Source organism: Sphaeramia orbicularis, chromosome 21 (assembly GCF_902148855.1).
Source record: "Sphaeramia orbicularis chromosome 21, fSphaOr1.1, whole genome shotgun sequence".
Classification (NCBI taxonomy): Eukaryota; Metazoa; Chordata; class Actinopteri; order Kurtiformes; family Apogonidae; genus Sphaeramia; species Sphaeramia orbicularis.
Window position 1 is genome coordinate 40,888,702 of NC_043977.1, and position 71,424 is coordinate 40,960,125.

At 36.9% G+C, this 71,424-nt stretch overlaps 4 protein-coding genes and 1 long non-coding RNA gene across 12 annotated transcripts; 3 read left to right on the forward strand and 2 right to left on the reverse strand.

The window, feature by feature from the left end:
- Positions 1-10,569: 10,569 nt before the first annotated feature.
- LOC115413055 (uncharacterized) lies at positions 10,570-18,402 on the forward strand. Of its 2 annotated transcripts, XM_030125807.1 has the most exons (6): positions 10,576-10,666; positions 10,887-10,997; positions 11,113-11,193; positions 11,980-12,169; positions 13,161-13,364; positions 16,559-18,402. In XM_030125807.1, the coding sequence occupies exons 3-6, from the start codon at positions 11,141-11,143 to the stop codon at positions 17,294-17,296; spliced, it is 1,185 nt and encodes a 394-aa protein (XP_029981667.1). In that variant the 5' UTR covers positions 10,576-10,666; positions 10,887-10,997; positions 11,113-11,140; the 3' UTR covers positions 17,297-18,402. The 2 variants fall into 2 exon arrangements, with proteins under 2 accessions (XP_029981666.1, XP_029981667.1); XM_030125806.1 differs by having other exon boundaries at positions 10,570-10,997.
- Positions 18,200-34,936, reverse strand: hcn5 (hyperpolarization activated cyclic nucleotide-gated potassium channel 5). 2 transcript variants are annotated; one of them, XM_030125801.1, is made up of 10 exons: positions 34,583-34,935; positions 32,654-32,840; positions 31,922-32,026; positions 30,286-30,423; positions 29,218-29,379; positions 27,342-27,435; positions 27,102-27,229; positions 23,648-23,794; positions 22,694-22,931; positions 18,200-19,641 (listed from the first exon to the last, which is right to left on the reverse strand). In XM_030125801.1, exons 1-10 carry the CDS (start codon positions 34,765-34,767, stop codon positions 19,469-19,471), a joined length of 1,557 nt encoding a protein of 518 aa, XP_029981661.1. In that variant the 5' UTR covers positions 34,768-34,935; the 3' UTR covers positions 18,200-19,468. The 2 variants fall into 2 exon arrangements, with proteins under 2 accessions (XP_029981661.1, XP_029981662.1); XM_030125802.1 differs by lacking the exon at positions 18,200-19,641 and adding an exon at positions 19,663-19,842 and having other exon boundaries at positions 34,583-34,936.
- On the reverse strand, positions 27,488-28,849 carry LOC115413059 (uncharacterized). Its single transcript, XR_003934422.1, has 2 exons — positions 28,726-28,849; positions 27,488-27,944 (listed from the first exon to the last, which is right to left on the reverse strand). It is a non-coding gene; the product is annotated as an uncharacterized LOC115413059 (long non-coding RNA).
- Positions 34,937-38,410: 3,474 nt separating the features above from the next.
- Positions 38,411-44,285, forward strand: cox17 (cytochrome c oxidase copper chaperone COX17). 5 transcript variants are annotated; one of them, XM_030125812.1, is made up of 4 exons: positions 38,411-38,524; positions 40,593-40,722; positions 40,834-40,946; positions 44,070-44,285. In XM_030125812.1, exons 2-3 carry the CDS (start codon positions 40,604-40,606, stop codon positions 40,916-40,918), a joined length of 204 nt encoding a protein of 67 aa, XP_029981672.1. In that variant the 5' UTR covers positions 38,411-38,524; positions 40,593-40,603; the 3' UTR covers positions 40,919-40,946; positions 44,070-44,285. The 5 variants fall into 5 exon arrangements, with proteins under 5 accessions (XP_029981672.1, XP_029981673.1, XP_029981674.1 ...); XM_030125813.1 differs by having other exon boundaries at positions 38,452-38,528; positions 40,597-40,722; XM_030125814.1 differs by having other exon boundaries at positions 38,458-38,524; positions 40,597-40,722.
- Positions 44,286-49,659: 5,374 nt separating this feature from the next.
- Positions 49,660-70,925, forward strand: popdc2 (popeye domain cAMP effector 2). 2 transcript variants are annotated; one of them, XM_030125808.1, is made up of 4 exons: positions 49,660-50,535; positions 56,545-56,653; positions 61,265-61,847; positions 69,921-70,925. In XM_030125808.1, exons 1-3 carry the CDS (start codon positions 50,039-50,041, stop codon positions 61,796-61,798), a joined length of 1,140 nt encoding a protein of 379 aa, XP_029981668.1. In that variant the 5' UTR covers positions 49,660-50,038; the 3' UTR covers positions 61,799-61,847; positions 69,921-70,925. The 2 variants fall into 2 exon arrangements, with proteins under 2 accessions (XP_029981668.1, XP_029981669.1); XM_030125809.1 differs by having other exon boundaries at positions 61,265-61,706.
- The last annotated feature ends 499 nt before the right edge of the window (positions 70,926-71,424 follow it).

Sequence of the window (71,424 nt, forward strand, 5' to 3'; positions counted from 1 at the left end):
AAGTGGATGCTTCTGACCTGGGGGTCGGTGTGGTCATCTCGCAACGGTCGCCTAAGGACAACAGGCTCCACCCTTGTGCCTTCCTTTCCAGAAGATTGACTAAAGCAGAATGTAATTATGACATCGGCAACAGGGAGCTGTTAGCCATAAAGGTCGTGCTGGAGGAATGGCGACATTGGCTGGAGGGAACGGAGGTGCTGTTCCTAATATGGACTGACCACAAGAACCTGGAGTACCTGCGGACCGCCAAGAGACTCAACTCTCGTCAGGCCAGGTGGGCATTATTTTTTACCCGTTTCAATTTCACACTTTCCTATCGACCGGGCTCCAAGAATGTGAAGCCCAATGCTCTGTCCAGACTGTTTGCACCTGATACTGCTAATGTTGAGCCTGAAGCTATTTTACCTGGGTCCTGTGTGGTGGGGGCGGTTCGTTGGGAGATTGAAAGAACTGTTCCTGAGGCCTTAAAGGACTGTGACATCCCGGCTGGCGTCCCACCAGACCGTCTGTTTGTTCCCCCTAACCTCCGCCCACAGGTTATTCACTGGGCTCATACCTCCAAGCTGTCCTGTCACCCGGGAGTCCAGCGAACCATGTTCATCATTAAACAGCGCTTTTGGTGGCTGGCCATGGAGAAGCAGGTGGCGGAGTACGTCACGTCCTGTCCCGTCTGTGCGGCGTGCAAGACCTCCAATAGGCCCCCGGTTGGTCAATTACATCCACTTTCCGTCCCCAGTAGACCCTGGTCTGATGTCTCGTTAGACTTTGTGACTGGACTGCCCCCGTCTGACGGTAATACCACTGTGTTAACTATTGTAGACCGATTTTCTAAAATGGTCCATTTTGTCCCATTACCTAAGCTCCCCTCTGCCAAAGAGACCGCAGAGGCGGTGCTGTTTCATTTCTGTCGTCTGCATGGGTTCCCTAAGGACATTGTTTCGGATAGGGGCCCTCAGTTTGTTGCACGTTTTTGGCGTGCTTTTTGCTCCCTCATTGGGGCTTCTGTCAGTCTGTCGTCGGGGTACCATCCCCAGTCCAATGGTCAGACTGAACGGCTCAACCAGGTGTTGGAGGCCGGTCTCAGGGTGTTGGCATCCCACAACCCGGCGTCTTGGAGCCGTCAGCTGATCTGGGTGGAATACGCCCACAATTCTCTACCCTGTGCTTCTTCTGGTCTGTCTCCTTTTCATGTAGTGTATGGTTATCAACCTCCTCTGTTCCCAGCTCTGGAAAAGGACGTCAGTGTCCCGTCGGCCCTGACAAAAACAAATAACTAAAAACAAAAAAAAAATAAAAAATAAACAAAAAACCAAATGAAAAATTCAAAAAACCAAAAACATAAAAAAAGATAAAAAAATAAAATACAAAAAATAAAAAACAAAAAATAAACAAAACACATAAAAAAACACACAAAAAAAATTAAATGCATGGAAAAAACAACAAAAAAATGAATAAAAAAAACAAAAACAAACTGCTGTAATTAAAAATAAAGTTGTCCTCCGACGAGGGGGGGTGGTGGCGGGGAAAAGAAAAGGAATTTAAAAAAAAAAGGAAAAAAATTTTACAGAACAAAAAAAGAAACGTAAAAAAACCCAAAAAATCTAAAAAAAAAAAGCAAAAACATAAAAAAACCAAATAAAAAATTTAAAACACCCAAAAACATAAAAGATAAAAAAATGAAATACTAAAAATAAAAAACCAAAAATAAACAAAACACATAAAGAGCACAAAAAAAATTAAACGCATGACAAAACAACAAAAAAATGAATAAAAAAAACAAAAACAAACTGCTGTAATTAAAAATAAAGTTGTCCTCCGACGAGGGGGGGTGGTGGCGGGGAAAAGAAAAGGAATTAAAAAAAAAAAGTAAAAGAAATTTTACAGAACAAAAACCAGAAACGTAAAAAATCGTAAATTTAAAACAAAAATTAGATTAGAAAATAAAAACAAAAAATGAAAAAACACATAAAAAAACAAAGATTAAAAAAACAAATGATAAAAAAATGAATAAATAAAATACAAAAAACAAATTTTACATAAAAATAAAAAACCCAAAACATAAATAAATAAATACAAAAAAACACAATAAAAAATACAAACAACAATAAATGAAAAAAAAAATTAAATGCATAAAAAAAAAATTAAAGTAAATAAATAAATAAATAAAACTTCAAAAAATAAAAAAAACCAACAAAAAAACCCAAACTGCTGTAATTAAAAATAAAGTGGTCCTCCGACGAGGGGGGGGGGGGGGTGGTGGCAGGGAAAAGAAAAGGAATTTTAAAAAAAGTAAAAAAAAATTTACGGAACAAAAAACAGAAACATAAAAAAACAAAAAATCTTTAAAAAAATCTAAATAAAATTACAAAATAAAAACAAACAAAACAAATAAAAATGTAAAGAAATTTTTTAAAAATTTAAAAAATACAAAAAAATTAAAAAACAAATAAAAACAAAAATTGAAAAATAAAAACAAATAAAAAAACAGATAATAAATGACACAACAATAAATGAAAAAAAAATTAAATGCATAAAAATAAATAAATAAATAAAAATAAAACTTCAAAAAAAAATAAAAAAATAAAAAACAAACTGCTGTAATTAAAAATAAAGTTTTCCTCTGACAAAAAATTTAAATAAAATTAGAAAATAAAACAAAAAATGAACAAATAAAAAGAAAATACAAATAAAAAACAACAAAAACTAAAAAAAAGATTAAAAAAACAAAAATGATAAAAAAAAACTAAAAAACTAAAAATAAAATACAAAAAACAAATTTTACATAAAAATAAAAAAACCCAAAAAATTAAACAAATAAAAAACAGATAATAAAAAACACAAACAGTAAATGAAAAAAAAAAAATTAAATGCATAAAAAAATAAAATAAAAATAAAACTTAAAAAAATAATAATAATAAAAACAAACTGCTGTAATTAAAAATAAAGTTGTCCTCTGATGAGGGGTGGTGGTGGTGGGGAAAAGAAAAAGAATTTAAAAAAAAAAGTAAAAAAAAAAAAGAAATTTTACAGAACAAAAAACAGAAACATAAACCAAAAAATCTTTAAATATTTTTAAAAATAAAATTAGAAAATAAAAATAAAAAATAAACAAAACAAAAATAAAATAAAACAAAAACCAACAAAAAATAAAAAAAAGATTAAAAAAACAAATGATAAAAAATAAAATACAAAAAACAGACTTTACATAAAAAAGAGAAAAAAGAAAAAAAAATCAAAAACAAAAAAGGAAAATAAAAACAAAAGGAAAAAGAAAAAAAAATGTAAAAATTTAAACAAAAAATAAAAAATAATAAAAAACAAAAATAAAATCCAGCAAAAAAATAAAAAACAAAAAAAGTTAAAAATAAAAAAATAAAAATCAGTAAGTAAAAACAAAACAAACAATAACTATTTTTTTTTTAAATTTAAAAAATAAAAAACAAAAACAAATGAAAAACAAAAGTAATAAAAACAAACAACAATAAATGAAAATTTAAAAATAAAAACAAATCGAAAAAAGAAAAAAAAATTAAAAATTTAAAAAATACTAAAAAATAAAAACAAAGTTAAAAAATAAAAAAAATAAACAAAAAATAAAAACAAATAATAAAAAACAAAAATAAAATCCTACAAAAAAATCAAAAAACAAACAAAAGATAAAAATAAAAAAATAAATAAAAGTCAATAAGTAAAAACAAAATAATAAAAAACAATAAAAATTACAAAACAAACAATAAATAATTTTTTTTAAATTTAAAAAATAAAAAAATAAAAACAAAAACAAATAAAAAAACTAAAAAAGTAATAAAAACAAAAACAACAATAAACGGAAATTTAAAAAAAAATCAAAAAATAAAATGCATAAAAAAGTTAAAAATGAAAAAATAAATAAAAAGAAAATTTAAAAAAAAAATTTAAAAAACAAACTGCTGTAATTAAAAATAAAGTTTTCCTCCAATGAGGGGTGGTGGTGGCAGGGAGAAGAAAAGGACTTTATAAAAAAAAAAAGTAAAAAAAAAAAAATTTTACAGAACAAAAAAAAGAAACAAAACACCAAAAACTCTTGAAAAAAAAAAAAGATAATAAAGTAAAAATAAAAAACAAACTGCTGTAATTAAAAATAAAGTTGTCCTCCAAAGAGGGGTGGTGGTGGCAGGGAGGAGAAAAGGAATTAAAAAAAAAAAAAAAGTAAAAGATAAAAAATTTTTTACACAGAAAACAAAAAAAAAAACAAAAAAAAAAAACAAAAAAAAAAACAAAAAAAAAAAAAAAAAAAAAAAATATATATATATATATATATATATATATATATATATATATATATATATATATATATATATATATATATATATATATATATATAAAACTAAACTAAAAAAATAAAAACGAAACTTCTGTAATTACAAATAAAGTTGTCCTCCAAAGAGGGGTGGTGGTGGCGGGGAAAAGAAAAGGAATTAAAAAAAAAAAAAAGTAACAGAAGAAAAATACATAAAATCTTTAAAAAATAAAATAAAATTAGAAAATAAAAGTAGAAAACAAACTGCTGTAATTAAAAATAAAGTTGTCCTCCAAAGAGGGGGGGTGGTGGCGGGTAAAAGAAAAGTAAAATAAACTTAAAAAAAAAAAAAAAATCCCAAAAAAACAAACAAAAAAACCTACAACAAAATTTAGAAATTAAAAAATTAAATCAAACTGCTGTCATTAGAAATAAAGTTGTCCTCCGAAGAGGGGGGGTGGTGGCGGGTAAAAGTAAAAAAAGAAAAGGAATTAAAAAAAAAACATTAAAAACTAAAAAAGTTACAAAAAATTGTAGAAAATAAAAAACAAACTGCTGTAATTAAAAATAAAAGTTGTCCTCCGAAGAGGGGTGGTGGTGGCAGGTAAAAGGAAAGGATTTAAAAAAAAAAAAAAGTCAAATAAAGAGAAATTTTACACAAAAAACTAAAATATTAACAAAACAAAACAAAAAACTTAAAGTTTTTTGGAAATGAAAAAAAAACAAACCACTCTAATTAAAAATAAAGTTGTCCTCCAAAGAGGGGTGGTGGTGGCGGGGAACAGAAAAGGAATTAAAAAAAAAAAAAAAAAAAAAAAAAAAAGGCAACAGAAGAAAAATTTCACTAAACAAAAAACAGAAACATAAAAAAACCAAAAAATCTTAAAAAAAAAAAGAAAAGAAAATTAGAAAGTAAAAATAAAAATGAACTGCTTTAATTTAAGATAAAGTTGTCCTCCAAAGAGGGGGAGTGGTGGCGGGTAAAAAAAAAAAAAAAGGAATTTAAAACAAAAGAAAAGTTAAGAAAAAAAGGAGAAAAAGTTTACAAAACGAACAGAAACATAAAAAAACAAAAAACTTTAAAAAATAATAAAATTAGAAAATAAAAATGAAAAACAAACTGCTGTAATTAAAACTAAAGTTGTCCTCCAAAGAGGGGGGGTGGTGGCGGGTAAAAGAAAAGACATTTTTTTAAACGGTAAAAAAAGAAAAATTTTACACACAAAAAGCACAACTTTAAAAAAAATTTTGAAAATAAAAAAACAAACTGCTGTAGTTAAAAATAAAGTTGTCCTCCGGGGGTGGGGGGGGTGGCAGATAAAAGAAAAGGATTTTTTTTAAAAAAAAAGTAAAAAAACGAAACATTTTACACAAAAGAAACAAAACGTAAAAAAAATTTAAAAAATAAACTGCTCCAATTAAAAATAAAGTTGTCCTCCAAAGAGAGGGGGTGATGGCAGGCAAAAAAAAAGTCACAAAAAACAAACAAAAACATAATAAAACAAACAAAAAAGTTACATAAAATGAAAGGAATAAAAAGCCAGACGTGCAACCTTCTGCCCTCCACCTTGTATAAAAATAAAAAATGAGAACTATTTTTTTTGAAAATTTTTAGAAAATAAAAATAAAAAACAAACGGCTGTAATTAAAGATAATGTCCTCCAAAGAGGGGGAGTGATGGCGAGTAAAAGAAAAGGAATTAAAAAAAAATAAATAAATAAAAAAAAGAAGAAAAATTTTACAAAAAACCCTGAAACATAAAAAACTTAAAAAAAAAAAATTTAATTAGAAAATAAAAATAAAAAACAAACCGCTGTAATTAAAAATAAAGTTATCCTCCGAAGAGGAGGGGGTGGTGGCGGATAAAAGAACAGCAAATAAAAAGTAAAAAAAAAAAATTACAAAAAACCCAAACAAAAAACCCTACAACAAAATTTAGAAGTAATAAAATAAAAAACAAACTGCTGTAATTAAAAATAAAGTTGTCCTCTGAAGAGGGGGGATGGTGGCGGGTAAAAGAAAAGGAATTTTTCTTTTTTTGAAAAGTAAAAGAAAATTTTTACACAAAAAAAACAAAACGTAAAAAACTTTTTTTTTGAAAATAAAAATAAAAAGACAAACTGCTGTAATTAAAAATAAAGTTGTCCTCCGAGGGGGGGGGGGGGGCAAAAAAACAAAAGGCAAAAAAAAGAAAACATCACAAAAAACAAACAAAAACATAATAAAACAATCAAAAACATTACAAATAATTAAGGGAAAAAAAGCCAGACATGCAACCTTCTGCCCTCCACCTCATATATATATATATATATATATATATATATATATATATATATATATATATATATATATATATATATATATATATATATATATATATATAAAAAAACATTTACAACTATTTTTGGAAAAATTTTAAAAAGATAAAAACGAGTTAAAAATATTTGAAATGATTAAAAAAAATAGTTAGCTCCTCCTTGAACCGTCCCCTTACCGTGGTGGAGGAGTTTGAGAGCCCTAATGACCCTAGGAGCTCTGTTGTGGGGGTCATGTTGCCCCTGGTAGGGTCTCCCATGGCAGATTGGTCCTAGGCCAAGGGTCGGACCAAGAACGGTTCAGAAAACGTGTCATGACAACAAACAACAGGGGAATGTGGACCCGGCCCAGAGGCTTACCGGGGCTCCATCCTGGAGCCAGCCAGCCAGGGTGAGCACCTGGTGGCCGGGCCTTTGCCCATGGGGTCCGGCCCTCACCAGGGTCCAGGTCATGTGTTCACTGCAAATTATTTGGTTCTTAACCAGAGCTGCTTAGCTCAGTAGGTAAGGCGTTGAACTCCAGTACAGTAGAGCTGGGTTTGATTCCAGGTTGAAGTGCTCATTTTCAGCTAAATCAAATGCTTATTTTAACAAATTTTTTTCTACTTGTTACTCTTATTTTAAGACTTAAATTCTTAGAGCCAGCTCACTCAGCTTATATTTAATATACTTCATTTATTTTGAGACTGTAGAAAGTTACATTTGAAGTAATCTCATCTTAAATCCAGTATTTTATGCTTATTAAGCCTTCTAAGTACATCCGTAGACATGCCTATTTCTAGATTTAACAATCTTAATTCAAGAAATCTTTTCAAGGGAAATTATCTTGCTGCATGGACAGATAATTTCACTTATTTTGAGTCCCTTTTTCCTCAGATTTTGTCTTTTTATCTTGTTTTTGACACTTTTTTTTTGCAGTGTTCAGTTGGATTTAAGATTTAATATTTAATATTGTCAAAGCTCAAGTGCAATATGATTTCATCTACAACTGTCTTGTTTTTCTTAGTTTTTTTGTTTTCAGCAGCAGGATGAGAAAATAGGAAGAGACACAATGGACGCTGGTCTGGGTCATCAGTGGTTCAAAGACATTGTCTCAGCATGGAAGTCAATGTGTTGGTCTCTGCACATTTTTCTGCATCTGATCAGGAATGTCCACTACAGCTGGACGTTTGTGTTGTTGTGTGACAGTGGGTGTCACAGTGGATAACCTGGGTCTTATTTTGACTGTGTTGCAGGAAAGACAGCGATGCAGATTGTCTGTGAAGGAGGAGGCCTGTCTGATGGAGCCGTTCATCCATCAGCGGTCGTTTTCCATCAGAACCAGTAGATCCAGAGGTCGGTACAAATCCACTTCCTGTCTCCTGAAGACCCACATTTACAAAATCACTTCCTGAAATCACTCTTCCTCATCCACACAGTGTCAATGATTCTGTCTTGATATTTCTAGATGTGGGTGTAAATGACATCGGAGGAGACGTCAGTGATGGACCTGTGAGGGAGACCAGGACCAGCACCCAGACCCCAGACCAGACCCTCCCACAAAACCCAAAATGACCCCTCTGCCTCAAACTGTAACTGCAATAAACCGCACAAACTTCATTTTTATTCTTGTTTTGTAAAAGACCCCAGATGGAGGTTCAGTTTGTTTTATAGAACATTTTTACGCTCAGTCGAGGGGTTGCTGAGACGTAACATGGTGTGAGACTCCCCTCCCTCCATGTCCCTTAAACAGGAGCAAGCTAAAAAAAATTAAATGACCAGCAATATCCAGATTTCCTGAAAATTTCATGAAAATTTGTCCATAACTTTTTGAGTTACTTTGCTAACAAACAAACACATAAAGCAAAGTGATCACAATAATACCTGGTGGAGGTAATTAAATCAGGTAGGGAATCAAAGTAACAAACATAACAAACAGAATCATACTCCAAGCTCACTACGCTGACCTACAAACACAAACCAAGGAAACCAAAGTACATCCATCTTACCTACCCTCCTAACAAAAAACAGGAGAAAACTTAAAGAAAAAGATTCCCTCCTTTTGCAACTGATTATACAAAGCTCTCCAGCAAAAATGATAGATGGCTGTTTACAAATGAGGAGGATGGGAAGAGAGGAGTCTCCTAGAAGGTACGGTGATCCTGCTTTATATTTCCCTGCTCATCGCCGAGGAACCAATGAGCAGCAGCAGTCCAGGACCACACCTGCAGCTCATCCTCACTCAACCACTATCTGTAGAGAGAGAAAGACAAAGAACACACACCCATACACAGAAGAAAAACTACAAAAATACAACAGAATCCCAACTGACACAGCACATGACAGAATCCAAATCACAAACCCTGAACAAACATGTCATTGCTTGGATTGTACCTCACTGATCTAGTGGTTCGTAGTGGAAGATAGTGTTTAACCCTTAGGGGTGTGAGCCTGTTTTGGCTGTCTTCCAAAACTGATTTGACCTTTATATAACACGATACTTTTTTTTAACCATACCCATGTTTGGTTTTTTGGTTTTTCAGCATTATTTCACCCATATGATCTGATAATTCTTTTCAGACTTGATCTTACTTTAATAACATATTGGACCCAAAAATACACAAAATATACTATTTATTTCAATGAAATCCACAAGCATGGTCAATGATCTCTTTTGGAAGTTTTAACAAGTAAAACAGGTTGCAAATATTAACATATAAAGGTTTTTATTTGTCTATTGATCGTATATGCAGGTTTACATGGTTACAAACAGGATGAAAAACTGTAGTGTAAAAAAACCTGTAACTTAATGACGCCTGGGCTTTAAGAATTGAACCAAATATGTAGCTAGGTTCACATTTTTTACCCTTTAAATCTTAGAGTTGCTCCTGTGAAATTTTTATTATTATTATTATTCATGGACTAAAGCTAAAGAACACCTAAAGTCATATCTTGGTGAGAAATGTACAATGAAAATATTCTATTTGGAAGGAGAGTTGTTGGCTATTTTAGCTAGTTAGGTCAAAACCAGTGGCGATTTCTCATAGACTGCAAGGGAAGCCCGGCTTCCCCTAAAATTACAAAAATTAAATGGTTAAATATGTTCAGTTGTGTTGACATTTTATTGACTACAAATGTGTTAGAGCATGTTCATCTCAAAGATGAGTTCGTTCAGAATCAGCTTTATCACAAATCAACAAACGCGATGTTGTTCACTTCTCATACATTCCCGTTGCGCTGTTTTTTCATTCGATCTCCGCTCAGTGCATTTGTCCGTAGACGCTCAGCGTCCATGCACTTCAATGGGACTGAGTGGAACAGTTTTTTTTCATTGCCTCAAAACTGGACGGTAATTGGATAAATGCCACGATGCTGTCCTGCCCCCAGATGCCGGGCGTCTCTGGGGGTGAATGGAGCTGTGGGTGGAGCTCGGCCGGGCTGGACGCCAGAATCCCACGTGCTGATTGGAGGATCAGTCGAAAGGCTGAATCCCGTTTGATTGACAGCTATTTTGAGATCTACTCCTTCACTGACACAGTTCAGTTTAATACCGTCGCACATTCTGCTGTGAAATCAAGAGAGAAACCGCTACGAAATTACTTGTTCATTTCTTGCACTGTAAATAAAACACACTCATTGGACTTCCTTGTTTCAATTTAACATAATTTCAGCGTTTTCTTGTTTCAGTAACGTAATTTAATCATTTCTTGTTCAAGTTTAATATCGTTTTGTAGATAGTTAAATCAATCATACTGTTGGCTGTCGGAGTGAAAGGAGCATCTCTTGTTTCAAAAGGCTGAAGTCTTACACCCACAACACAATGGGCCAAGGCCGTCTAAGCAGCCCAGCTCTGCTGGACATAGAGAGGACACTGGTCCAGTCCCTGGAAAAGACGCCTACTTGGTATGATAAGATCACTGACCATTTTCTTAAAAAGGAACAGAGGGCCAAATGTATGTTTAAATAACCTGACAATTTTTTTTTTTGATGTAAGCCGACAATGAACTTCCCCTGTCTGAAGGACGAGCAGTCGCCACTGGATAAGTCAGTGGTTTCTCAGTTTTGTGCTGACAGAAGATGGAGCCATTGTCAGGTCAAATAAATGCCCCCGATGATATTCACAAATGCTATCCAGCTTGCCAGTGTCTTACAACGTCTCTATGCAATGAATAGCATGTGAAGACAGAAGCACAAACCCTTTCATATAAACAGAGCTGATCAACACCTCAACATTTGATGGAGCTAATTTGACCTGTTAATTTACCTCAGTGTATTGGTGTCTTTTTATTCTCCCATCATATTCTGAAATCCAGAAGTAGCTGAAGGTGTGTGACTCTTATCAGATACATCAGGTGTTCAGCAGGGTGTATAAATAATGGACAAACAGTGAAGGTCAGAACAAACCTGCACCTGTAACAACCACGGTGAGTTGCATGAAAGAACTCAACACGCTTCAAGTTTTTATCTGGTAGAAGAAATGTAATTAACCTCTATACCCCTTAACAGGAATGTTGGATTAATTGTTCACATCCTCTATAGCTAACTTTTTAGACACAGCTCCGGGGCCATGGCGATGTTTGGAAAGGTTTTAGAGCCAGTGGGCTACATGCAGACTGTGAGGTGAGTTTGTCTTTAACCCATAAGGACCCAGTGTGACATTTGTGGCAGTTCCCAAATGCATTTTTCTCTCTATTTAACCTTTCCTAAGTGATTTATCACCATTTATTATAATATCATCCTCTGAATTTTGCATTTTTCCAGTGAAAATTATCTATTTTCCTATGTTTTAATTGAATGATCATTGTTCATGAAAGGTCAAAGTAAATTCAAAGGTTATTATATAAAAACAGAAAAAAAACTTCTTCTGCTTCTTTTGTGGCAGTTCCTACATGATTTTTTTTTTTTCTGTCTAAGCGATTTATCACCATTTATTACAAGAGTATCCTCTGTATATTTAATTTTTTCAGTGAAAATCTGTTATTTTCCTCTATTTATTTCACTAAATGTAATAGATGTTCATAAAAGCTCAGATTAAAGTCGAAGGTTATTATATCAAAAACTGAGAAAACTTCAGAAAAAGTGACTTTTTTAGTAAAATGTAGTATTGACTGAACATAAAACATGTGTCTCCATCCACTGTCATTGATCCAACTCCATGGGTTTTACTGGTGAATCAATGTTGTAGAAGATGACGGTGTTTCCATGTTCACTACGGAGCCTCTGAACGTCCAAATGAGACATATCTGATGACCATGAAAAGATGATAACCTGTATTTTACACCAAAGATTTACATGGATTGATAGGATTAGTGGATCAGCAGTTTAGATCAGTAGATGCTTTTGGTCATTTTACACAACAGCATAACGTACCAAGAAGAGCAATCTGAGTTTTAATGTGGTATTCAGGGTTCTGGTCCAGGGCATTTGCTCGTACCTAGGTGGCAGCGCGACAGCAGAGGAGACTGAATTGGCTAAGAAGAACCTGGACAGTATTGATCAGGAGCTGGGAGCATCAGGTCAGGGGCTGCTGGATGACCAGGAAGTCCACCGTCTGGAGGATGACCTGGCTGTGGTCTACTACCAGCTGGGCACTGCGGTGAGGAAAGCTCATGTGCAGGTCTCAGTTCTCTGAAAGGTTTCCCCTTAATGTTAAAGGTAGAGCTGTTTACTTTAAGATCAGCCCTTTACATTGTACTGCCAAAGTCAGATATTATTTTTAAAAAATTGCCAATACAATGTAATGCACAAAAAAGTAACCAAATAACTGTAAAAAGAAATATGGTATTTGTAGAATGAGAAAATTTGCAACTTTTTCAACGGATCAGACGACTAGCTCAGGAAACTTGAAGTGAACACTTTCTTACATTTTATACATAGAATAAGTGTCAATTCACTATTTGTGTTGTAACACATGAAAGTATTCTTAAAGTATTATCTCAGTACAGCTTTAGAGAATATAGATAGTTGAATGCAGCTCTTTTTTTGGGCAGTTATGTTATCTTTCATTTGGTTTGGGTACAGATCTGTTCCATATATACGTGTGGAAAAATCTATTAAAAGAAGGTATCATAATGTATGGTTCAACCTTGTGAATGTAAATGTAAATAACAGCGTACATGGGCCAGCTCATTGCAGGCCTAGTTTTACAATGTTTTACGAACATTGTCAAGGACCCTCAGGTAGGAGCTGACCTTGAAGAGTGAGGAGTGTATAGTAAGTGTATTCTGTAAAGTTTTGCACAAATGTATGGGTAAAGCATTGGTTTATTCCTACCATGTCTTATTTATTGACCACATTTAACCATTTCAGCACTGTGTCTTTCACTGAGGTCATTTTTGTAATTATTTCTTTAATTCTTAACAATATAACCAAAAACCAATATGACTAATCATCAGAAAAACAGGTGTTAAAAATGAGACTGAAAAAGCTAATATTTATAGAGCATTTCATAATGTCTATGTTATATTATGAAAAACATTATATCCAGGCCTTAATTAGTTGTTAAAGTGGCTTGATATAGTATGAAAAGAACACATTGTAACCTTTGACCTCTGTGTCTCTAAGTCTGTTACCGCTGCTTCTTTTAGGTGAGGGCCCAGTCTGAATTCACAAAGAAGGAGAAGGAGGTGTTCCTCCAGTACGTGCAGGACTACCGACTGGAGAGGCAGCTGACGGCGCTCTACAACCGGCTGATGGGCGTGTCCGCTCTGACCGACCAGCCCACCCTCCTGGAAGAGCTCATACTGAGCCGCAAACCCAAACGCTGGGAGCTGAGGGAGTTCTGCGTCAAGGTTGGTGAAGTTGCAACTTGGGCGGGACACAATCTGGGGTTGTAGAAGAGAATTAAAGTTACATTTTCTGTTTCTTTGTGCAAGTCATTATACAGATGCACGCACATCTGCTTAACTACAGCAGGAGGAGGCCTGAGGTGACACTGAGATGGTCATGTTTTCATCATTCAGAGGACACTGCTCTGACTTTGATAAATTTCCTGCACACTTACACTAACACTAAAAATAACCACAATGTGAACAAAGCTACCTCTTATCCTAAGCATAAAACATGTCCTATCCCCCTCCTCTTCATCTAACATGTAGTCAATGTGACTCCTTCATCATATCAAACACTCAACATCAAGAAACTACTTCAGATTGTACTTGATCCAAATGACACAAACATAATCTCCCCATGGACCAAGTGTCTAAGAAAGAGTAAACACCAAGGAGCACAGCTGTATACAGGATTAAACATTCAGTTTCCAGACCAAAAAGATAAATGTGACAGAAAAACATCGAGGTCCCTATGGGAAATGAAGCATGCTGCATCTGTCTTCTTGGTTTGAAAATAAACTGAATTTTTAATTCTGCAGAGCTGTGACCTTCTGTTGTCTTTCTTCTGAGCTGACTTGGCAAATTCCCTTTTCCCTCCACTGCTGGTGGAGGAGCGAGTCTTTTTATCCAATAAAAGGCACAGGGATGGAAGCAGCGTTGCCAGTGTCCCCTATTAAAAACATTACGTAATGTAAATTTTGAATGTTTGAATCCCAAAATCAGTTGCGTAAAGTCATTTCCATTTTCCAAATAGCTGTCATTCCTGCTTCCTGTGTGTAAAAAAAAAAAAAAAAAAAAAACAGTAAGGTTTTGCACATGAGGGATACAGGAATACAAACATTTCAGGGTTTCTACTGTGCAGTGTTTAAAAATGAAATGTGTAATATCCGGTCTTTACTGTAATAGCTACCACAGCAGAGGAGAATAAGATGAAGAAAGTACAATGTCTAAGACAGAGCTCAGCTCTTGCAAACAGCTGTTATGGTAAAAACTTAAATGACGTGATGGTCAGGATAAAAAACAAAGTCATGCATCCTTTAGTCCATCTGTCTTTCTGTCGTGCCCCTGAGCATGACACACAGAGCCATCCTGCTATGGAATGACTATGTATGGTAAGATGAAGTCAACCTATTAGACTGTACACATGCTTTTATTATGTAAAGGTACTTATGTAATTACCATCTAAACATATTTTTAGGCTGGTGCTGGATCAGTATTTACCTCTCTGTATGAGAATGTGCATCGAGGCAGCATAAAGCACAGTGTGTGTCCATTTAGAACAGCTGTTGTTGTCCTGCTGTGAAACTCAAATAAGTCCCAAGTCCAGTTACCAAGGGGCTTTAGTATGAGAGGCAGCCAGCCTCAGTGGATTAGGCTTAATACACAAGTCATTTCTGCTTGCAATTGGTACTGAATGGGTGATTTGTTTGTGCAGTGCTCTTTTCAAGGACGTGTATGCACTATGATTTGATTTGCATGAATGTTGTGGGGAAAACAAAACTATTTCTGTCACTAAAGTGCAAAATAAATGGCTAAACTCACCCTAGGGATACTGGTTTAATTAATTTGAGTGATATACAATAAATAACAAACAATACATTTTGTCTGTGTAATAAGAAAAATCTCTTACAAACACAAGGTTTTACTTCCAGAGAAGGGCAGCACCCACTTCCTCCACGGTAAATCAAGAACTTAACCTTGTGGAGCAAAGAAACCACTGATATCTTTCTTTAACCTTGACAAACTTATCATGTATAAACATATTTAAGTGATAAGTTTATGCATCAAGCCGGGGTTCAAAGCTGAATCCTTCTGTAGCGTCACAGAGAATGACAGAGTCTGTGTACTAACCTTGGATAATACCGCCCGGTTCTCTTTCATACCAACAGTTTATGACATGTTGGTTTATTTTGAGCAAAGAGATGAGCCTGCAGAGTCTCACTAGGCTAAGGGTTCAGTTCAGTTTAAGAGAACGGGCCAAAACAGTCATCAACAGTCTTTGTTTTGCTGTAATGAGACAATTTGGGCTGAGTGTAGGTCAGTGTAGTCAGCAAAATTGCAGATGGCTTAGTGTACTGCCAGGTGCTCATATCCTTAAATCAGCTTTTCATGAACTCAGGCCTGTTTTCAGCTTTGTGATCATTTTTACATTTTTACAGGATCACTTCATCCTTAAGTGTATCATAAAAAAAAAAATCCACATATTTGGAGACACTGGACAGGAAGGGGAGAAAAAACAGTAAAATGAAAAGTAACTTTAGGTGTCAGACAAATGTAATGGACTAAAAAGTAGAATATTTACCTCTGAAATGTAGTGGACTAGAGGAATAAGTATAAGTAAAAGTATATTGTTACATTTCCCAACTAGCTACAACAAACCATCTGGCCCCCCCTGCAGGGTAAACATGTCATTAACTAGGTCAGTCAGAGCAGACCTCCACCAAGGCCAACAGTTCATTTGTTTCTTATTCCGTGACATTGCTACCCATTTTACTGCATGAAGAGGCTTGTATTTTGTTTCGTGTTGGAGTCTGTTTTTTGCTGCTGGCTGCTTTTAGTCATTAACTCACTCAGCTCATACGCCAACACCTGTCTCAATTTCCTACATTGATGGTAAAGAACTAAAATACACTGGCATTGTAGAAGAGAGACTGGGTTCTCTGTGAAAATCCTTATGCTTGTTCTCTTAGTCTTTAGTTCCTCTCCTCTGCTTGTCTATATTCAAATGCAGTCAGCTAGCATCAAAAACCAACCAGCTCCCACCACATCACAGATTCATATACAAAACTAATGCAGGTACATGAGCATGTGTGAATATTCTACCTTTTGTTCCATTTTGTCATCAGAAGCCCATTGTTATTTTACTGTTCGTGTGATAACTAAGGTCTTAGTTACCATCATTGAAGTCAGCCTGAGATGATCAGTGTTAAAAAATGTGAAAAGAAATCAACCTCCACCCCTTTTACAAATCTATACCAAAATGTATAGGGTGTGTCCTTGGTCCATAACCCAACCTTCCACCATATTTCATGAAAATTGCTGCTGTAGTTTATCTTAATTCTGCTGACAGACAGATGGACAAACAGGAAGTAACTATTTCCGAGTGCTCATTTAGGGTTCTGTTTTCCCTGTTTTCTGCTTCTTTCTTTCCACAGGTAAACTTTGTCCTGGGCACCGGGCTGCTGTGCCTCTTCACTCAGGCCTGTTTGACAGGCAGAGACCAGGCTCTGCTGATGAAGACCTGGTCTGATCGCATGGGTGCCCTCTACAGGAAAATGAAAAACACAGGAGGACGCTGCCTGGGCTACTTCTTGGAGCAGGCAGAGCATGATGTTCGGCAGCAGCTCGATGAGGCCGTGCAGAACCGTGCCCCCCCTGATGAGGCGGCTGCTTCCATCCTGAAGACCCTGGAGAAGAACTATGATTGGCTGCGCTGGGCAGTGATGCTCCATCCTGCCATCGGACCCCTGGAGGACGATGAGAAAGATGAGGAGGCTACAGATGAAAATGCGGGCATTCCAGCTGAAAAGCAGCCCAACCATTTCCTGTCTGTGGCGTCTGACTCACCAGTTCCCCACGTGGTGGCATGTTACCGTGACACACCCACCTCTTTGGACAAGAGCCGCATCCACCAGCTCATCGTGGACCTGGAGTGGAAGATCCCCAACCCACCGCCAGAGGTGTATGCTGCCATTGAAGAAGACCCAGGCAGGGCAAGACGCTACCTGGCCTCACGGATGCTGCAGAAGCTGCAGGAGGGGCTGGGATCTGGGGTTGCGGTCCACGTGGTGCCAGGCCGGATGGAAATGAAGTGCAACTTCCCCCCAGCCTCCTACTACCTCTATGAGTACAAACACCGGCTGGCCTCCGGCACAGTGTGTGTGTTTGGATAAAAAATAGAAAGAAGAGGAGCTTTTGAAGAAGATACATGCTGTTCACACACATGTTTCATAATCATATTACAATATCAGCTTTATTTCTGCTGCTTTCACAGTGCCAGAAACTTGTCTTGTGTTATATTTCATCAAATAAATGTCATTTTAGAGAAAAACAAATGGCTTACATTTGAGTTTTTAAATTCCAGCTTATCACAATGCAGGTCTTATAAAGTGGGAGTTAAGAGAATATCAGTACTGATATTCTTTTAGACCCCACTGACCTATCAGTGCATAAGATGACATTCACCAGTGACAGGTGTGTATCTGTGGTTGCACAAGAAGCTCCCTCTCTGATAATTCGACAGCATCTGAGTGCAGCTGCACCTCATTCAGTTCTGTTTCAGTAGAGCTAAATTCAGTTCAGTGCACTACCAAGTAGTTGTTGAAGTGTCTGAATCTGCGGTGGATTGTACTGTGTGCGTCTCTGATGGTACTGTCAGATTAATGACGTAAATGTGAGATTATAAACCCTTAGCAATTAGCAACAAAACTATAAAAAAGTAAACAAATAAAAAAACTTCTGTATCAGCATTGGTCACAGAATTTTAGACTCAGTGCCTCCCTCATCTACTGATGTGTTTTTTTCAAAGCTGATCCCTGTAATAGAGAAGAGAATCTGTGCCTCTTCAGGTTATGCCCAACGGGACCTTAAACGTACTGCAGTCAGTGGTGAGAAAGTCTTTTTTGGATTCTATTTCAATCATGACATCATTTTCTCATGGTGTTTGTCAGTTTAAAAGATAATTTTACAAGTCAAGAAAGTATCAGACAATGAAAATATGTCACTGCAAAGACTAGAAACATGTGGAGCTGACATCATAACTGTCTCTGTCATTGACCAGACTTGTAGAGATTTTCCACCCTTGTAATACCTTTCCACCAGATTCTTGAAGAAGTGGTGAAATATGCTGACATAAGTGTTTTGGTGTCAGCGACACATATCATGAGATGCAGTCTGCTGAGCCATTTCCCACAAACCTACGTTGCTTTACTATCTTTACCACAAACTGAGTTTCTTGACATGTAAAATTATACTTTAAAACAATTCAATTCACAAAGGCTAAAAAATTGTTTTCTCTCACCATTGACTGGCGTCCGTATTTTTTTCTGACGTTTGGTCCCATGGGGTATAACAGAAGGGGCAAGACTTTGGCTCTCGATGATGTAGGTGATCGATGATTTGGAGTCTTGGTGTCTGACACAAAACTTTTCTGAAAATTCCTTCAAACTGATTATCAAAAAATAAATTTCAAATTGAGTAAAGTTTGTTTCATTGCTGAAAGGCTTTCACTTACTAACATGTAACCCATCAGATAGTGCTGATTTTAAAATGCATTTATTTTATCGGATATTGGATTAATGATAAATAACAATACTGTTAATTGCAAAAATGCTGAATAATGGATGTGAAAATCGACCTGTCGTTTACCTATTTCATAGTGCTGGTCAGTGTTTCTATCTAAGGCAGCCACTGACACTTATTTTCTTTTTTGCAGATTATTGAGACAATGAATTCACTAATGTTTCTTTCTGTAAAATGTTACAAAGTAGTGGAAAATTCTGATTAATGATATAAGGTGATATGATAACAAGTGACTTTTATTATTTAGCCATTGATCCATGACCCCGATCTGTCAAGCATAATGTTTCAGTTTTTTGAGGAACATTGTACTCGTTTTTGGAATATGTGATGGTCTCAGATGTCAGTGACTACACTAGTGAATGTAATGTTTTTAATCTGGATGAGTGATGGCTGAAAGTACAAATACAACACTTGTAATATATGAAATTGTACGATGTTTTTTTTAAGGCTTGATATATGTTCCAGTTTTGACATTAAAATATACACTGACTGGTAAAAAGTCAATGCAACATCTACCAGAGGCATTATAAGTCCTTAATGTTGAGGTCTTGTTAAATATTGCTCATAGCTGCTGCTTTAGGAGACAGAATAATTCCCAGTTAAAGTTAAACTATTAAAGCGTTAACACAGTCCATCTCATCAGTTGATGAATTAGTGTCCATCTTGTGTCCCCGTGCTGAAACCTTCACAGTTATATAATCCCATTAAATGTCCTGGGAAAAATCCTGTCCTTTCACACAGTAAAACAAGTACTGGTTTTGGTCTTACACCAGTCCACCATCAGTATTGAGCTCCGCTGTTTTTTCTAAGTCCTTTTTGACATCTGGGAAGTCCTCGAGCACCTCCTGAAAATCGTCCCAGCACAGAGAGAAGCACTGGCAGTCGGTCAGCGCCTTCACTGTGGCCAGATGTTTGCCTTTGGTCAGCACGCATGTCTCTGTCGTACGCAGGGAAAGAAGCACAAGAGTGTAATTAATGAGTGAGTCAACCCTAATGACGGATGAGACCTGACAATTAATCCTAAATTGAATAACCAGATTTAGCTGAGTTGTTTTGGGAAGCCTGCTTAGCTTTAAGCATTGCAGAGGATTAGAGCCTGGTCCCACTTAAAGCCTGAGAATTAAATAAATCCCAGATCCTAGGAAAAATACATGTATTCACTCTGATTTGGATTTTTATTTTTATGCTTAAGTTTCTTCTTTACCTGCAAATAAACAGAGGACCGCAAATGTGTCCAGTGAGAAGAGATAAACAAGCAGTTAAAATTAGAGTTAAACAGGGTAAACTTACTCATCTATGCCATCTACTAACCATTACATGGTTAACCATTACATGGCTTGACATTTGACAAAGTGAAAACACTCTTCATTGTTTATCCTGAAATGTAATGACTTTTTAATAGTATTAAACTAAAATGTATATATATTTTTTACATTTTTGTGCAATGACGCTGTTTCATGTCAAATTTGCCTCTTATCTGTTGAAATGGATTTTAGTTGCACTGGTGAGGGTCATAACAACTTTATGTTGAACCTGTAACCCACTCAATTAGGAAAATTCATTAAATATTTAGAAAAAATAAGAATCATTTATTTAGAGAAACAATGAATAGAATCAATTTGAAGGATTTTTTGGGGGGATTAAAGCAGCACATATAGACTGTTTACTGCTATAAATCATTACAGAGCAAATTCTACTACAGAGTGTTTTTGCTGTTTTCAATTTCAGTAAAAATTATCATGCCAAAGTCATCATCTTTTTTCATGTCTTTTCATGTGAAAAAGGACATGTTATAGTGTGATACAAATATATATTTCAGCATAACAATACTGGTGTGAAACAAACATAACATACATTACGTATTAGAAAAAATAGAACAAGAAAAAACTGGTTTGAAAACTCACTGCTACATAAAGTACTAAAATAACAAAGGGCCAGATCTATCAAAGGTTTGTGTGTATTAAAACCTGTGCAAACTCATTGCATGTGCAATGAGTTTGCACAAACTGATTTACTAACAGTGCGCAATAAGGGTTGCGTCTTTCAAAGGTGCAAAATAGCGTGTCTGCATCCAGTTAATACATTTGCCACAATGAATATGCAATTTGGGGTGTTTACACGCAATTGTGTGTGTGCTGGGAGAAGAAAATGTAAATATAGTAATTTAGCACACGCAAAGTGATTTATTAAACGCGAAAGCAATTTTACTCACAGAAACTGCGTCTGTACTTAACACGTCTCAAAGGGAGGTGCAAATGGTTTGGATGCATAATTGCGCACACATCGCTGCAGTTAGGAGACAAAGAAATGATGAAACAAGATGCAGAGAACACATTTTCCACCCTCGTGTGAACATTTTTGGAGTGATGGAAGAAAAAATAATTGAGACATATGCACCCCCCCCCCCCACCACCACCACCACCACCACACACACACACACTTTACGGGACACTTTTCCACTCCTGATGATTGTGACTAAAAATACGCATTGACATTCGGCTACAGTGTGACAAAACTATGTGCGTGTGACAGTCATTCAATCCACCCTCCACACACACACACTCAGACATGCAATATTTTCTATGAAAAAACTCCTCCAACATTTCATTTCCATGCGTCTGGATCATTTCAGTCACTGTTCCCATTAGTGCTAGTTTATTCCAGAGCAGTTCGTACAGCGTATTGTCTCCAGTAGTGCACACAAAACCCTCATTTAAATAGGGCGGTCTCCAAGACTTTGCACCTGTTGTAATTTGCGCAAGCAATCTTTGTAAATCACCCGCAAACTGTGGTCACACCCCACATGCAAAACTCTAGATTGCGCAAGCAAATTACTACACACAAATTGGGATCATAGTAGATCCGGCCCAAAATAATTATGTCAGATCACTATAAACATTTCCAAGCTGCCACCAGTAGTAGAAGTATTCACATGCATTCACAAGCTAATTAAAAGTACCAATAGAGCAAGGTACATTGTTGTCCATAAAGTTGGAATAAAATATATATTTTTTTACCTCTTTTCATGAAATGATTGTGACAATGTGGTTTATTCTTGATCAATACAGTGTAACTGTAAACTGTAAACTTCCATGGGTTTTACTGGTGAATCAATGTTGTAGAAGATGACTGTGTTTCGTTTCCACGTTCACTACGGAGCCTCTGAACGTCCAAATGGGTCATATCTGATGACCATGAAAAGATGACAAATTGTATTTTACACCAATTATTCACATATAATGATAGGATTACTGGATCAACAGGTATGAAACCTTTCAGATCAATAAATGATTTTGGTTTCCAGTGGCTGTTTGGGTCTTTATAGGTTTAAGTGGTCTTGATCTGACCTTATTGTACTTGAAGTTAAGAGGGACACAGTCACAGTCACAATGTGGTTTGGTCTGCAAATAGGTTTGATTAAATTTTCCTAATTTTATGGCCTGAAATGTTTTTTTTTATCTGTATTTTTTAATGAAAGGTCAATAGTCTTTCAAATTTAACTGGCTAAATAGTGTGACCCATCTGTAAAATCCCATGGTTTAAGCTTCCTGAGGCTCCAAATGTTCCATTTGTGCTGCAAAAATGTTCAAGGAACTAAAAAAAGCCTTGTTCATGGAAAATTAATCAGATTTTATTTTCTAAAAAGAAAAATAATGTCACATGGTTTTTATTAGAAAAGTATCTAACTTCGTCTTCATAAGACTCAATGCGCAAGATTTTACCAGTAAATTAAAACAATGATTTACATATTCCCGGATTAAGAATATTAAGTCTATGTTATATATCTATAATTTTTTGTTTATAATAAGCACAACCTTTGCTTTTTTCTATAATTTTGTACACTTTACTCTACTTTTAAGAAATATAGCAACAGTAATTCTATTTTTTTTACCTGTTACATTTTCTTTGCTTTATGCATAAGAATTTCATTACTCAATTTAAGAGCATTTATCATCTTTGTAGTGGGGCTGTTTTTGCTGTGTACACACCTCCAAAAAAGTCTCCGTCACACAGTTCCCTCTCGTAGGAGTCACTCTCCACGAGGACCTGGCCGTGGTCGATGAAGAACATGCGGTCACCTGGTACGTGTTGTCGAACGATGACGTCGCCCTCCTGGAAAAGCTCGTATTCCAGTTTGAGAAGGACGGCGTTGATGAAGGTTTCATCTCTGTTCTGAAACATTGGCACATTTCGTAGCAGCCGGCTGCACATCACTGTCAGGATTTGCTAAAAGAGAAAGAAAATATACAGCATGTGATGAAGAAAATGTTAAATATACTCAAATATTTGTTCCACAGCTTAGAGATACCCAGTCTACTCTCATAAAGATGCAAAGAAACCAGGAAATATTCAGATTTCACAAGCTGAGATGAGGTGTTTTCTTATAAAAAATACTCAAAATGATTAAATGATTATCAAGATAGCTGTTGATTAATTCTTAAAGCTCTAAAAATCAATTGATATTTGCATTCAAATTAGAATAATAAGCAGAACAGGAGATCTTTGTTGTCACTTGCACATGCTTTGTTCACAGGATGAAAACTAGAAATATATATAGAAAATATATAGATATACAGAAAAATTCCAAATTGAAAATATATTAAAACAGCATAAATAAAGCATAAATAGGTCTTGCATTTTGCTATATTTCATGTATTTGTAATTGAAATATTTCATTGATGGTTTATACTACAGTCGTGGCCAAGTAACACAATTGACTCTAATATTAAGTCTTTGAAACTTACAAAATGCTTATAATTGTTGTTGAACATACCTCAGAAAGACATGGAAAAACTCTAAAAAAACCTGATGCAGCGAAGCCTGCGAAAACAAAAACTGTGTCACTGTCAAAACTTCTGGCCACGACTGTAGGTGTGTTGTCATTCAGACAAATCTCCTCAGAGACGAACATTAACTTGGAGGCACATGAGCCACAGCTGTACCTCTTTAAGTGCAGTGGACACGGTGTCCATGACGTCCCTCTCATCAAACCATTTTCCTCCGTAGCGAGCCTGGTAATAGTTGTTGATCCGAAGCTGCAGCTCAGGTGGGAGTTTCATGAAGGCCATGTAGTGTTCCAAACGGCTCATCTGTGGAGAATCACAGCATTTTCAGACTGGATCATTTTCTTTCACAGTGTGAACAGGTCCTCTATGATCTTAACTGTTCTTATCACTATAGGGAAGGGGCATTACAACCCCTACATTCTTACTGTTTTAAATGTAGCATTAATTTAAGATTTTGTACAGCCATACTCTGTTTATTGAATTATGATGTAGCTGAATACCTAAGACAAACACTGATATAAAAGACACTGAAGCCTTTTCAACTTCAACACCTACACTTAAGCATTAATCTTGTTTATAAATTGAGGGTGAAGCAAAGGTTTTACTACCAAAATAAATCCTGCTTGTCACTCAGAGCTCGCAAATACCTGGTAACAGCTACTTTTCTACCTATGTTAGATAGTGGTGATGTTTTGTACATAAGTGCCTCAGTCAAATGTTTACAATCCTTGAACCCTGTTTACCATTGTGCATTACATTTTATTACTGGTTGTAATCGCCTCACTCATCACTGTGAACTCAATGGTAAAGCTGAGTTTCCATCTTTGAGCTTGTGGAGGTTCACCCATTGGTTGACCTTCATCTACAAAGCTCTTCTCGGTATGGTTCTATCATACCTATCCTCACTTCTCCAAAGAACCACTATCCAGTATTCTTTACGATCTTTTGAAATGTATTATTTGAATGTACCCAGAGGTAAGACTGAACTGGAGAAGTGAGCCTTCAGTTTTGCTGCCCTCTCTGCCTGGAAAACCCTTCAAGCTTTTCGTTCCATCTCACAGACGAGACAGTGAGAGTCAGTTGGACAGGGTACTTTAAAATTTTTTTAAATTAACCTTAAAGACCCAGTGCTACTTTAGTGGCACTTCCCAAATAGATTTTTCTCTATATTTAACCTTTCTTAAGAGATTTATAACCATTTATTATGACGTAATTCTCTGTATTTTACATTTTTTCAATGAAAATTGGGTATTTTCCTATATTTAATTTACTGTTCATAAAAGCTCAGTTTAAAGTGGAGAGTTATTATAACCAAAACAAAGAAAACTGAAGAAAAAGTGACTTTTTCAGCAAAGGTATCAATAACACGATGTAAACACAAGTGTCTCCATCCACTGTCATTGTTAAATTACATGGGTTTTATTGGTGAATCAATGTTGTAGAAGCTGACAGTGTTTCCATGGTAACTACATAGCCTCTGAATGTCCAAATGGGTCATATCTGATGACCAGAAAAAAAACAACAAACTACATTTTGCACCAATTATTTCAACATATCGATAGATTTAGTGGTTCAGAAGTTATTAAACGTTTTAGATAAGTAGATAATTTTGATTGCTGGTGGGTCTTTGGGTCTTTTTGGGTTAAAAACTGTCAAACTTTTCTGTTATTGATAAATTATTGTTTGTTTTAATTTAGTATTACCTGTCTTTTAAAACCTGTCCTCTTTCGTGGCGTGCGCTGCCAACCTCTTGGCCAGGTCGCCCTTGTAAAAGAGATCTCAATCTTAATGGGACTCTACCTGCTTAAATAAAGGTTTAATAAAAAAAAAAATCTCCAGTTAAACTCTCTGAACCTGACCATCACTCGTGGCTCAATTTCACTGTGAACTTCAGTAAATGAACCTCTGAAATGACCTTGTCTGAATCTCTACACTCTGCTTGTACAAGGCACACTGACATTCATTATTGTCAACATTGTAAATGAGAACTGTTTCTCAATCGACCTACCTGGTAAAATAAAGGTTAAATAAATAAATAAAACATTTTAAGTGTTTTCAGTGGGGTAAGTCTGTTAAAATACCTGTGAACTTGAAGGTGTGTAGGTATTGATGGAGTGAATATCTTGAGGCAATTACATTTTGTTGCATCAAAAAAAAAATCTTAAGAATAATCTGAAAAGAAAAGCAAATTGGAAACTAATTGTTTTGACCCATATGTACTATATGAGATAAGGTTTTTACTGTGCCCAGAGTTTAAATAAATAGAAAAAAGACTGACAACTAGAAGCATTCGGAGAGCGCAGACCTCCGCCAAGGCTGATCAGTGCCCCCCCCCCCCCCCCCCCCCCCCGATCACCACCAAAATTTAATCATTTCTTCCTTATCCCATTTCCAACAAACCCTGAAAATTTCATCAAAATCTGTCCATAACTTTTTGAGTTATGTTGCACACTAACGGACAGACAAACAAACACACAGACAAACAAACCCTGGCAAAAATATAACCTCCTTGGCGGAGGTAATAATCACCACATCTTAAGAATTCTTCAATAAATACTTATGCAGTCAATACACTTTCATTACTGTTACTATTGGCTTTATGTTTGCTTGAGCTGTGTTTGCTGATGTGGTACTCTTTGGCTATGTTCACACTGCAGGTCCTAATGCTCAATTCATATTTTTTGCTGAAATCAGTTTTTTTGCATGATTATAATTTATGTGCGACTGCAATCAGACCAGTGGTGTAGTCCAGGGTATACAGCGGTATACAGAGTATACCTACTTATTTTCCATCAGCATTGGGTACACCCACTTCAAAATCCCCCTGACGTGCACCATTCAGTTCTATCTGCGAGCCAGATAGTCGATTTTTCCCCCTAGAATGGTGAAGCCATGACCCGCCCTACTCTGCCCCTAATTGGCTAGTACTCGCTGCCTTCACTGATTAGATTGGTTACCTTCAGGGTTGAGGACTGATGAGCCAATCAGAGGCACAGTAGGGCAGGTCATGCAGAGGAAAATATTGCTAACTAGCGCTGGCCACCTCTGGAACCTGATTGGACACCTCAGGTGCCAGTACCACCCCAGTTGATTGACAGGACACTGCACCTCTCATTGGAAGATGCGCAATTATTGGAAATGGAATGAGAAAGGCAGAATAAATGTCTTTCAAGTGAGGGACACATTGAGAGTATATCCACTTCTCCGGGGACCACTACACCACTGAATCAGACTCATGTGTAAACAGTCTACGATCTAGAAGTGACCCACATGCACAGAGGAGACATATACCACACACAGCAAATATGGATTTTTCTGGGTCTTGCTTCCTCCAACACAGAATTGTGACGTCTGTTGCATTTTAATGATGTTAAAGTCAGATGAAATGTGAGATGACTGTTCAGACTGAAGCTGCATTGCAAAACATCCAATATGTGTCCAATTTGGGAACACATATGAAAGAGGCCTGGGTCTAATTTGAAAAAAATCACATTTGTGTTGTTCAGACGATCATAAAAATGAGATATATGTCACATATCAGCTAAAAAAGTCAGATTTGAGCCACTTTTGTCTGCAGCATGAACGTAGCCTTACTGTCACCCATAAGGACCTTGCTCTTGTATTCCTTTGCTGCTGGGTCTACGTTGGCGATCATGGTTGTAGTGTTCGCCACAAGGACAGTGTACATCAGGCAGCCTGACACCATGCTGACCATGACAATCCACATTTCCACATAATCTGCATAGCAAGACACCAAAACAACGTGAAGAGGTGAATATACTGTATCCAGTCTGTTATATGTCTGAAGGAAAAGTGACACATCCTGATAAACAAAGTCAATAGTTCTCACTTGTTGGAGCGTCCATAGAGCCATATGAGAGAGCGATCATCTGGGACAGAGCTCGGAAAACTCCCCAGGAGTATTTTACAATCACTGTAGCATTCTGGGAAAAAAGGGAAGGGAATGATCCTTACATATATAGATGTATAGATTTAGCTGAAAGTAACATTTATTTTCATTAATCTGTTGACTAGCTCCTTGATTAACTGTTTCATTACTTGGTCTACAAAATTTCAGAGAATTGTGAAAAAGCAAAAGATAGCATCAAATGACACAGAGGAGGAAAAACACTATAGAATATTCACATTTAAGAAGCTGTAGTCTGAGAATTTTTTAAAACTCAATCCAATGATCAAAATAGTTGTCTATTAATTTAATAGTCAGTAACTAATTAATTCATAACTGTCTCCACATATTAAAATCATACATTGTTTTACAAATGTCATTGGAGCTTCATTAAAACACTTGTTTCTGTTTTTCCAGTGCAGCAGTTATACAAAAAAGTCTGCTGATATTTCTGAAGAGCCTGAACTACTGAAAAATTGTTCCAAAATTTGTTAAGCAATGGAACACATTGCCCTGTTTTACCACCATTTTATACTAAATCATCATCTAAAGTGTCATGTCTGCTCCCAGACTGTGTTTGTCTTTTATGTTTTGTCTGTCATTTCCTGTTTTATTTTGTTAAGTTTCCCTCTTGTGTCATGTCTTGTGTCTTTACTTCCCTTCCTTGATTGTTTCCACCTGTGCTGATTACCTGACTCCTCCCTGATTATCTCCACCTGTGTCCAATTGTCTTCCCTCCCTCTTGTGTATTTAAACCCTGTGTTTTCCCCTGTTCCTTTGCCAGTTTGGGTTCTACCTTTGTGTGCTCACTTACCAGCGGTTTTGGATACCTGTCAGTCTGTCTGCCCGTTTTTGACCCGTTTTGCCTTCCGACCACCGATTCTGCCTGTTCCTCGTCTGCCTGCTCGTCTGGTTCTGACCTGGTTCGTACATCGACTTCTGATTCTGCCTATTCCCTGACTACCTCAGCCTCCAACGTGTTACCTTGTGTATCGACCCTCGCCTGGCCCTTGACCGTGAGTAGCCTTTCCCTCATGTCCTGTTGCCTCCTGAATTGCCCTCCTGTGTATGACCTGGCTTGTTTTTTGACTATCCTCTGTTTTGCTCTTGTCGGGGTGTTGACGGGAATCCTCCGGCTCGGCCGTGCTGACCATCCATATTCCCTGCTCACAGCCCGGACGAAGAGTCCAGTATCACACGCCTTCAGACGTGTTAATCTTTTTGTGCTGTGTTTTTACTACTGTGATTGTGTTAAATAAACACACTCAATTGGTCATCTGTGTTCTGGTCTTGCACTTGGGTTCAGCCTTTGTACTAGTCCCATTACATAAAGGTGATTTAAGGTACACTGGATATGGGTACTGATACAATTGTTCTCAACAGCTTATCAACCATAATCACAAGTCACATTGCATTCTTGTAAGTAAAGCAGTGGTGGATCCAGAAAAAATGGGGGGGTGCTATATACATACAAATGTGATATCCCTCTCCGAATTGTCATATTCCTGCTTGCTTTGTTTATAGAATATACTGTGCATTAGTCATATTTCCCACACAACATACACTTTAATTTTAATCAACCCTGAGGCTTGGATGTAAATGTCACATACTGAAAAGTACCAAGACAATCAGATGGCAAATAGGTCAGCACATAAAATGATTGGGATTTAGCTCAATAGGTAATGCTTTGGACTGTGACATGGACGATTGGGGTTTAATTCCCAGTCAAAGCACCACTTTTTTTCTGCAGATTTTCAAATGGGGGGGGGGGGGGTATAGGTAAATCCGCCATTGTAAAGCTTAATGAAATTCCTTGTACCATCAGGTTCTCTTTTCGGACCCAACAATCTGCCGGAAACTCCTCCAGCATCGGCACAAAGTACTGAATGCAGCCGTTCCAGTGACACAGCAGGAAGATCATCATGAACAAGGACAGGAGGCGGAAGAACATGCGGACCACCTCCAAGTTCGCATTTGAGACCTGTGAGGGAGAGATGAAATAACACAGGAAACACATCAGATGTTATGTGGTCAGGTCTGGACTAGATTCAGCAACATAGCAAATTGTTTTGTTGACACACTTTCAGCTGGTACTCTTTTTTTTGGTGTCAAATATTCTATAACTTTATCAGTGACTTCTGTACTAGAGGCTGATGATTTTTTAGGAATTCTGTGGAATCAAGAGTCAGTTTTACCTTTTCCATGTGAGCGGGGTAAGTAAAAAAAAAAAAAAGTCAACAGGAATGGTAATTGTAATGAAAAAAAATTTGTTACATACACACAAAAACACATATACATACATATTACACACACAAAAATGAATGATAAATAAGGAATAATATGAAAAATCCAATCTTTTCTAAAATATCAATTGTCAGTTATCAGAAAAACGCTGCATTGCCTGCTTAAAAAACAAAACACGACACCACAGGAGAATGGGACAGGAATCATCCTTGATCATTAACTGATTTATAGTATTGCTGGACTACATAATTTTCTAAATTAGATTGATTTCAACAATTTAATTTAGCTTAATTTGCTTATAATTTGTGTACAAAAAAGGTCCCTTGTGTGATTAATAAAGGTGTTGGTATTGTATAAAATGGGTCCAAAAGGTCATGACCAAAATAAATTATATAATCAGAATGTTTAGATATATGAGATTAGAAACAAAAAGACATTTGACTGAAAAGAATCAGAAAATAATACAAATTAATTGCTGATTGAGGAGAAATGCCAGCTGTACACATGATATTGGTAGCGTTCAAAGTCAGCTTTGTCACCGGAGCTGCACAGGTCAGGTAAGGTATCAGAAGGAAGGAGAAAGGTTGATTGAATTTCAGCAATAAGCTTTGACCGCCAGCGACTGTCCAGTGTTTGAACTTACTTTCTCCACCTCGTTGAAGAACCTGACCAGTCTGGAGACTCGAGCCAGTCGGATCAAACTGAGGATCCGCACAAACATCAGGATCCTCATCATCTTGTTGGTCTTGGATGGGTTATCATTATTGTGGTACTGCAGATCCTGAAAATTAAACACACATGCTTAATTAATAGTTGTCATGTATACTTTAACAGATATTTTTACTTAAATATGAATGATGATATCAGCTGTGCTTACAATTATACTGTCATGTTCAGGAGTTGTTTCAGATTGTAACAGAACTTGTTGCTGGATTTATCTCATTATCTTAATAAAGCAGTCTTTGTTATTTTGACACAAGAAAACTATGTTAATTTAAGTTTGATGCATTTGAGCATTTTCCTTTATTACGACATAATTTAATCTAGAAAAAGATACAAGCAGAAGCAACCTGGTGTTATCTTGAAATCAGTTTTTGTCATTTTGACAAAGCTAGAGAACTTTATCATGACAACAGATTAACTGATCTAATTCGTTGGAGAAAACAAGTGTTGTTACCTGCACATACAGTAATGGGTAAATGGAGATACATGATTTAGTGAAAAATTCATTTTGTGGAATCATGAGTCTACTTGCCTTTTTTCAGCACTGGTAAATAATAATCATAAAAAATGTGTTTTATTATTTAATTTATTTTGGCCACCAGTTTAGCAACATCCTCCTCATTGGGATTCACCTGACAGTCATGCTAGAGTAGCGAAGCTCCCTTTGAGAACAGCGCAGTGCATGAGTTACATGGGTAATGTGTGAGGTGTGTGTGTGTAACGTATACATGTGTAAAAGTAGGTGTATATAAACAGAGTGACTAGAAGGAGGTTACTTTCTGCTAGTTTTCTCACAAGCAGTGACACTGAATGTTTTTTGTGAGCCAACTTTACAATATTAAAAGTCTGCCACTGTCAAGACTACAGGGGAGTCTCCTGTGTGCTGCTTCACCGCTGCCGGTAAAAGGGGTCAGCCCCAAAGCAAAACAAAAGTTCAGCCCTGGGGGATGGCACACATCTTTCCCCTGCTCTTTTTAGAATGTGAATGCAAATGCAAAAGACTGTTTTCTCATAATGTTTATCAGAGATCAGGATTGCCTCGGCAGCGGAGATGGCATCTCAACTACTGTATCAACTAACTGAAGCTCAAGGTCAAGAAGAACGCATTATTGATTAATACATTAGACAATACGTAAGGCAAGGCCTTAACACATGCAGACCTTGACTGAAAGTCATCTGCTGATAGAGATGACATTTTGATCAGTTGTTATTGTGATCAGTTGTGAAATAAATGTTTTCAAATACAAATTAAAGGAACAATCAATGCATTATTACAAGCAAAGGAGTCTTGTTATTAACATCATAAGTTAATCATTTTGTAAGTTCGAGTTATTGCTAAAAAAGTAACGGGAAACACAGCGATCTTCATTCTATAGAAAAGATTCTTCAGGCTGACTAGATGCATCTGTTTCTGTATTGCATCTATTTTTGTCTTTTTTCATTAGTTATTGCTGTGTGCAGCATCTTTTTCTAATTATAAACCATAGAAGAACATTACATTATTAATCCACAGACCACAAAATAAGACACTGCTGCAACAGTGTGTCCATTATTACCGCAAACAGCAGTATGTAGCCGATTGGGAAGGCTGCGATAACGTCCGGTATGAACCAAGACCTGAGGTAACTCAGACGAATCCTCTTGAGATCCAGAATAGCTTCCTGTAAAAGAGCACCGAGCAGCAGATTGAACAGATGGATGAAGATGCTTAGCAGCACGTGTTACGATAACATATATAATTTAACAGCTGAACTGAACCAATATTGTGGGAGTTTGTCCAAAATTAAAAGTGACAGTCATGTCAGATGGCATTAGCACTTGGCTCAGAGAGAATCAACATGAATCTGACAGTGTGAATTGTAACTAAAGATGCACATACATGAATATTTCAGGCTGCTTTGAACAGAGAGATATCAACTGAGAATAAATCTGGCAAAACCAGATGCTGCTGTGGTACAGAGTAAACCCCACAGATGGGCCATTTGTGATTGGCTTGATAGAAGTCACGCAGCAAAAGCAGATGAAAACAAACAGAACATAATCTACATAATACTTAATTGGAATAGATATATTTCTAATTCATCCAATACTATAATCCCTGTTATAAAATCAAATGTCAGGTGCCAGTTTTGCCCATGTCCAGGAGCTGTGGAGGGGAGGGGTGTTAATCTAGCCTTTCGTGTATTGAGTAGATTACAGATGGGGCAGAAATGGATTGTATGTGCTTGTCTGCACAGGGATTATAGTCTTCCAGATTGTGTCTGAAAATAGAGTACAGCCACTCTCACCTCAGCGTCCTCTGCTATGATGCCCATTCGGAAATTCAGAGCCACATCTATCAGGAACAGTGTGTCTGAAAACACGTTAAAGCCCTCCCACACTAGCCCGTTGTTTCCATCCAGAAACGCTATCTCCATGGGGATGCCGATCAGGTTCAGGAATGTGATGGCCATCATGCACATAATGTAGTAAGTCCTACAGGGGCAGTGAGGGAAACAAAGCATGCGTATAATATGAGCAGGTGTGACATATGAGGATCCCTGAGTTTTCCATATAGGTTTAGAGTGGAAAGTTCATCTGCTAAAAGAAGTCAGTGGACAGTAATGCTGCAGCTGGTAAGTCAAGCTGATTTATGCACACTAAATCCTCTGATACTGTAACTGCACATCTCTTCAGACGGGGTTCGATTGCCAGGCTCAAATAACTCGGTCCAGCAATCCCCAATTGTTTCATTTGTTCTCTGTTTTCAGTACATCTTATCACCTTACAAACTAATAATAGCAATAATGCAAACATAATATAAAGGCGGCTGTTTATTCCATCGGTTTTCCACTTCTAATCCTCCTTTATCATCCTGAAAATACATTTCAGGGGTGATGATTGTGATTGGATTTCTTTTACTGATTATTATCCTTTACAGTAGTTGCTTTAAAGCTGCTTTTTATATTTTAGTCTAATTGTAGTGTCCCTATTGTACTCATTGTGGCTTCAGGAATAAAAACAGTACATCAGTGCAGTGGAACATCATGATTATTAGTCTGAGGAAATATAAAATTGTATCCCATTAAAATGGTGGGAATGTTGTTGTTGATGCTATGAAACACAGCCAACACAAGCCTTTTTTTAATCCTTGATATTGCTGACAATTTTTAGGTAATGGTCAATATGAGTTTATCATGAAATATTAAAGAAAACGAGATGGAAGAGCAGAGAAGAAGAACATTTAACAGTAAAAAGATCAGTAACCAGTAAGGAATAGAAAACTTAATTTGATCTCATAACAACAGAATTAAAAGTTAAACTGATGCTTGACAAGGATCTAGCCCAACAGTAGGAAATTTGCTTTTGATGCTGTATAAAACAGTGTCCAGAAGCTCCTTTGAATGCAGAACACAACGATAAACTGTTACTTAATGCTCACAATTAGTTTGTCATGAAATATAGACGCAAAATGTAAGAGAAGAGAAACAACTGCTTAACAAAGAGATGACTTACTTTTGTCAGTCTTTGCTCCTCCTATTCTAATTTCATTGCTTTCATTACAATCTTTCTTTTTTTCACTTTTGTAAAGCATTTTCTAACAATTATTCCAGACACTGCGCAAAAATAACCACTAAAAAATGATCTGCAGATGTTGAAAGCAGGACGTTGCTGCAAATGCTCAATTTAAGAAATACTGTATAGAAGCAATGAGGAAGACAATTTCACAACTAGTTACAAAAGAAAGATACAATAACTATTTATTCTGATTACGATGTACCTTCCCCGTTACACTTCTAAGAATGTTCTAACCATCTTTTTAGGACCACACAATCATTGCAATTATTGCTTTTGTAAATTGCAAGGAAAGAAAACATAATTTGATCTCAGTGTAACTCTGAAATCGATACTCTATGATGGTCTGAAACATGCTGTGCAGAAGTGTTTTGGAATGTAGGACATTATTCAACGATGCTTAATATTTGTCATGAATTGTAGAAGCAATGACAGAAGAGAGGAGAAGAGAAGAGAGAAGAGAGGAAAAGAGAAGAGAGGAGAGGAGAGGAGAAGAGAGTAGAGGGGAGGAGAGTAGAAGAGAAGAGAGGAGAGGAGTGGGTGGAAAACAAATGTACTTTATAACAGTAAGACACAGAAACTGCACAACTTTTCAAGTAATGCAGCTGAAGGTGCTGGCTCAGCACTAGACTGGCCTGAATCTATCAAATACATATTAATACCTCATGAGGCTGAACGGGTGAATGACAAAGACTCCGCTCTCCAACTGTCGTTGACATTCTTTCTCCACGGCCACCTCGCTGCCGTACACGTACAGGGACTGCCGGTTGAGCTGTGGGAGAAGCAGAGACCTCCATCCACAGGTGGCTGTTCTGCATCCCGCAGCGGTACTCCTAAGTCTCTCCATGGCCGACCTCAGTCCCCCCCCCTCTGTTCAGGCCATCCCACCTTTGCTCTGCTGCTGCTGATCCTTCTTCTCGGAGCAAAGTCAGACTTTGCTTGGCACTACTAGTCCTGACCTCCCCTTTTTGGTCACAAGGTAATTTTCCATCAACCTCTGGGCTTATAGAAGCCGTGTGGAGCGAGGCGAGTGGATACCCAGTTTTCTGCTCCCTCCCTCCCCTCCCTCCTTCTCTCCCTCCCTCTCGAGTCTGCCTCTCTCTATTTCTGCCCCCACCCCACCCTTCCACTTCTTTTCTTTTTCTCCCAGCTCATCAACTATTCAGTATCTGAGTCTCATCCCCAATGAATCAAACCATGTCAAGAGGGTAAGGTCCAGCTTACATTAATACTGAGGACAATGTGTGTGTGGGTATGTGTGCGTCACAATTATTGTCATGTGAACTACACATCTGACAGCATGTGCCGGGACAAGTCGGGTCCATCTCTACCAGGGATGTAATTAAACACTGTACTGTGTTACCTGATGCTGTACATATGCTCGCAGTTACGAGCCAGCTCCTGCTCGTGCTTGTTTGTTTGCACTTTCCACATCAGAAAGCAAACAAAAATTGAGGTATTATATTTTCATTTAGCATAGTCATTTGATGTTTTTACTTTTTTCTGCACTGAAAGCAGTTTGAATAATAATGAATAGAGATGTTATTGCAGGATGTGGCAGCACAATGGGATTAAGTGCAGGGTCAGGTCAGTGGGAATTACCGGTGGCTTAGTGAATGAGATGTGTCTAATAATGTGAGGGACATTTTATAAGGTTGCAATAAAATAACTTTAGACAGTTGTTTGTGTTAGACTTCCTCCAATAGTGAGGTACTGGGAAGTATATATTCTGTGTTTACTCTTGCTGCAGGGTCGCCTCAAGGTCTGAGGCAGATTTTTTTATTCGAAATGCGTCAAATTTTTCCTAAAAGCACAAATAATCTGGTCAAGCAAGTTTTTAACAAAAAAGCAAGCTCATTTTAACAAATACATTTAACTATGTCTCAGGATGATATTCCACTTAATACTGAGGTAGAGAGAGACCACTTTCACACCATCTCAGTTAAGAAAATTGATATCTGAAATAACTGTTTTCATTGCTTGCAATAAACAGAATGTGCTTATGTTTTGTCAATTTTCTGGTTTTAAGACACAGGGGTGAAATTTTATTCTAGTTTTAAGAAATCTAGCCAAGCAAAATCAGCTAACCCCATCTGCAGAATTTTTTTTTTACTTAATAGAGAACAATGTGATAATGTTAAAGGACATCTGTTGTCTTTCTATTAGGGCTATTTTGTGTTTAGAAATAGGTTACAGCCCCATGACCAGGATAAGCTATCCAGAACGGACTGGATGGATTTACCTGAATGTTGGACGTGACATATTGTTTTTAGTAATCTGTTAATCTTAGAATGCCACCTACATTCTTTAAATATAAAATAACCTTGTTCAGGCAACATAATGATATCCTGACCTCGGTCACCAGTGACGTTTTGTACAACATCAATCTACTATGAAAACCCAGAGGTTTTAGTGTGTCCTTACTTATGAGAGAAAACAGCAAGACTAAGAGGATACTTGTTAGGAAAGTGTAAACAATGTCTGTTTTAAGTATTTTAACAAATGATCATTGCTGCCTTCTATCTACTGAAGCCTGCACAGTAGATGTTTACCCAAAAGGAGCATGTGACCTTACCACAGGGGTGTAGCAACACTAGTGTTTGGTAGGTGACTCAGAAATGTTTGTGATGTTGGTGCATCCCTTGGCATAATTTTTAAAAATAAAATTAGCTTATCATAGTCTCTTTTGAGTAGAAAGAGGTGCTTTTTTGTTATACAGCTTCTTGTGATGACCTGTGATGAGTTCTCTTTTTTCGTCAAAGGACAATGCATATTACTTTCTGCTTCACACACAGTAAAGATGAACAAATATGTCACCGCTGATGGGTTTTTTCTGTAAAGGGACAAAAAGAGGTGGCAGACATTCAGGACTATGGCCCAACACTTGTCAGCCTACAGGAAGCAGATTTCTAAGGCGTACTACCACTGCAAAATTCAGATAAAACTGGAAATGAACTAAAGGGTACGTCAGGTTCCACCTCCATTTGTGCCTATATATGTCACTAGATTCTAGTCTTTTGGAAGACACTGCACAGGCTGCAGCTGACTGTGTTTCAAGTAGAGGTGCATAGCTAACATACAGAGCAAACAAATAAAATGCTTAGTTGCATATTAGTTGCTCATTTATCTAGCACACAGCTGGCCCTCAAACTAGAATAAGTGACTCAGTGCTGCTGCTTACGCAGTGCTCTGCTTTGCTGACGCACTGTAGAGTCAGGAGACATGTGAAAATACACATACCTGCAGTACTGTAGGACAGAGCATTAACATTTTTCATTTTCTTAAAATCCCAAGACAATTTAGCATATGTAATACACAGTAGTGCAGCAACCATGTGTGCGGTACATTATACTGTACAATATCTGCTAAATCAGCTGGTAGTGAACAAAGGAGTTATAATCTTTATAATCTAATAATAATCTAACGTTGGACTAGAGTCATGTCTGACTGAACCTTAACAGCAATCAGTAAATACAGCTGTCAATGACATATTAAACCCACATACCTATTTGAACATACGTATGAGGCCACAACTTCCTGTCATGGGGCAGATTTTCTGCAGTTTGAGGAAGGGGGTAACAATTAATCAGAATCAGATCAGAATTACAGATTACAGTATACTGAAAGGACACAGTGCAGCTATAGGTAAAAATCTCAGGTAACTTGTTCTTCAGTATTTCCATTTTCTGCAGCTCATAATTCCAGTCCAGTACATTTCTGAGGGAAATATTGTATTTTTACTTCAATACATTTGTCTAACAGTTTTTAATACTCTTCAGTGAACAGTTTTTCATCCCTGTCCCATACAGTGAAAACCATACATCTCCAAATGTGTTGATTTTGACTGTTTATGAACTGAAGAATAAATGTTCCTTTATGACTTCTGAAAACAGGCGTGTTTTTCTGAGCACATAAAAAGTTGATTTGGGTCAGTGATGCCTGACACACTTACCCTGACATAGAATATGATGCATTGCTGTAGATTATACTACAAAACAGAATATAAAGTAGTTTAAATGAGCTCAACCACAAAGATTTGCATCAGTAAAAACCCACTTATACATTACAGTGGTAAAATGAATCCAACAACCAACAATAATGAAATGCTTACAGGAACCATTTTACAGCAGTGACTTTACATGCTTTAACTAAAGTAAGGATTTGAATGGAGACCTTTTACTATTAGTGCAATATTTATAGTGAGGTGTTATTATTTTACTTACCAAAGGTCACTACATCAAATCTTTCACCAGTCACAGCACTAAGGTAGCATCACCTGTATGCAGTAAAGGGGAAAAAAAGACAAAATTTAGGACCAAATAAACTAAAAACCATATGTCTTAAGGTGTTTCTACCTTTCAGTATCACCGCATATACAGCTTACAAAATAAATCTACATTTTCTTAGTTAATTTCCAATGCTAATTTGTTGCATTTTCGCGGCTTCCAGCATTATATTACCAAATACTACATATCCCAGAAGTCTACAGTCAACGTATGGTCACGTGACTTTTGCATAAACTCAACCACGTGAACTCTGTGCCCATGTTGGTTTCATCCTGAAGGTGACTAGTGTGTTAGCCTGATCCACCGGCCTCCCTTTAAGTAAGTTACATAACAAAACTTAGCTAGAATATTTGACTGCATGTGTTTTAAGCTATGCTCTTGTTTTGGTTAATTTAATCACGTGGTTATCTGCACAAATGCAACGCGATTATGAATACGATTTAGCAGCTAACGTCCTCATCACTGCTAGCTAACGTTAGGTAACTGTAGCAGCCGACCTATGGCTTATAAACCATAGCATAACACGACACATGGTGGGTTTGTTTAAGGTTTGTTTGGATATTCTTACAGAACAAAAAAAAAAAAACTGCCTGTTAGGGAAATGAAATTCAGATGGTTGTCCTGCCAGTGACGTGCTATAAACTGCAAACTGATAGGAACTCCATTCAGGAAGCAGCAGTTTAAGTCAGTTGTCCTCCAGGTACAGGAGATACTACAAGTTAGATCATGCTCATTTTAGTGTCACTTTACCAAGCTTTGTGTTGGTAGATGGTTAATTAGTTTGACAGTTGAACAATCACGTTCTCAACACGTGGTGACGAACCTCGATCAGAAATGGTCACGTTCTGCGTAAAGAAGAAAATGCGTCTTTTTCACTAAAACAAAATTGATTTCCTTTTCATCATACGGTTTAATGCAGCATCCATGCATTTTCGGTACCATCTTACCCCTTTCATGCATAGTGGTCGCTACAGTGGACAGCTATTCTCTTTTATATGCATAGGTCAATATACACGCGAAAAGCTTATAATGTCGTACAGATAACACACCAATTTACCATCAAAAGTGGCGTGCATATTGACGCAAAATCATGATATCACATTGCATGGATTTTGTTGTTTAGTTCCATATCAGCCAACACAGTGGACACTTATGCACCTTCCCATACACTGACATTCATGTCGTTACTGCATCTTTGCTGTTCTTGATAAAGCTGATCTGCACTAACATGATTGAGTGTAAATCAATTTTCAGTTACTAGACTGTAATTAACAGGCTACTTAAACAAAAAGGTTATTTTTTTATATATATTATCTCCATGAAGTGAGGAATAACTAGTATTTAGAGTATGATGAAATGTGAGAAAACATCAGATTAGCTGCATGAAAAATATTTCATTGTTTTCATACAGTATATCACTTGCTGATATTGCATTTTAAATACATGTTTCTTTGCTTCAAAAATTAAACGCATGTGTCCAGCTGAGTGGACATTTGTGGAACTCCATGAAAAATAGGTTCATTAAAACAAAATTCTATCGCATTGTTTTTTTTCATGCCTAAAGAGGAAAAAAATCTTGACTATGGTTCTCCTAAGTCATGCATGAAAGGGTTAACCAGACTAATACAGAGAATGACGAAATGGGTTCCCTTAAATGTCATGGTTGCAGTTGGTCTCTAATGAATTTAGCACGTTTTGTTTCACACTTTTTGATTGTACATTTGTCCTTAATGAATTTAAGGAAATTGCTGGATTAGAGATGGCTCTTAAGCTTCTAGAAAATCTTTTAAAGACGTTGAACATAAACTGTTTGTCAAAACCACAGCTCTTTTCAGTCCTGCAACAGATGCTGACACTGTTGCGGGTTTTGTCTTTTTGGTTACAAAGATGGTTCAGGATATTTTCAAATACTGCAGGTATTACTGAATATGCACTTTACAACTTGAATGTAACTACAACTGGACACTTTCCTCTTTCTATCGCCAGGTTGTTATCTCTTCAGCAGGTTTAATTTCCTTATTATTATGAAATACTGCATGTACCAGAAGGCTATGTAACTATATAGAAAATGTGTCAGCTCTCCTGTTGTGTTTTTTTCTCTCTCTAATTTTAATGGCAAAATGAAGAGAAATTCAGTGACTTTACATCAAAGAGCAATGCCTGTCACATTTGACATGAAACCATGTGAAGTGACATGGAATGACCCTTAAATGAAGCTTCAGCCAAAATTAAAGTACAATTTGTCAGATCATTGATAAATCTTGTCAGTACATAGGATAAATGTATGCAATATTTAGAGTTTTAAGTTTGGTTTTTGGTTATCTTAATAATAAAATTTCTGGTCACTGAAACTCAAAATCTGAAGTTTTGTCTTTTTTGGTTGCAGTCAGTCTGAAGATGTCAACTGTTGCTGCTGCCAGCGTGGAGCCTGCTGCCATCACTGAGGGAACTGAGCAGAAAAAACCACTGAAGCCATGCTGTGCTTGTCCTGAAACAAAGAAAGTCAGGGATGCATGGTAAGTCTGTAGCTGAATGCACAAAAACCCATAATGTTGTTGCAGATAATGCAAATGTGTTGTAATTTCCTCATTTGTTTGTGTGTGTGTTTTTGTTTTTTTTGCTTGTAGCATCATTGAAAAAGGAGAAGAAAATTGCACAGAGCTAATTGAGGCTCACAAAGATTGCATGAGGGCACTTGGATTCAAGATTTAACTACTCAAGTTTCCTTGTGTGTGTGTGTGGTACGTATCATATTTTTACCTAAAATGGTTTGAGGGAGTCAACATTGAAGGAAATAGAAGTGGAGTGTTTGGGCTAAACATCTGCTTCTAATTTCATTTTACGACTTGATACATAAGATGTTTTCAAGGAGCTCTGTAACACTATTTGAGGCCAGTCAGTCATGTTTTATCAGAGCTTTTAAGGCTGTCATGGTAATTTATGACATAAATTAATTGTCAAGTCAAGAATTGTGGGCATTGATCTCATTGCCTTCTATTTATTAGAGCTGGACCTAAACATTCTACCATTTTGAATATTTGGGTAAGTACATTGGTTGAACTCTCAAACACAAAAAAATTTTTCTTTTTGCCTTTCTAGACAAATTGCACTGGTAAAATTTGATGCCACTTAAATATATAAAGGAGTGGCTGATAATGACATACCGACACAATTCAATTCAGTTTCATTTGTAGAGCCCTATATCACAACAAGGTTGCCTCACAGGGCTTTACAGAATTAGTTGGATATGAAAACGAAACAGCAGCGGGTTGGGGTTAGGAGGAGGTCCGGGGTCACAAGTTAAGTGTTTGTGAAAAACTGTCATGGGAATGATTCTAACAATTAAGTAAGATCAGTGTAGTCACCTCAGATTGTCGCAATCAGGGGTTTGCATACACGGCTTGTTGAAAGATTCAAGTTTCCTAATTTATATTTGGTCTATTTTCATACCTTTGTGGAGAACCAATGCAAGGCATATATTATGACAGCCTGTACCTACTCTGAGCTAGAATTACAGTTTGGTCTGTAAATGTGCTTTTAAGGCCAAAGATCAATAACTTCATCACAATGACACTGCTACCGGTGTTAAAACTGCAGGAGCCAAAATCAGAGAAAGACAAACAGGGTTTGTACGGGTGCTGGAAATCCTTGAAAATGCATGAATTTCATTGATGTGTTTTCAAGGTCTGAAAAGCGCTTGTTTGATTTTAGTTTAAGCACTGCACTGCTTGCAGTTATAACTCTGTGATGTGATGTATTTCTTTTTAATATTAACTCTGCCAGGTTAGATTTCGAGCCAAAGCTATTTACTGAGAGGTGATACATTTTGAAAAATAAAACTTTATGTAAAAAAAGAAAATTAGCGGGTGTGCTCAGGTCGACTCGGCTTCATTTTAATCTTAATCCTTATGTCTGTGCGAGTGTGTCTGAAGAACACCAAGTGGCTTCCCTTTTTTTGGATAAAACTTGTGTTCTCCTTTACTTTTTGCTACTATGAAACATAATTTTAGCTGGTTGGGGCTAGAGATGTAACGATATGAAAATTTCATATCACGGTTATTGTGACCAAAATTATCACGGTTATCATTATTATTGCGGTATTGTTGAAATGTGGTCAAAATGTTCAAAAAGTACTAATACACACACTGAAATAATTTGAAATAAATAAATAAATAAATAAATAAATAAATAAATAAATAAATAAATAACCAAACAAATAAATGATAGGCACAATGTACTCAAATATTAACATGTAAACATCAAACATACAAATGTGTATTAAAGATATGTATTTATGTGTATTTTTGCACATCTTTTGTCTAGTATGTTTTTAGTGTATTTTTGCATTTTTTTTGTATACTTCAGTATATTTTTAGTGTATTTTTGCATATTTTTTGTATATTTTAGTGTATTTTTGCATATTTTTAGTGTAGTTTAGTATATTTTTAGTGTATTTTTGCATACTTTAGTGTATTTTTAGTATAATGGTGTTTGAAACGTTTGTATTTGTCATTATTTCTAGTTTATTCTGTTCTTATTGGACTGATTCTGATCCGCTTTAGCTCATTCTGGTCTAAATGTGGAACCTGAACGAACATGAGTCGACAACAATGAATTCCATGCCAAACATACACATGTGCATTAAAGATGGCACCTTATAATCATTGTTGGACCATTTTCCGTATCAAGTTTGTGTTCAAAGTGCGGTAATCAAACACGGTTATCATGATAATTAGAATTTAAATGGTAATACTAACCTTCGGGAATTTTACCACAGTTTATAGTTACACCGGTAATCGTTACATCCCTTGTTGTAGCATAATACAATGTACATCATCGTGATAAAAAGTTAATAAAGTAGTCATGAGTGTATGTATTCCTGTAGATATATATTGTACCCCAGCAATAAGGTGCTGTGCTAGAAAAATTTGAAAATAACCCTTAAAAGTGCTTGAATTTGAGCTTGAAAAATGTGTATGAACCTTGGACAAAGGCCAGTATCTGAAAATGCACATTTCCCTTATGGTACTCTTCCCTCATTCTATATCAAAAGACTTAAAAAATGTACATGAGCAATGCTATTTCATGTCGCTGTACAAAAGTCTGTTCTCTAAGTGTCTGTGTTGAGCCACAGTAGAGTTATGTCTGTCTGAATCACAGTGACTGCTAATTACAGCTGTTGATCACATTTAACAATCCTACTCATGCAAAAATTCCCAAGCAGCCAAAACCAGGATAGACTTTTATTTTTTTATTTTTTTAAAGTCCGCTGAAAGGGATAGAATTCTTCTTTCTGGTGAGACCTCTTGAAGTACAATATGCTGAAAGGTAACGCTAGAGTTTTTGTGATCAGTTTGGTATAAATAAAGTACATCTATTCAAGTGCTGCGGCTTTAACAGTAAAGTGGGGTGACCTGAGAACCAAGTTCATTCCACATGAACAAATGCTCCGAGCGCTCAGTCCCGGCTGCCTACACCATTTGCTGTATGTCGTTCCCCTACTCTCCCCACATTTTCCTGCCTCTTTCTACCGCCACTAGCAAAAAGAGCTTAAAATATCCACAAAACCCTTAAAGTTTTACAGCTTACACTTTGCTCTTGCCAGGTTGTTTGTATCTCTGAGCTGTTGGTGATTTAATCGTTGTCTCTGCGCTTGCGTCGTTTCCAGTGAAACATGCCTGCAGCCATGTGGCTCAGTTCATGTTTCAACAGTTCAACCGACTCTTTGGCTTTGCCCTGTTCACTTGCTCTTGTAAATGAGATCACTTCAGTCAGCCAGCTGGAAGAAAAAAATAAATGTACAGCTCATGGAGTGTGTGTCTGGAGGTTTACTGACTGTGTATTCTTAATTGTCTTTCAGTGCTGGTGTGCGAGTGGAAGTTGACCCTGGACATTTTACTTTCCTCACTCCTATTTATGCCTCAATTCAAGGGAAATGTGAAGCGCTTATGAGGCTTGGATGGATGACTGTCTTTTCTGTGTGAATCTCTCTCTTTTTTTTTTTTTTAAGTCTGCAGAATTTGAGAAATGTGTATCTAAAATGCTGTGTGAAGTTAAATAAAGGTCCTATGCAATAAGATATTTTGTTCTTTTTTTTTATGTTATCCGTGAGATTATATTGCAGTATTAAGAACAATGTCCATCTTGAAGGTTCTGCACTGAAGGCCATTTTCTCCCTGTGAACACCGACTGCAGTTGCTGCCCCTGGTATGCACTTAGGCTTAAAAATAACTCCTGCGCCCGCTGAAGTCAATACTTCACATATCTGCATTCTTCGTCTATAGTGTTACTGAAGTGTGGCTGGCTGTGAGCATCTATTGACACGTTCATACAACCTCAGCAAAACCTGCTGCAGATTAACACACTACATTATGGAGTACATTTACTACACTTAATGAACTTAATCCCTGCATGTGCCAGTAATTTTCTTAAAAGGCTTTTTAAAACTCCACATTCATAGTGGTGTATATTTATTACTATGTGAATCTACTGACATTTAACACCTCAGCAAATAGTCACCCACTCTTCCAGGTTAATCAATTCATCTTAACCTGACAAAACAGTGCAATATGTGAACAGTGAACCTAAAGTTGTCATAGTTTAAATATGAGGACAACATATCTTTGGTCTTAAATAATGACTAACGATCCCGTTACGAAACTGGTGTAATTGTATAGACCAGGGGTGTCAAACTCATTTTAGTTCAGGGGCTACATTCACCCCAATTTGATGTCAAGTGGGCCAGACCAGTAAAATAATAACAGTGAAAAAAGTACAATTATATTATGATCAGGTTTATATCTACAAAGTTTCCTTAAAAATCTGAATAACATGAGCAACTTGAATTGTCTTAAGAAAAACAAATAAAATTTTTACAGTATTCTGCCTCAGTTTATCAGTTTATCATTTACACATGTGCATTACAATCATACAAACATTTAGTAACAGCCAGAGTATTCGTAAAATTGCATTCACTTTTCTTAAGACATTTCCATTTGTTCATATTTGTTCAGGTTATTCATGTTTTTTGTAAATGTATAGTTTGGTAATGTAAACATTCTCATGTAATTTTACTTTTTTACACCTAAAAAACAGAGAATTTGGGATTGTCATAATTTATAGGTTATAATGATATTTTACTGGTTCTGACCCACTTGAAATGTAATTGGACGGTATGTGTCTGTATGTGGAACCTGAATTAAAATGATTTTAACACCATTAATTGTTAATATCTTCAGTGTAATTTTTGCATTTCACAAATTCATCCCAAGGGCCTGATTGGACCCTTTGGTGGGCCAGATTTGGTCCCCGGGCCGCATATTTGACACCTATGGTATAGACAAATGTTAACTGTATTGCATGAATGCACAAAGTGTATGTTTAAACCCCTTTAGCCCTATCAGCCTGCCCGTGGGCCGAAAAAATTATATTAATATTCATCTACTATAAAAATATAATAAATCAGGACAATGGATGTTTTTTTCAACTTTTGCTCAAAGTTTAGACCCTAATGTTAATAAAAGTACATCAAAAGTGTATTTTAGTGCAAACTTTAATGTTCAAACATGATTTTTAATCTTTGTGGGGTGAAATATACGCTATTAAAAATCTCCGACACGAACAATTAATTTATGCATATCATCGTCAATCCAACCAAAAAAAAACAGGCGAGGATAAAAAATTCTAATTTCTCTTTTAGTTTGTTACAGTTTACTCAGGCATAGTAATAGATACAATATTTTAGACAATGGGAATAGGTTCTGTGAGGTCTCTAAATGTCCATAGACACCAAGAACATCCATATGAACCTTATTATTATAAGTATTATAAGTAATTCTTCACTTACTTTGGGTATGTCTTTTTAGGCATTTTTCCTCTGAAAATATGGTGAGGGTTAAACAGGTTAATTCAGTCAAAATTTACAGGCTCAGGGTCCAAGAAGGAAGACAAAACATACAAGTACTTTATATATAGAAGCACATGAGAATGCAGTACATTTTTATTCAAGTTGTCATTTAACGTATGAAAAGTAATAACTTTTTGCAGTCACTAACTTTTCAATCCATGCAGTGTCATCTCATTGTCTTTAGGTATATTAAGTCACTGTAAATGAGCTTTACTGTAATTTACCTACAAATAGAAGAGCAGAATAGAGTGGTGTACAATAAGTAAATTTAATTGATAATTATCTTGATTACATATTAAATGTTGTAACACAATTTTAAATGTTATACATACAGTCGTGGAAAAAAATTATTAAACCGCCCTTGTTTTCTTCAGTTTCTTGTTCATTTTAATGCCTGGTCCAACTAAAGGTACATTTGTGTGGACAAATATAATGACAACAACAAAAATAGCTCATAAGAGTTTAATTTCAGAGCTGATATCTATCCATTTTCCATGTTTTCTTGATAATAACCAAATTCACTTCAGTTTTTCCATCAATAGCTATGGCATTGTATTGACAAAAACAGTGCTTTTAGGCATTCCATGTTTTCTTTTGTCTGTTTTAGTCACATGATACACACAGGAGTTAGTACTTGATTACATAACTATTGTTTTCAATGACTTTTGATGGTCTAATAATTTTTTTCCAAAACTGTATGTCACATGTCAAAGCAGTACTAGATAGTCCTAAAATATCCAATGTGTCTCATGGTTTACGTAGACAAACTGGCCTATAGTGTTAAAATCAATAAATCATATTTCCACGTTCGTATAAAACCACACATAGTTGCTAGTGTGACTATCAAATATGGATCTAGTTTATCAACTCACAATAAAGCTAATCCAAATGGACAGAAATTTCATATGCAATAAACAACTAAAGCTTTTAGTGTGCGTAGATAAATAAAATCTCAAGTGAATATTAAATTATTTTGCAGATTTCAAAAATTCAGTTTTAATTTAATGTGGAATGTTTTAGACTGTTGATAAGTTAAAATGTGTTTCAGATAAACAATATTACTTGATATGCAGCTGAGCTCTATAGATCATGCTGCAACATTAAAGCTCTGACGACCACACATCTCTAGTGACATTTCAGTCACTAATACAATAACTATTGGTGCTACAATATTCAGTATGTTCTCACTAAATTGTTGTCATTCATGAAGTGGAATTAACAGTTTTATTGGTGTCCGTAGATATTTGTGTTACTTTATCTAATTGTGTTACCATCAGTGGTGGAATCTAAAAAAAAACTAGAACTTTTACCCAAGTACAAATTTGAAGCACTTGACTTGAGCATTTTATTTTATACTTTACATCATCTCAGAGGCAGATACTGTACTTTTTACACCTCTATATTTATGTTCATTCATGTCAAATGAAAGCCACATATCTCTGCAAGTTCATTCTCAGTGTTTGTGATAAACCAAAGGGAAAAGTGTTCATTTACGGGTTGAGAAATACTGCTCATGCTGCCTGTATTTCTCACACAACAGTGACACTACAAACATGATGATCGATAGAAAATTACACTGGTCAACAACAAATTTATTGTTTAAGTTTATGAGCTGATTTAGGATAATTTTGGTGTGCTGAATCCAAAAATCACATTAATTTTGCTCAATTAGGTCAACTTTCTGAACTATGCTACATATTGGCTTTTTAACAGTTTTGCTTACATTTGTGGGCATTTTCACATCATATGATACAAAATTCTTTCATATTTCTTGCAATAAACAAGTTCTGAAGATTTTACTTTTGCCAATTTATGATTAATGTTTTTTTTTAATATTACAGGTGAATGAAATGGCTTCGACTAGAAGATCTTGCAAAAATAAGCCTGACGTATTCTGCTACATCTGCGGTGAATACACCATTGTACCTAACAGGAATCAAGTGATCAAATGATTTTTTTTCTCTTAAAACCTGTTTTGGGAGAGAACTATATAAAAAATCAACTGATAAAGTCACAAAAATGTAATCAATTTTGTGAGAAGATCAAATTTTTCAAAATCAAATTAGCAAAACAACCTGACCTGATTGAGAAAAACAGATGTCCTTTTTGGATTTAGCGGTGCAAAATGGTCCTAATTCAGTTGAAAAAACCTAGACAACTTGCAAAAAACATTTTTTTGTAACCCAGTGTTATCTATTACTATAGATTGCACAACTGACACTTTTCACACCTTCAGTACATGATTTACTGCACAGGTGTTAAACGTGCAGTCCGGGGGCCAAATCCGGCCCGCCAAAGGGTCCAGTCCGGCCCTTGGGATGAATTTGTGAAATGCAAAAATGACACTAAGATGTTAACAATCATTTTCATTTAGGTTCCACATTCAGACCAGTTCAGTCTCAGGTGGATCATTGTAACCTATAAATACTCACAATTCCAAATTTTTCTCTTTGTAAATGTAAAAGTTTTTATGTATTTACACTAAAAATAAGTATAATTTCAAAAAAAAATATTTGAATAACCTGAACAAATATGAACAACCTGAAATGTCTTAAGAGAAGTAAGTTCAATTTTAATATTTATTCCACCTGTTACTAAATGTTTTGTGTATCTGTAGATCCACTGTGATTTATAAGTTATAATGTACATGTGTAAATGATAAACTGAGGCATAATATTGTTAAAATTACACATTTTTTTTCAGTTTGTTCATATTATTCACATTGTTTGAAAGGATATTTTGTAGATGCAAACATTTTCATAATGTAATTTGACTTTTTTCACTCTAAAAAATAGAGAAAAGTTTGGAGTTGACATTATTTATATATTGTTATATTATAATTTTACTGGTTCGGCCCACTTCAGATCAAATTTAGCTGAATGTGGCCCCTGAACTAAAATGAGTTTGACACCCCTGATTTACTGTATGAGTACTTCTTCCACCACTGGTCTTTACAATTATTTCTTGTTCATGGTGGTCATGATTTTATTCCATCAAGGCAAACTGAATAAATAAAGTTTATGTCTCTGTATTTTTTATGAACTGTGGCTCTGTGGTTTGGATTTTCATTGTTAAAAAGGGAGCAGATTTGCGACATTTTACATATACACAGCTGGGACGGACAGCCGGATATGTGAGGCAGCCGTAGTGCTGGGTGTTTATACCTGAAATCTGACCTGTGCTGTCATCCGACTTATTTCAGTGTCCCTAAATATGCACAGGCAGCTCTTAGGGGAGTAAACTGGACCTATGAGGTTTGGGTGAAGGAAGAGCTGCTTTGTAACTCTGCAGAACATCTTTTTATATTTTGTTTTTTTTTGTATACATGTGACATGGAGGCTCCGTCCCTCTGAGACATTTGTCCTCGTCCTTCTCCTCCCTCCCGTTTCCTGCCTCACTCTCTCTTTCTGTTATGTTAAGTAGCGGGCCTGCTTTCTGTCTGCCACTCTTTCCTCCTTGGGTTTCAATTCCAAACATGGTTATCCTTGTAGGGCTCTATCAACGCCCCCCTCCCTTATCCCTTCACTTCCAGCTGTTAGCTGTACAGTGCAGGCCCGGCCCGGCGGGTGAAAGAAATAGATAGAAAAGCACCGCAAGAGAGACAACAGGAGGGGAAAACGAACAGTGGAAGGACACATAATGAGAGAAGAAGGAGAAAACCATTCCAGCTGTGTTTCTAAAACAAACAGAGCTGTGAGAACTTCTTCACATTGAAGAATTTTCGGCTGCACTCCAAGGGAACAAACATTTACTCCTGACATTTTTGGTCAGTAATAGTGTTTTTTTTTAATCAAGCTGTACCTCAGACAAACCTCTAGTTCATGGGACAAAATTAGCTCCAAGGTTAAGTGGACAATATCTGTGCTGTTGTTGTGTTTTTGTCTTCAAAAGCCTTCCTTAATTGTGTCATTAGAAGAGTTTCCAACATGAATTCTGATCAGAACTCGACTCTGCTGGATGCCTTGTTTTATGCCCCTGTCTGTGATGGCTTCACCAACAACACAGAAGGGGCCATCTACCATTTGGGCAACACTATCCTCTTCCTGGGCTACATGGGAGGCAGCGGGGCCTACGGTTGCCTCTTCATCTTCGGCTTCCTGGCTCCAGCCTTCCTGTGCCTGACCCTGTGGGGCTGGCTCACTATGTGCGGACTGGATGTCTTCACCTGGAACCTGCTCCTGCTGCTGGTCTGCTTGGCTCAGATCTGCCACCTTCTGTACCGGCTGCACCAGGAGGGCCTGCCCAGCGAGGAGCTCACCTCCCTCTACCAGGCCGTCTACCTGCCGCTGGGTGTTCCCATTCAGGTGTTCAAACAGATAACAGGCGCCTTTGAGAACAAGGTGGTGGAGCTAAAAGCGGGGGAGACGTACGCGGTGGAGGGCAAGACGCCCATCAACCAGCTCTCATTTCTGCTGTCTGGGAGGTGGGGAGTGTGTGTACATCTGCACACCTGTAATACACAGTTTGGTACCAATCAAATAGAATACTCATCAGAAGTGAATGAAAACCTAGAAATAGTACAAATAAGAAACTATGGAATACATTTTTATATGTAAAAGGTCTGCATGCAGGATTTAAAGAACATAAAATACAATAAAAATCTGCATCCACACAAAAAAAAACACTGATTTATCAGAATGGTCCCTTTCAGATACTGAATAATTAGGAGTATTTGCATGATGTTTTTACCAACTTTCCATAGGGCTAGGTAGATTAAATATAAAATGCATTATACTGTATTCAGTTAATAAATCTGGTGAACCATTTAAGGGTTAGTGTTATTTCTGGGCCATGTTTGAGGTTTAAGTTGTGATTAAACCACATTCTGGACACAGAAACAAAAAGATATGCAAATAAGCAAAGAAATGCAAATGAAGTCTAATGCAAACATTTTTACCTGACAGTTTTTCCATTATAACCCTAACCCTAAGCAAACGTGACACTAAAAATGTTAAAAGTGTAAGAAAATCATCTTATGCCAGTGATGTGCAATACAGCTGGATATTGCAATACTAATACTTACAGACATTTGTTTGTTTGTTTTGGATATAAAATTAAAACCAAACAACAAAAAGATTTATATAAAAAGAATAGAAAACATTCAAAAAGGAGTGGAATGAAGTTTAACTGATAATCTCCCGCCCCCTTAGCCCATCCCTCTACTTACCCTAAATTCCCATGTCAGATCCCATAAGTAACTCTAAAATCCTGCACACAACAGACTAAATTCTGACTTGCTGAACCTTCATATCATTTAACTGACTGCACAAGTGCCATTAACATTTACAGAGTTTTGGCTGGAAAACAACAGCACCACAGGTTTGAAAATAATAATATAACAGCATTGAGTTCACATGAGGGACATAAACTAATCCTGAGATCAGTTCTATCTTCTTTCTTCTAAAAGCATATTTATGATGATTGAATATATATGTTTTAATCAGTTGGGAAAAAAAATAGGATCCTGTAGTTTTTAGAAGGTGTTTGGACACCTAAACAAAAACTGAAGCCTAGATGTATTTTTAGAGTTCTAGTTCATGTCTGACAATGGCAAGTAGGAGGAGAAGGTCAGGTTGTTTAGACTAGATTATAGTTATTACTTCCCCAACGAAAATCAGCACTTGAGTGGGAAATGTAAAGTGTATCTAAAAATCCTTATTAGTTACCTATTAACTATTGTCTCTTTATCATCTGGTGGATGAGTTATGTGAAGTTGAGGCTCAGCTACTTTATAATTACACTAAATTAAAATACAGTAGTAGAAATGCTGTCTTTTTCAGGGATTATTAATGAGTGCAAAAGTCTTTCTTTTTTTTTTTTTTTTACAGAATGTGACATGTTGTGTTATAAACACAGTGTTACACTGCAGTCCCACAATGCCAATGTAGGAGGATTTTACAGTAATATTTATGGGTTTAATTTCCTCATGCAGTAAAAAGAAAAGTCTATTTTTAAACATTATTACTGTGAGGAGTTTCTATTTCTAACCGCCACAGGAAATGTGTCCTCTTCATCCAAACATCTTTAGAGCAGAGCTGCATTAGATCTCACAGTCCTGGAGACACCACAAGAGAAATGTTGTAAACAGAGTATTTTTGTCTGTGACTCAGCTGTGTGCTGTCCTTCTGTACGGTGCCAGTTGGTTAAATGATATCTTTGTACTTCAGGACAGGAGCGAGGCCTGTCCGCTGTTCTTTTCTTAAATTAAATGCTGACCGACGTGTAGACATTGATCACAGTGACAGCCAAATTTACACAAAAACATGATGAACACATATTCCTAAGTGCTGGATCTGTCTGTAGTTTTATATCACAGATTAATGATAACTAATTCTAAGACTGTAGCTGATTATTCCAATAATCAGATAAGCAGACTACACTTATATATTATGCAACCACATGTTTTAGGTGATTAATCCAACACAGTCAGATGCCTCCTGTTTGGCACCACATGGCCTAAAGTGTTTGTTAAACATCTTATTTAACCCATAAAGACCCAGTGTGATGTTTGTGGCAATTCCCAAATGAATTTTTCTCTCTATTTAACCTTTCCGAAGTGATTTATCACCATTTATTATAATATTATCCTCTGAATTTTGCATTTTTTCCAGTGAAAATAATCTATTTTCCTATGTTTAATTGACTGATCATGTAGATGTTCAAAAAAGCTCAGAGTAAATTTAAATTATTATATAAAAACTGGAGAAAAAGTTACTTTTTCAGTACAATATATTATTAACTAGGCATAAAACATGTGCCTCCGTCCACTGTCATTGATCCAACTCCATGGGCTTTACTGGTGAATCAATGTTATAGAAGATGACTGTGTTTCCACGGTAACTACAGAGCCTCTGAATGTCCAAATGGGTCGTATCTGATGACCAGGAAAAGACGACAAACTGTATTTTACACCAATGATTTACATTTATTGATTGGATTAGTGGATCAACAGTTTAGATCAGTAGATGCTTTTGGTCGACAGTGGATGTTTGTGTCTTTGTGAGTTTAGGAACATATACTTTAATCTGCTATAGTTACTTGTATATAACGTCTTTCAACAAGCCTCATCTATTTTCATTCAAAACTAGTGGTGAAAGACCATACAGTATATGTTACACTATGTATTTTATCAGATAGCAGTTCATTTTCAGTAGATACTCTAACATGAAAACAATCATTGATGGACTCAAACTTTGTAGGATGTAATTTTTAAAGACCTGATTTGAAAGATTTAAAAGGATCTAATAGTAGAAATGGAATGCAATATTCAATGTCATGGTTTCATTTGTATATTTGCACATAAAAATACCAATAGCTATGTTTTTGTTACTGTGGAAGAGGTTTTTATTTCTGCAGAGGGCACAGGAGCTCATAATAGACTGGTGTTATACTCTTATTCTCCGATGCTAAAGGTGACACCAACATCTATATCTACATGAAGACCAGAGTTAATATCTCCTTAACTAAATACATAAGAATTGACTTTAACTCATAAAGACCCAAACATCCATCACCAACCAAAACCATCTACTGATATAAATTGTTTAATACCCATGGATCCACTAATCCTATCAATACATGTGAATTATTGGTGTAAAATGCAGTTTGTCATCTTTTCATGGTCATCAGATATGACCCATTTGGATGTTCAGAGGCTCCATAGTGAACGTGGAAACACTGTCATCTTCTACAGCATTGATTCACCAGTAAAACCCATGGAGTTGGATCAATGACAGTGGATGGAGACACATGTTTTATGTTCAGTTAATGATATATTTAACTGAAAAAGTCACTTTTTCTGCAGTTTTCTCTGTTTTTGATATAACGTCCCCAACTTTAATCTGACCTTTTATGAACATCTTCATGATCAGTAAATTAAATGTAGGAAAATACCTGATTTTTGCTGATAAAATACAAAGTGCAAAAGATAATATTATAATAAAAGGTTTAGTTTAGTTGTTAGTTTAATTTATTTCAGACACAAATATAATACAAAACATAGGGGAAAAAATAAAAGAAAAATAAGAAATAGAATAATAGAAAAATAGCTAAAAAGGTTAGATATGGAGAAAATTCATTTGGGAACTGACACAAATGTAGCTCTGGGCCTTTATGGGTTAATAACCTTCAGCTTTTTATGGCCACCATAGGGAAGGAAGTGAAGTATGTTCACTTGTTGTGAACTCCTGCTGCTAAATAACATTAAATATGACACAACGAACATTTACGTGAAAATGTTTCTTTGTGACTCAGTGAAAGGAAATCGATATTTGGATATTGAAGTGTTAGTTGGACAAAATGTAATCTGAAGACATCACTTCTGGATACTTAGCTTAGCATGTGCAACTATTGATTTTAAAACAAACAGCTAATAGCGAAACTAAATGGTAACTTTAAAGGGGTCATACTTTGCTAAACTCACTTTTTCTAGTCTTGTGTTCGAATTTGAACCCTCCATGTGCAAAGCTATCTTTATATTCATTTTGGTAAAAATCGAGTGGATTTCTACAATGTGTTTTAATTCCTGCTTAATTTGTTACGTCACAACCTTTGCACATATAAGGTCAAGACTTCTGACGAATATTTCCCCAATTACGACATAATTGTTTGTCAGCAGCAGCAGTTGTAGTCCATACTGAAAATACATCCAAACTTTGAGCTGATTACCTAAAATGTTCAGTTGTTGGCTGAACGCGACAGAGCAACACAGTCAACAATTTGGAGGAGGTGGGGCATGAAGTGACTCATTTACATTTAAAGGGCCAGCGCTCAAAACAACCTTTCTGGTGTCATTACTCAGAAATAGGGTTGAAGATGGACCTGTAGAGTTGAATTAATGAAGAATTCAGACGCAAGCATAGCATTTACAGTTTATGTAGACCACAGGGAAATGTTTTACTTTGTATAATTCCATTAAAAAAGCAAAATATCACTCCTTTAATAAACAATTTGGTTAATGTCCTGACTTTAAAGAAAAATCTGATACATATTTTTTTATTTGTAAAAAAAATAGCAAAATATATAGCAATGCTACCAAAGGAACCAAAGTTAATTCCTTAACTTTTACTCTACGTGTTTTTGCTTTCTAGTAAACAAACTGAACACTCCTTCCACTGCTGAACATAACTTACAGTTCATGCTTGTGCTGCTGGATGTTTTTGTTAGTGTAACGTTGCTTGCAGGTCAGTCATCATTTTCCACATCAGACAGAGGAAAACATTTCTTATGTCCATCTATGTGTGTGTGGATGTGGTGTCATATCAAAACAGGAAAGGAAACCACCATGAGTAAAGTGGAAATACAACCAACATGTGACACATAATAGAATTAATACTCTATAAACAAAGATGATCAACAAATAAGTAATAAAATACATGTTTACTCCTACCCACATGCTTTATGTTTTGTTCATATAGTGCATTTGCACCACAAAATAAGTGTTCTGAGGAATCATTAACATTTCACTGTTGTTGTAAATAACAAAACTGATTTAAATCTATCATTAACTAGAAAAGCACTCGGAGAGAGCAGACCTCCGCCAAGCAGATCAGTCCCCCCCGATCACCACCAAAATTTAATCATTGTTCCTTGTGTCAACATTTCCTGTAAATGTCATCCAAATCCGTCCATAACTTTTTGAGTTATCTTGCTAACAGACAAACAAACAAACAAACTAGAAAAGCACTTGGAGAGAGCGCAGACCTCCACCAAGGCAGATCCACCCCCCCCCCCCCCCCCCATCACCACCAAAATGTAATCATTTCTTCCTCGTGCCAGTATCAACATTTCCTGAAAATTTAATCAAAATCTGTCCATAACTTTTTGAGTTATCTTGCTAAGAGACAAACACCCCCGATCACCACCAAAATGTAATCATTTGTTCCTTGTGTCAGTGTCAACATTTCCTGTAAATGTCATCCAAATCCATCCATAAGTTTTTGAGTTATCTTGCTAACAGACAAACAAACAAACAAACAAACAAAAAAAACTAGAAAAGCACTTGGAGAGAACACAGACCTCCACCAAGGCAGATCAGGCTCCCCCCCCCCGCTCCCTCACCCAATCACCACCAGAATTCAATCATTTGTTCCTTGTGCCAGTATCAACATTTCCTGAAAATTTCCTGAAAATCTTTCCATAACCTTTTGAGTTATCTTGCTAACAGACAAACAAACAGACAATCCCTGATGAAAATATAACCTCTGCCGTTCCTTGGCACTGTGAAATTAGCAGCTGTCTGCAGAATTAGAGGAAGCAAACACAAAAAAGTCTCCTAATATCATAGTATGAGTAAGGAACCAACATCTCATATGCACTATATACACTGGTTAAATGTCCAGTGTTCTGTACAGTGACCTCCAGCTCTCTCTGCTCCTCTTATCACTTCCTAATCCCTCTCCCTCTTTTAACTTTATCGCTCTCACTCTCACAGGATCAACGTATCTTTGGAGGGCCAGTTCCTGCATTACATCCACCGCCACCAGTTCCTTGACTCTCCAGAGTGGGAGTCTCTCAGACCAAACGAAGAGGGAAAGTTTCAGGTACAGCTCTCTACATTCAGGTTGCTGTGTTGATATTTAACAAAGCACAATAAAATGAACGGGAAATGGTGTAAGATACAGGTCTGCCAGTAAAATGTTTGGTTAACCTCAGCTGCTGACATTAAAGGATTTGGAAAAAGAGGCCCAGTGCAGATATCAAGTTGTCTTTTGTTGGTTTCTATCTGACTCAGAATCTGACTGATAAGCAGAACAGGGGAAAGTAGTTGTCCTCTTGTCTTTCACAGATCGTGTTACTTTTATTTAATTCACTCAACTGGACAGTCAAGGTTTTCCAAAACTGTCTGAAATCCTAACTTCCATGTTGAGCACACAGGTCTTTAATGAAAGATCTTTCACACAGGTGTCAAATATACAGCTTGCCAAAACCAGCCCGCTTAAGGGTCCAATGGGATGAATTTGTGAAATCGGCCACTCCACTGAAACGGCTCTGTTGTCTGTGACAGAAGCCTTGAAAGAGGCTAGAGCAGCAGCCAAGTCTTCAGTACTCATTCTACTGGACTTATCAGCAGCATTTGACACTGTCAATCATGATATCCTGTTATCCATACTCTGGAACATGGGCATCACAGGCCACGCACACTCCTGGTTTCAATCTTACCTTACTGGTCGGTCCTTCAGTGTGTCCTGGCTAGGGCACACATCAGCAGTTCACCGCCTCACCACGGGGGTCCCCCAAGGCTCTGTGTTGGGCCCCCTCCTTTTTGCCATATACACCACCTCACTCGGTCAGATCATCCACTCACACGGCTTCTCATATCATTGCTATGCTGATGATACCCAGCTCTATCTGTCATTCCCACCTGATGACTCCACAGTCTCAGTGCGGATCTCAGATTGTCTCTCTGACATATCTGCATGGATGAAAGCCCATCACCTTCAGCTGAACCTGTCCAAAACTGAACTGCTGGTCTTCCCAGCTAAGCCAACCATACAGCTGGACATCTCCATCACTATTGACTCCATACCTCTGGCTCCTACCAGTGTAGTACGTAACTTGGGAGTCATGATTGATAATCAGTTGACCTTCACGGATCACGTTGCCTCTGTCACCCGATCATGCCGTTTCACTCTGTTCAACCTAAGAAAGATCAGGCCATACCTAACCGAACAGGCCACCCAGCTCCTGGTGCAGACTATGGTTATCTCCCGTCTTGACTACTGCAATGCTCTTCTAACGGGCCTCCCAGCTTGTGTTGTCAAACCACTACAGATGGTCCAGAATGCAGCAGCGCGTCTGGTCTTCAATCAGCCTAAAAGGGCACATGTCAACCCCTTACTCATTGAGTTACACTGGCTACCCATAGCTGCCCGCATCAAATTCAAATCTTTAATCCTAGCCTACAAAATTCTCCATGGGTCTGCTCCTGTCTACTTAGGTGCACTAATAAAAGCTTATGTTGCCCCACGACCACTCCGCTCGTCTGGGGAACGTAGTCTGGTGGTCCCCAGACCTTGTACAAGACAATCCAGGCTCTTTTCATGGGTCGTTCCATGTTGGTGGAACGCTCTACCAAGTGCTACAAGAACAGAGTCATCCCTGCCTATCTTCAAGAAGCTCCTGAAGACCCAGCTCTTCCGAGAGCACCTCCTGTCCTAGCACTTTCAAACATTCCATTTTAAATATTCTAATAAGGTTTTTCCCAGGATTATCACAGATTCTTTCACGATTATCTCTGGACCTGCTGCGGTGGTCCGGCCTCTTCCCTGCCCTCATCATCACCACTCACTTATCCTCAACCGCCTCCATGTGTCTCCCCCCTACTCCCCCCTTCTCCCCCTCTCCCCCAGTCCCTATCTCTATCGCTCTCTCTTTTTCCCCTTCTCTACTCTCTCTCTTTAACCCCAACTGGTCAAGGCAGACGGCCATCCTCCAGGAGTCTGGGTCTGCTCGAGGTTTCTGCCTGTTAAAGGGAAGTTTTTCCTCACCACTGTCACCAGTCACAAGTGTTTGCTCCTGGAGGATTCTGTTGGGTTTCTGTAAATTGACTTAGAGTCTGGTTTTGACCAACTCTATATATAAAATGTCAAGAGATAACTTTCTTGTGATCTGGCGCTATATAAATAAAATTTGATTGATTGAGTGATTTAATTGGTTTTCCCCTGTAAGTCGCTTTGGAAAAAAGCGTCTGCCAAATGCGTAAACATAAACATAAACATAAATGCAAAAATTACACTGAAGGTATTAACTATCAATGATGTCAAAATTATTTTAGTTCAGGTTCCACATACAGATGAATTTGATCTCAAGTGGATCAGACCAGTAAAATACTATCATAATAACCTATAAATAATTTGTTAACATGTTCTTTTGTTGTAAGCTCCAAGAATAAGTCCAGATTTGTTTAGGTCTCATTTTTATAAATTTATTGATGACTTGATCTGACAACAAACAGAAGATAACTCAGCTGAGGATCCTCACCCCAAGCAGGGAAAATGGATCCAGACATTCCAATGCACATCACTTTTATAATCCTTGTAAACTGATCTTCAAACTATGGGCTGACCCCCTTGTGCTAGGTGGGTTGGATCACAGAAAATGGACTGGTGTCATCTGACTCTAAAGTCAAGCAGATGTGATACTTCAAGTCTTTGTAAAACCCCATATAGACAGTGTGTTTACCGCTTATCTCCTGTTATTTATGATCGTCTGTGGGCATGTGTATTTAAAAGTGTGCCTAAGGTAAAACCTAAGTCCTGTGATCATAAATCTGTCAGTTTACTATGTTGACCAAGATGTGACCAAATCCTAAGAACTTTACCACTGACCAGTGAAACAAAGAAATCTAGTGACACAAAGGAATCCTAACTAATACTGACTAATATGTGATTGAACTTAAGAATTCAACTATCTAAATTAAAATGATTCCAATGGAAACCCCAAATTTTTGTCTTTGTTTTAGCATAAAAAAGTAATATTTCATAAAAATATTTACATTTATAAACTGTCCTTTCATAAAAATGTGAATAACCTGAACTAATATGAACAACATGAAACGTCTTAAGAGAAGTAAGTGCAATTTTGACAATAATCTGCCTGTCACTAAATGTTTTGTGTATTTGTAGATCCACTATGATCTCTTAGTTGTAATATACATGTTTAAATGATAAGTACATTTGATAAAAATGCACTTATTTTTCTTAAGATGTTTCAGGTTGTTAATGTTATTTAAATGTTTAAGGATGTAAACACTTTCATAATATAATTTGACTTTTTTCAGTGTTGTTATTTTACTGATCCAGCCCACCTTAGATCATAGTGGGGTGAATGTGGACCCTGAACTAAAATGAGTTTAACACCGCTGATGTCTCATAATCATTCAGTGACAGAAATCGCGAGGAGTTGTAATGAGAACAGATGGACCCACAGACTGGTGATGTGCTGTGGCTATACAATGGGGGCTTTAAAGGACCAGTTTAGTATATTTATATATCCATGTTTCTTGCTGTGTTGCAGCATCTATCATTTAATACCTTCCTGTTTGTTATCATCTATTGCGGAGGCTGTGGGATTTTAACTCTTTAAAACCTGACGCCTCATTGCTGAAACACCCTGTGTATATACAGTTTGGATGGCTGTAACTTTTTCACTGTTTGTGTAACTGGAAAAATTCCAATGGTTTCTGAAACCTGAGACATTGCGCTTTATAGGCTTTATTGGGTCATTATGGTAATTTTACTCATGCCTGTACTAGAAGCTAGACAAAAAGCTGTTTTAGCAGCATTATAACATGCAGTAAATTGTAAATGATTGCTGGATTTTGAATGATCTGAAAAAAAAAAAGTGCTCTGGAAAAATGGGCAAACGGACTTATGCTGCTTTCCAGGTAACCCGTAACTCGTGTTTTTCCAACCTTCTACCGGTGAAAATGCACTGGAATGTCAGTCAAACCTGTGACTTCCCACCCATGAACTCTAGATCGATGTACTCCCAGTTCCAAGTTCTGACGTCACGTAGCAATGGCAGCCCCCATGGATGTGATGTTTATGCAGATTGTTTATTAAAACAAGGTATTGCTCTGATATTATTTATCTGCAAATGTTCTGCGTAATCAGCAGCTACTCTAGCCTTAGCTAGCTTTCAGTCCAATGAGTGCAAGAATAAATTAATACCAAATACGTATCCAAATATCCAAATAACATAATATAAAAGATAGAACAGCTTCTCTTGCCTTATGCGCCGTTTTTCCTCCTCTGTTTCCATCAAACAAGCAAAGAGCAAACACCTTTGGCGAGAGAAATGATTGTAAATGAACATAACGTACGATCCACCATGCTGGTTTGTTTACCTCTAGCTCCCACAATTCCTTGTGCTCAGGCAGTTTGGCATGACTTGCCTGGAATGTTACAGAGTCATGAGTTGTGGTTTGAAGTCATGACTTACGGGCTCAAAAAACAGCCTGGAATGCAGCATTACTCACAGCATATGTTTTAACATTTTTATAGGCGAAATAAGACAAAAGGTCCAGGTGGACCATTTTAGGCTTAGGGTTTAAAGGGTTCATGTCCTTTATGCATTTTATTAATTCTCATAAAATATTAAGAAATTAATCTTTCTCATGTGTATTCAGTTGTGTAACTCTTGTATCCCAGGTGACTTTGACAGCGGAGGAAGACTCCCGCTACATCTCATGGCGTCGCCGCCGCCTCTATCTGCTCATGTCCAAGGACTGCTACATTGCCCGCCTCTTCTCCATCATGCTGGGTTATGACCTCGCTGAGAAGCTCTACAACCTCAACAACAAGCTCTACATCAAGAGTGGTGTGCTGCTGGACATCCGTCTGCCCAGCCTCTACCACGTTCTTGCCCCCTCATCGCAGGGCAGCGAGGGCGGCAGTGGCAGTGATGGTGGCATCTCCAAAGACCAGGGTCCTCCAGGGGAGCAACTTGTGCCACACCAGCAGGGTCTGCCAGGTGAAGATCCAGCACCAGCATACCTGACGTCTGACCAGGGACAAAGGAAGCCCTCCATGGATGAACCCCATAGCGAGCGCTATCACCAGCCCTGGGCATCAGACATGGAGCTGCCCTCCGGTGAGGACTCCACCAGCCTGGTCCTGGAGGACTTTGCTGATGTGGCAGGCTCCTTAATGGATTATGGCAGTGAGAGGGATTATTTGAGGTAGAGGGGCAGGGTGCTGGAGCTAACACACTGGGTCACCTCTTAAGCTACATGTAAGTACCTCACCTGGGTGGAGGTGGCATGAGGGCGTAGTGTGTGCATGGGTGGCTTTGCAGCGCACAGTTCTTACTAACCTGGCTTTGCTACTGCTGGACAATGGACTCATCCCCATGTTCATGGGGTTTGTATGTTCTGCAGATTTATGTGGCATGTACTAGGAACATAGATTCTATGTTCAGTCATTACCTACAGAAACTACTTTGGCATTTGTATCTAAAGGCAGCTATCACTGTGGCTGTAACTGCTTTAAAGGTGCAGGAGACTTTCATGACCAATTTTTCATCAAATCTGTCAAACCTCAGTCATAGCCTAAGCATCACGAATCTGTAAGTCTTTCTGTGATTACTCACCTGAATCTCTGACAGCGGCAGTGGCAGCTCAATCATATATTATATGGATGAAACAAACACGACGCGGAAACGTCTGAAACGCGGAAACGGCTGGAGGAATATGCATAAAGGGAAGGGAGCTCCTGCCATTTCTGCATTGTGTCTGTTCCAGCTGCCGCTGTCAGGTGGCTGCGCGAGTTTCCTACAATGCATGTCATGACAAAATTCCGCCCGAGTTACCTCCTGGCTCAGAATGTAAACACATGGTTTGTTTATGGTGGATGGCACTTCAAAATTGTTCACCTTAATGCAAGAGCTTCAGGTGAGTAATCACAGAAAGACTTACAGATTGGTGATACTTAGGCTACGACTGAGGTTTGACAGATTGGATGAAAAATTGGTCGTGAAAGTCTCCTGCACCTTTAAACATCCTCACACAGGTCAAGTGAAGCCTCTATTAAATGTTTTTTCTCATGGCTCTCTAAGGCCTTGTCTCCACTGATGAGATATTTAAAGGGGTCATATTTTGCTAAACCCACTTTTATTAGTCTTTGGTTCATTTATTTGTGTATTTAGACCCTAATAGTTCAAACTGTTTGAATTTGAACCCTCCAGGTGCTGCAAAACTATCTTTATATTCATTTTGGCAAAAATCTAATGGATTTCTAACACCCATTTTAATTCTTGCTTAATTTGTTATGTTTTATAACTAGTTATGTCACAACATTTGCACATATAAGGTCAAGACCTCCAACGAACATTTCTCAGAGTATGACATAATTGTTTGTCAGCAGCAGTGGTTGTAGTCCATACAGAAAATATGTCCAAATTTCGAGCCAGTTGTTGGTTGAATGGGACAGAGCAGCACAGCCAACCACCTGGAGGGGGTGGAGCATGAAGTCATGTGCATTTAAAGGGCCAGCGTTCAAAACAACCTTTCTGGTGTCACTACTCAGAAATAGGGTTGAAGATGGACCTGTGGAGTTGAATTAATGAAGAATTCAGACCCAAGCATAGCATTTACAGTTTATGTAGAGCACAGGAAATAAAATGCATAATTCCATTTAAAAAAGCAAAATATCACTCCTTTAACAAAACAGACATTTTCCTCTGTCTGTCTCATCCATATTCAAACCACACTACAAGTTATCAAAGGCACCAGTCACTGGTTACATCAGATACGGTTTCTTTATGTTTGGTTCAACCTAACAAATACAAAAAAAGTTAAAAAGCTTACAATTTAACTTATCATCACTTCATTTGCAGGCTTGTGGGAAGTGGTGCCAACTAGTCTGAAACTAGAAGCTAGCCACGAGTTCTTGCCATACTATTCCAGTCTTCATTGACCTCCATTATCCACTGTCCGGACATTACTATTTTCAATTTTTTTTCTTTAAAAAAAACAAACAAACAAATTAGATCAAGTGATAGTTGATGGTGACAGACCTATCTCTGGCTGACATAGCACTAACAGAGTGTGGAAAAAGGCCAGGGTATGCAAAACTGGCCTCCGTATCCAGTATTATGTGATCCACAGGGTCTGTCAGTTGTCGAATAGAGAGATTTTGTAAAATAAAAGTCATGTGTACAGATTTTTTTTAAGCAGAGGAAGTTATCTGTTTAGAAAATGTCAACAGTGTGGACTAGGCCGTGGTCTTATTACTTTCTCTTGTCCTAAGTTGTATGTTGGAAAGACTAGTAGGTCACTGACGCATTGCTGAACTCAGAAGCACTATTAGATGTACAAACATGAATTATATAGTAGCAGCACTATTTCCATCCCTCCAAGAGGAGGTAAAGTGGTTATTTTACATGAGGGAACGCTATAAGATGTTTCATCTGAAAACCATGTTACCTCATGGGTTGAAATTAGATTTTAGCTTAATGTGTAATGTGTAATATACCACTTTTATTGAATATTTTAGATGAAGTTATTTATGATGTTTATCCAGAATTTAATGTACTTTTTTGTACTACTTACTTCTTTTTTGAAGTCAATCCAACATTGATTTTTTTTTTTTTTTTTTTTTTTTACAATTTGGAAAATAACACTATTAAAGGATAAAATAAATATGTAAAACAACACAGACCTTTCAGGCTGATCATATGGTTTCATTAGTTGTTGGATAGAAGGCCTTTACATGTTCAGATAAACTGTACTCCAGTATTTAAATAACTCTTTCAGCTGTCATTCTCTGCTGTTTTGTCGTCTGTGTTTCACCATTTTCATGTCCCTCTAGTCATTTTTAATGCCATCATCACTACATCTCGCACTTATCCCAAGACATATGTGTTTGTTTGAAGAAAAACAAATCACAAAAATAACCCAGAGAATCCTTTCCAGAACAATGTTATGTGTAACACAGATTGGACTATTTAAGAATAAGGCTCAGGAAATTATAAAGTGGCAAATTTATAATTCTTTAACAACTGCTGATGACGATGACATGAGCGACATCCCAAAAAAGCCACTAAAAGTCCAACTTAATATGCATGCTTTGAGCAGTTTATTAAAAGAAAACTCACTGAAAACTCATAGTGTCCTCACTGTATTAATTATAAATATAGCAGAATGGCATTATGTAAAAATATGTAGGTGCATACTGTAGATATATACCTAATCATAGGTCTTATTGACCAGCCCTGAGGAATTTTATTCAGGGATGAGAGGAAGTTAGTGATGTGATGTTCTCCAGTTAAAATAATTATTTAAATTTGCACTGTATTTCCTTCATCTTTTTCGGTGATTAGTACTAATAAATACATTTACTGTAGTTCTGTTCTCATGCATTTTAAGTAGCATAAATATAAATAATTAAATGTTGAGTATTTTTAATGTAATTGAAGATACAGGACATATAAAATTCATGTAAAATTTCAGTTTTGGTGTCTTAAATGTTTTTTCTCACTGTGATGATGATCAAAGTGTATAATATTTACATTTTATGAGACTTTATACTGTTATTGCACAACTTTTCAGGCAAAGGTTTATACATATGTTATACTTTTTACTACATTTATCTGAAGGATGGAGTTACTTTTCAGTGGAGATGGATGAAAATCAACTGTTCGCTGGATAAAAGAAATTTGAGGATGTTGTTTTGTACTCAAGGGTATTTGGATCAGAGTTTTAACAATATTATGGTATTTTTAGGTAGAGTGATTTATAGAACTCAGCATAAGTGAAGTGAATAAACTAGTTCACAGCAAAATATATATAAAACCAATGCAGTTCGAATAGTTTCCAAAACACTTTACTTTTGATACTCATTATTTTTGTCTTTATAAAAAGACTTAGTTGTTTTCTTTATTTCTTTATTCTTTATAAAAAATTGAATGTGTTTAAATAGTAGCAGAACACAGTTTTAATACTTATCCCCAAGTAAAGACTGTGAACATGTCTTCATCACTGATCTTGTGTATTTAAAAGTAGACACATGTGCATTTATAAAATAATCCAAATTCACATTGCATTACATCAACTATTATTTCTTGTGTTAGCCTGACATTGAACAGTGGCCAGATTCTTCTTTACAGGCTCTACCCTCTCTGGGGATGTCTGGATTATTACCCTATTTTCAAACCATTCTTTAAGATTAAAATTCTCTCCAAACCAGCTGCTCTGCATTAGTATTTGCTTTGGCACGGCCACTCGTAAGCTGACGGTCGTCTTTAGTACAGTAGCAAAGTTAAATTTGGTCACTGGGCAGCTTCTGCTAGTGGAAAATAACTCCTGCCCAATGAAAATAGTTAAATGAGTGAAGCACGGGGTCATTACAGTTAATCGGACCCTGGCTATGGCTGCTTTGTGTGTAGCTGTAAACAGGGAGGCAAGTGCGTTACTGGTTGAGAGCAGCGGGGAGGACGACTGTGCACCAGCTGTGTTCTTATCTGTTGAGGATTACAGCTTAGAAATGTAAGGGATGTCCAAAAAATTCTGTGCCATCCTATTAATCCTTGGTTGTCTGTCTCTGCTCATGTGTTCATCTGTCCCTGAGCCCTGCCTGACCTTTCACCTTCCCAAAAACAGCCCTCCTCAGGCCATCACATGTCATGGCCTGATGGGAGGGTCAGTGTTGGGGTTGGGTGGAGGGAGACTCTGAGGCAGCTTGAACCTTAAACTCACATTTAAACCAACAGGGAACTACAGTAGTGCTGAATTTTGAACCGCTTGGGTCATATACCATTATTATAGTGCATTGTTCACCACCCACTAGAAACAATGTTGATTGAAATAGTTCCACTCAAAGCTTTTGGAAATGTGGACACTAAAGATGCATCATTTATGAACACAACTCTTCATTAACAAAACAAAACAAAACAATCTAGGTGTGGAAAGAACACTATTTGGTTCACTATAAGGTTCAAATTGTAAAATTTAGGGGAATGTAAAAAGTAGATGAATTCCTACACTATCGCCAATGTAATTATACTAATTTACACAAGTTTACAAGTGATTATATTTTGCATTCTGTGGGGTAATTGTCCAAAATCCCTCCCATTTTAGTGTACAAAAAACTGAGATATGTTGATTGCTATAAAATCATCTACTGTAACCCTATGGTACTAGATCAGGGGTCGGCAACCTTTACAACCTAAAGAGGAATGTTTGTCTTGGAAAAAAGAAAGAAATCTGACTGGAGCCATGAAAAAAAACATCTAAACCCATCTACATTTTACCATGAGGTGGCGGGTCTGCTGTAGCCTATTTGTGATAAGTTTGCTATTAAACTATGTATTTCCATTACAATAATACAATGTCTGGTGCATTTATAAAATTATACAAGAAAGAAAACATTCAAGATTTGTACAGTTTTTTTTAAATGATGGACACTATTTTCAAAACATAATTACATTGTGTAATGGGAAAAAAGTGCAACTTTCATGTATAGTGGCTTACCTACAAACTACGAACAAATGCAAATTGAGCATCTTGTATTGAATTTGGCAAGAAAATAATCCATTTTGGTTTTTATGCTGTCAAAAAATTATTTTATTCCGTGTAAAGCCTCCACATTTTTGCAGATGGACAAAGTTAGAACAGATTTAGACCTATAACAATGTTAAAAGTAATGACTCATTCAATTTATGTCAAAATGTTCCTTATGTTTGTTTTTACCAGAGGGGCCATTGAGAGATGCTAATGAGCCATATGTGGCCCCCGGAGCCACAGGTTGCCCACCCCTGCACTAGATCTTGACTAGACACTGTACATGTACGCACTGCAAAAAAATCCTGTTGTTTTTACGGACAAAAACTGGCAGCTGTGGTTTCCAGAACAATACTGTAAAAAACACATCCAACTGTAAAAATATTTATGGAGTTACATGTAGATTTAACAGTTTAAACATGTAGATTTAACTGGTAAATGGACTGCACTTATTTAGTGCATTTTCTACACCTTCATGGTATCTAAATCCACCAGGTCCAACTGGGAACAATTTAGGCTTCAGTGTCTTCCATGGACATCTGAATAGTCAGAGCCAGGATTCGAACTACCAACCCTTTGGTTATTGGACGAGCCGCTCTACCAGCTCTACCGACCCATTAATTTACAAGTTTAAAATGTCACATTCTAAATGTTTACTTTTTTTAAATAACTTTTTTATTTAAAAAAAAAAAAGAAAAAAGCAAATAGGCCGTTATTTCAACATTATGGTCTGGCAACTTAAACGGCACCGCATTGTTTTTCAATGTACAGTTTTATTTTCTAAAAACAATAGAAATACATCATTTCTACATACAGATCTGGTTTTGTTCACATACTCTTACTGTAAAAACTATAGCTATTTTTTATTTAATCGTTAACACAAAAATCTTTTCAAATAAACAACTTTGCATGTATTGTCACTTACAGTTTTTTTATGTTGCAATTTTTTCAACTTTTTGGTGTTAATTCTACAGTCATTTTTACAGTGTGTGGTGAATTAAGAACAATGGACTAACATTAAAAAAAAAAAAAAAAAAACACTTTGAGAACTGCGGCTGTAGGACCATCTAAAGTCCGAAAAACCATGAAAAAATATGTTTGGTGTTTATCTGAAAAATACAAAAAATTCTATTAATGTACACTGCAGTGAGCAGATAGATGCTGTCACCATTGTTCCTTCTCTTAACACTTTGCAGTGGGGGCAGGACAACCATGTTACATGTCACCAGTTTTGCTATGAACTGTGCACTATGTCCCTTGGGAAAGCCTGTAGACAGCCAAATTCACAGAAAGGACACATACTAGTGTTGAAATGTCCTCACCAACGCTCTTATGCATTTGACGATTTGACAGTGGGAGAGCCTGGAGCCTTATGGACTGAAAGTCTCATTTATCACCCCAGTAAGTACAGAGGATCAGTTCAGACTTCAAAACATAGAGCTATTATGCCTCCGAATTCATCCCAAAAACAGTTAAATCAGATAAATTGTATTTTTAACTTGTAATTGTGGCATGCAATTACAAAGATGTAGATAACTGAGAAATATCCACACTGTACTGATCTCATTCTTGCACTGAGAATCCATTCCAGTAATATTGTATACCCTGAAATACCTCTGTGGGACTTAATTTATTAAATGGAAATGAAAATGAAAAGAAAAATTTGATCGCAAAAAAACAACACTGTACTGATCTCTACAAGAAACATATTTAGTTCATCATAAATTACGTTCCCATTTAGAGAGGCTTTTCACGGCCCACCATGATGTCTTGTTTTACATGTAGTATTTCACACACACACACACACACACACACACACACACACACACACACATATATATATATATATATATATATATATATATATATATATATATATTTTTTTTTTTTTTTTTTTTTTTTTTCTTGGAGGACTTTCTTTTTCTTTTGAATGAAAAGTGCTTTATAAATGCAATTCACTATTATTATTATTATTATTATTATTATTATTATTATTATTATTATTATTAGTAGTAGTAGTAGTAGTAGTAGTAGTAGTAGTAGTATATCAGCTGTTATGTCTTTGGCCATTATGACAGTATTCAACAGTCAAATGGGTGAAAACAAGCTAATATCAATCCATTAATAGCCTAATTGTGAGCATTCTTAAGTATGTGATGTGAGGATTGGATGCATTTATTTATCATATTTAAACTAATCCTAAAAGTTCAGTTTGTAAGATTTGCATGTTCTTGTTTTCTGATGTGACGTTTGTGTTAGTGTGTGCTGTGTGCTGCAGGTTTAAGCAGAAGAAGATCAACAGTATTTTCTTGCTAGGTATCTCTATTTCAGTGTCGGACCTTGCTGTACAACAATTTTAATGCTGATTCTAATGATAATAATGGCCATGGCTCAGGAGGTAGAGCAGGTCATCCAATAACTGAAGGGTTGGCGGTGCAAATCCTGCTCTGTTCTAGTCAGTCCGTTGTATCCATGGGCAAGACACTTCACCCATCTTGCCTCCAGTGTCACTCACACTGGTGTATGAATGTTCGGTGGTGGTCAGAGGGGCTATTTGGCGGGAATTGGCAGCCATGCTTCCCTCACTCTGCCCCAGGGCAGCTGTGGATGCAGATGTAGTTTACCACCACCAGAGGGAGAATGTGAGAGTGAATGAATAATGGATCAATAATGTAAAGTGCTTTGGGTGCCTTGAAAAGCGCTATAGAAATCTTGTCCATTATTATTATTATTATTATTATTATTATTATTATTATTATTATTATTATTATTATTATTATGAACTCTGATTCTCCATCTCTTCCCAGGAGGTGAAAGTGACAGGAACATACCACCTCGATTCCTGAGGGGTAGAGCGCCACTGGCTCCCACTGAAACTCCTAAACTGTGAGAACAGTCTCTCCTGGAAACACTCTAATATTTACAGTACAGCAGTATAACTGTGTCACATGTCACTTGTTCTCTTGTTACTATCTCCATCTCACCGTCTGTCCTCACTCTCACCTCACTTCAGGGGAATATGCTCTCCTCTTCCTTCCTGCGGGCTAACTGGCAGTTTTATCACCTTTGAGATCGTGTGCCAATCCAGTTGCCTCTCACCATATTCAGTTTTACATTAATGGCATTACTGGCCTAAACATTTGGGATTTAAAGCAACTTAAAAAGGCTTTACAGTTTAAATTAAACTGAAACTTTTCAATTAAATATTAATATGAAGCTGTTAGTGTCTTTTTCTCTTCAGTTGAACCTCTGTTGAGCTGGTTGTTAATCACTGATAGATTTGTTTAAACTACATTGTAAATAGCACTGAAGAGGGAAACAGGCTTCACCTTGTAATGGAGCACAGTAAATGTTATTTTACATCATGGAAAATTGATGACATGTAACAGAAACAAATGGATTTGGTGTTCATCTCAGTCATATTCATTGTTGGAGCTCTGACTGATTTGTTCTTGATTTTACTCGATTTCATGTCTTTTTTTTTTTTTTCTCGCCACAATTCACTTGTTCTTGGATTGGTTTTGTACATAAGGGTGAACTAATTAAAAATATCATTGTATAAACCATCGGGGGAGTACTGTTGCAAATCTTTTGATAGAATGCATCATGCTTAAATCTCCAAACTTTTCTTACAATTTCACCACGATGTATTGTTGTGCATGTTGACTTTGAATGCATCATACTTTGGTTCAGTGTCAGTGAAATGTATCTTGTCATGAAATGTTTTGTACCAGTGTTTTTTGGAGGATGGCCTATTACAACATATTTTTTGGTTGTTTGGATGCTTGTGCACCATTTGTTATACTAAGGGAGTGGTTGATGCCCATGGTGATTTCTCATAGACTGCAAGGGAAGCCCGGCTTCCCCTAAAATTACGAAAATTAAATGGTTAAATATGTTCGGTTGTGTTGACATTTTATTGACTACAAATGTGTTAGAACACGTTCATCTCAAAGATGAGCTCATTCAGAATCAGCTTTATCACAAATCAACAAACGCGATGTTGTTCACTTCTCATACATTCCCGTTGCGCTGTTTTCTCATTCGATCTCTGCTCAGTGCATTTGTCCATAGACGCCGGGCGTCTCTGGGCTTCAATGGGACTGAGTGGAACAGTTTTTTTCATTGCCTCAAAACTGGACGGTAATTGGATAAATGCCACGATGTTGTCCCGCCCCCGGACACCAGGCGTCTCTGGGGGTGAATGGAGCTGTGGGCGGAGCTCGGCCGGGCTGGACGCCAGAATCCCACGTGCTGATTGGAGGATCAGTCGAAAGGCTGAATCCCGTTTGATTGACAGCTATTTTGAGA

What these genes read in the sequence shown, in the direction of transcription:
- LOC115413055 (XM_030125806.1), top strand. Translation starts at nt 11,141, where the DNA reads ATGGCGATGTTTGGAAAGGTTTTAGAGCCAGTGGGCTACATGCAGACT. An exon ending in GGCTACATGCAGACTGTGAG is followed by an intron (nt 11,194 to 11,979) that starts GTGAGTTTGTCT and finishes TGTGGTATTCAG; the next exon opens with GGTTCTGGTCCAGGGCATTT. An exon ending in ACTACCAGCTGGGCACTGCG is followed by an intron (nt 12,170 to 13,160) that starts GTGAGGAAAGCT and finishes TGCTTCTTTTAG; the next exon opens with GTGAGGGCCCAGTCTGAATT.
- hcn5 (XM_030125801.1), bottom strand. Translation starts at nt 34,767, where the DNA reads ATGGAGAGACTTAGGAGTACCGCTGCGGGATGCAGAACAGCCACCTGT. An exon ending in CACCCGTTCAGCCTCATGAG is followed by an intron (nt 32,841 to 34,582) that starts GTATTAATATGT and finishes CTGCCCCTGTAG; the next exon opens with GACTTACTACATTATGTGCA. An exon ending in GCTACATACTGCTGTTTGCG is followed by an intron (nt 30,424 to 31,921) that starts GTAATAATGGAC and finishes TTTAATTTTCAG; the next exon opens with GATCTGCAGTACCACAATAA.
- cox17 (XM_030125812.1), top strand. Translation starts at nt 40,604, where the DNA reads ATGTCAACTGTTGCTGCTGCCAGCGTGGAGCCTGCTGCCATCACTGAG. An exon ending in AAGAAAGTCAGGGATGCATG is followed by an intron (nt 40,723 to 40,833) that starts GTAAGTCTGTAG and finishes TTTTGCTTGTAG; the next exon opens with CATCATTGAAAAAGGAGAAG.
- popdc2 (XM_030125808.1), top strand. Translation starts at nt 50,039, where the DNA reads ATGAATTCTGATCAGAACTCGACTCTGCTGGATGCCTTGTTTTATGCC. An exon ending in TCATTTCTGCTGTCTGGGAG is followed by an intron (nt 50,536 to 56,544) that starts GTGGGGAGTGTG and finishes TCACTCTCACAG; the next exon opens with GATCAACGTATCTTTGGAGG. An exon ending in ACGAAGAGGGAAAGTTTCAG is followed by an intron (nt 56,654 to 61,264) that starts GTACAGCTCTCT and finishes CTTGTATCCCAG; the next exon opens with GTGACTTTGACAGCGGAGGA.